Source organism: Lytechinus variegatus, chromosome 14 (genome assembly GCF_018143015.1).
Source record: "Lytechinus variegatus isolate NC3 chromosome 14, Lvar_3.0, whole genome shotgun sequence".
NCBI lineage: Eukaryota > Metazoa > Echinodermata > Echinoidea > Temnopleuroida > Toxopneustidae > Lytechinus > Lytechinus variegatus.
Genome location: NC_054753.1, coordinates 33,104,506 through 33,176,594, shown reverse-complemented (window position 1 = coordinate 33,176,594; position 72,089 = coordinate 33,104,506). Strand labels below are relative to the sequence as shown.

The following is a 72,089-nucleotide window of genomic DNA, read 5'->3' as shown; positions in this document are numbered from 1 at the left end:
CGCACATTACGTATTTATCAAAACTTTTATCTAGAAATGTTGGCGTCATAAACAAACTAAAAACTTTTTTGCCTCCAAACGTTTTATCAAATTTGTGTAATACCCTTATTCTTTCTTACTTAAATTATGGGATATTAGCTTGGGGCAGTTCCTCTAGAAATCAGTTGGATAGACTACTACTTACACAGAAAAGAATAATGAGAATCATTTGTCATAAACACAGATTAGCTCACTCAGATCAATTGTTCTTCTCCAATAAAGTTTTAAAAATACAGGATTTGTACTCTCTTCGCCTGGGCTGCTTTATGTTTCAGTTAAACCAAGGAGAGCTGCCAACTTCCTTAAGTTTACTGTTTTTAAGAAACAAGATTTTGCACAGCTACCCCACCAGATTATCGTCATCTTTCCATCTTCTGAAGCTCAGAACTTTTTACAAACAGAAGACTATTGTTTATACTGGTCCCAATTTTTGGAATTCTCTAGATGAATCTTTAAAACTGACACCAAGCTTATTTTCGTTCAAACATAAGCTTAAGACTACACTGATAAATAACTATAATGTTACACTATGATTTTCCTGCAGGAGGCTGTTCATTGTCCCATGTTTGTGCTTGAGTTGTTCTGATGTACTTGTCCCGTTTAGTGTAGTCTTGTATCGTCCCGTCTAGTTTGTATCTTTTTATACCATTTTCATTAATTAATGATACTGTAATATTATTTTGGGGAACCTGAATTACAAGCTCCGCTTTCCAAGGTTTCCCCCACAATATACAGCTAGCATTTAAGTTAAAACTGAACTTTCTAAAATTAAATTATACATTATATCTGTGTACTGGACGTTTGTGAATTATTTCAATATTTCTAATTGTTAATTTATTCTATACTCACATTTCTGTTGTAAAATAATTATCTTTGCTGTTATTGTGGAAATAAACGAAATGAAAAATGAATGAAATTATAAATAGGGGTTAGTCTTGAATACTTCCAGTCATCAAATACGATTTCATTTTTTAAAGAGAAATTTAAAAAATACAAGTCAACGACGGAAGTAAGAGAGATGATGATATTATTATTATTCTTATTTATTTGGCGTCACCTGTGCCTGGGAGGCGAAAAGCGAACTGAATCACTGTGACCCGTAGGTCTCTCCTCCCGATATAACTGATTGGGGGGAATGGCAGGTGGACCACTACCGGCGGGGTTTCCCCCTACTGTTATATGAATAGTGCAATGGGTTCTTAACGTGCAAAGGTGGTGACTCTCCTCTACACGGGGCCTCCATTTAACGTCCTATCCGAGGGACGGAGTGTTTTCCATTGTAACATAGCCTGCATCTATGATACATGGGAGAGACGTTTACACACAAACGCACTGGCTTCAGACACTAGTTTAAAATGTTTTGATAATCATGATAGTCTTAATTCATCACAGTGCAATTAACCAAGTGAACACATTTTGTAAGAATGTGTGCAATATTAATTTATTAAATTATCATCCTTTAGATTAACATCGATAATCATGGAAATTTAAGACATTAAAACCTTAACATATGGGATGTTCATGACACCCAATATTGAAATAATTATGTTTTAATTCATCATATAAAATCACTTGTTTCTTACAACATTTTGTTTGACATGTCCGTGTGATTTTTTTATACAGTATATGCAGGGGCCGGGGTGTAATGTATATATTAGAAAATGCAATTGGTTATGTCTTGGGGAAAAGGTGTAGATTGTGCATAATTCCAATATCAAGGAAATCTACTTTGAATATATGCAAAGTTTGGATAGTTTGGACCTAAACCTGTACCACAGTATTTTCTAAAAGCCGTCTTTTTCATTAAAGATTTTTTAAAGAGAAAAATGTCTTTACTCTATATGTACTTTTTTTTAGTTAATCTTTAATATGATATAAGACGAAATTATCAGCATGAGAGCTGTGATTGAGGATGGGGTGTGTGTATGTGATCGAGGGAGAAGATATTTGTGTAGGAGATAGGGGGGCTTTATTCAAAATTTTTGGTGGGGAAAGTTTAACAAGCTTATCCGCGGTAAAATTTTGCGCTGATTCCAAAAATATCACTCTTATTGACCGTACTCGCGCCATTTTGGCCAAATTTTGACCAAAACTTACCCTTTTAACCACTCTGGCGAACCCCTTCTACTATTATGACTGGCGACCCTCATCCATTATTATGACTGGCGAACCCCTTCTACTATTATGACTGGCGACCCTCATCCATTATTATGACTGGCGAACCCCTTCTACTATTATGACTGGCGACCCTCATCCAATATTATGACTGGCGATCCCCATCCATTATTATGAATAGCGACCCTCATCCATTATTATGACTGGCGACCCTCATCCATTATTATGACTGGCGAACCCCTTCTACTTTTATGACTGGCGACCCTCATCCATTATTATGACTGGCGAACCCCTTCTACTATTATGACTGGTGATCCCCATCCATTATTATGAATAGCGACCCTCATCCATTATTATGACTGGCGACCCTCATCCACTATTATGACTGGCGATCCCCATCCATTATTATGAATAGCGACCCTCATCCATTATTATGACTGGCGACCCTCATCCATTATTATGACTGGCGAACCCCTTCTACTATTATGACTGGCGACCCTCATCCATTATTATGACTGGCGAACCCCTTCTACTTTTATGACTGGCGACCTTCATCCATTATTATGACTGGCGAACCCCTTCTACTATTATGACTGGCGACCCTCATCCACTATTATGACTGGCGATCCCCATCCATTATTATGAATAGCGACCCTCATCCATTCTTATGAATAGCGACCCTCATCCATTATTATGACTGGCGAACCCCTTCTACTATTATGACTGGCGACCCTCATCCATTATTATGACTGGCGAACCCCTTCTACTATTATGACTGGCGACCCTCATCCATTATTATGACTGGCGAACCCCTTCTAATATTATGACTGGCGAACCTCATCCATTATTATGACTGGCGAACCCCTTCTACTATTATGACTGGCGACCCTCATCCACTATTATGACTAGCGATCCCCATCCATTATTATGAATAGCGACCCTCATCCATTATTATGAATAGCGACCCTCATCCACTATTATGACTGGCGACCCTCATCCAATATTATGACTGGCGAACCCCTTCTACTATTATGACTGGCGACCCTCATCCATTATTATGACTGGCGAACCCCTTCTACTATTATGACTGGCGACCCTCATCCATTATTTTGACTGGCGAACCCCTTCTACTATTATGACTGGCGACCCTCATCCATTATTATGACTGGCGAACCCCTTCTACTATTATGACTGGCGACCCTCATCCATAATTATGACTGGCGAACCCCTTCTACTATTATGACTGGCGACCCTCATCCACTATTATGGCGATCCCCATCCATTATTATGAATAGCGACCCTCATCCATTCTTATGAATAGCGACCCTCATCCATTATTATGACTGGCGAACCCCTTCTACTATTATGACTGGCGACCCTCATCCATTATTATGACTGGCGAACCCCTTCTACTATTATGACTGGCGACCCTCATCCATTATTATGACTGGCGAACCCTTCTAATATTATGACTGGCGAACCTCATCCATTATTATGACTGGCGAACCCCTTCTACTATTATGACTGGCGACCCTCATCCACTATTATGACTAGCGATCCCCATCCATTATTATGAATAGCGACCCTCATCCATTATTATGAATAGCGACCCTCATCCACTATTATGACTGGCGACCCTCATCCAATATTATGACTGGCGAACCCCTTCTACTATTATGACTGGCGACCCTCATCCATTATTATGACTGGCGAACCCCTTCTACTATTATGACTGGCGACCCTCATCCATTATTTTGACTGGCGAACCCCTTCTACTATTATGACTGGCGACCCTCATCCATTATTATGACTGGCGAACCCCTTCTACTATTATGACTGGCGACCCTCATCTATTATTATGACTGGCGAACCCCTTCTACTATTATGACTGGCGACCCTCATCCACTATTATGACTGGCGATCCCCATCCATTATTATGACTGGCGAACCCCTTCTACTTTTATGACTGGCGACCCTCATCCATTATTATGACTGGCGAACCCCTTCTACTATTATGACTGGCGACCCTCATCCACTATTATGACTGGCGATCCCCATCCATTATTATGAATAGCGACCCTCATCCATTATTATGACTGGCGACCCTCATCCATTATTATGAATAGCGACCCTCATCCATTATTATGACTGGCGAACCCCTTCTACTATTATGACTGGCGACCCTCATCCATTATTATGACTGGCGAACCCCTTCTGATATTATGACTGGCGACCCTCATCCACTATTATGACTAGCGAACCCCATCCATTATTATGAATAGCGACCCTCATCCATTATTATGAATAGCGACCCTCATCCATTATTATGACTGGCGAACCCCTTCTACTATTATGACTGGCGACCCTCATCCATTATTATGACTGGCGAACCCCTTCTACTATTATGACTGGCGACCCTCATCCATTATTTTGACTGGCGAACCCCTTCTACTATTATGACTGGCGACCCTCATCCATTATTATGACTGGCGAACCCCTTCTACTATTATGACTGGCGACCCTCATCCATTATTTTGACTGGCGAACCCCTTCTACTATTATGACTGGCGACCCTCATCCATTATTATGACTGGCGAACCCCTTCTACTATTATGACTGGCGACCCTCATCCATAATTATGACTGGCGAACCCCTTCTACTATTATGACTGGCGACCCTCATCCACTATTATGACTGGCGATCCCCATCCATTATTATGACTGGCGAACCCTTCTACTTTTATGACTGGCGACCCTCATCCATCATTATGACTGGCGAACCCCTTCTACTATTATGACTGGCGACCCTCATCCACTATTATGACTGGCGATCCCCATCCATTATTATGAATAGCGACCCTCATCCATTATTATGACTGGCGACCCTCATCCATTATTATGAATAGCGACCCTCATCCATTATTATGACTGGCGAACCCCTTCTACTATTATGACTGGCGACCCTCATCCATTATTATGACTGGCGAACCCCTTCTGATATTATGACTGGCGACCCTCATCCACTATTATGACTAGCGATCCCCATCCATTATTATGAATAGCGACCCTCATCCATTATTATGACTGGCGAACCCCTTCTACTTTTGTGACTGGCGACCCTCATCCATTATTATGACTGGCGAACCCCTTCTACTATTATGACTGGCGACCCTCATCCACTATTATGACTGGCGATCCCCATCCATTATTATGAATAGCGACCCTCATCCATTATTATGACTGGCGACCCTCATCCATTATTATGAATAGCGACCCTCATCCATTATTATGACTGGCGACCCTCATCCATTATTATGAATAGCGACCCTCATCCATTATTATGACTGGCGAACCCCTTCTACTATTATGACTGGCGACCCTCATCCATAATTATGACTGGCGAACCCCTTCTACTATTATGACTGGCGACCCTCATCCACTATTATGGCGATCCCCATCCATTATTATGAATAGCGACCCTCATCCATTCTTATGAATAGCGACCCTCATCCATTATTATGACTGGCGAACCCCTTCTACTATTATGACTGGCGACCCTCATCCATTATTATGAATAGCGACCCTCATCCATTATTATGACTGGCGAACCCCTTCTACTATTATGACTGGCGACCCTCATCCATTATTATGACTGGCGAACCCCTTCTACTATTATGACTGGCGACCCTCATCCATTATTATGACTGGCGAACCCCTTCTACTATTATGACTGGCGACCCTCATCCATTATTATGACTGGCGAACCCCTTCTACTATTATGACTGGCGACCCTCATCCCCTATTATGAATGGCGACCCTTATGATCAACGAACCTTTTTCCTCCTTATGACTGGCGACCCTCTTCCTTTATTATGACTAGCGACCCTCATGTTTGATTATGAATGGCGACCCCCATCGTTGATTATGACTAGCGACCTCTATGAACAAAGCCCCTTATAAATAGCGACCCTTATGACTATTATGACTAGCGGTCCTTATAACTAGCGGGTATTATGACCAGTGGTCCTTATGACTGGCGGGTGGACCCCCAGGTAGACACCCCATGGAGCTTGTAGAGACTCACCAGCATTCCCATCCCTGTCATAGACCGTCACAACCCTTGGATTGGCATCACATGAACTCGTGACGATCAAACCCGTCCTGGTGGTAGATGCCTGCCTCGTCTTGTGTTTTGTTTGAACAGTGTGTTTAAGAGTGGATCCTGTCGGGTCATAGATATAGACTTGGTTTTGATGGTTAGTAATGATGATTTCATCTGATGGACTTCTGTTAATATTGAGCTCATAAGTATTGCATATCACTTGGACTGTTGCCTTCTTGGAGCCAAGGGGGGAGTATATGTACGCTTCATTAGTACCGTAAATCAATACGCATAAAGATCCGTCTTGTTGATAGACAAGATCCTTAAATTTCCCGGCATAGGGTATGTTACTAAAATGCTGCTCACCACCATTTGAATCAATATCAATGATATCAATACCAAGTCTAGTCCACCCATATACGATACCCACACTGTCGTGTGAGTACCGTGTCATTCCCCATATAGGTGACCGTAGATTAACACACTTAATGACTTCCATCTTGGGATCTGATCCTGATATGCTCCCGAGGTCAAGAGGAGCATTATTTGCTGGTTTGAACCTCTTCTCCTGTGATTTCTTCTTTATAATTGCCGTAGAAGAATGATCAGTATATTCTGCGATGCTCCCGAGGTCGAGACGAGTATTATCAGTGGACTTGAACCTCTTCCCCTTTGCTTTCTTCGTAATTGCTGACGCAGAAGTGTGATCGGTAGCCTCCTTCAGCATGGCATCGAGCTCCTCACAGAGCAAGATATGAGCAGATAGAGTGTCTGTCTCAAGATGACCCAGTCTGTCATTATCTACCAAAGTAATTGAACTACAGATACTCTTGATCCTCTGACGATCTTTTGACTTCAAGACGTTGAGGTCGTCATCAAAACTATGCTTTATAGCATTTATTTGGTCGGTGAGATTTCGAAGATTTTCTTCAAGCTCCTTGGCCTTGATGGTGTAGGCTTGCTTGACATCATCTAGTAGAGACTTCACTGCAGTGTGTACCTCATGACGTTGTAATTCTATGTTTTGAATGTTCTTTTCCAGCTCTGCTTTCTTGTCAGCACAGCGTTGGGCAAGGTCTTCCACCTAAGGAATGAAAGTTTGAATAGTAAAAACAACGGTTTAGATCTGCAAATATTCCTTAAATGTGAAAATAGCAAACTGTTAAAAAAGATAACTACTGCAGAATTAAATGCGATAATCAGTCAAAGAAACCCCATAATTTCATGTCATTTTACAATAATTATAAACAAAATCGTGGCTGACATTCAACAAAAATAATAGGAAGAAATGCATTATGCACCAATATTAACAATATTAATGATGGTACGTTAAATAAGCTAATTATCAGATACAATACATTTTTATTGATTGATTGATTGATTGATTGATTGATTGATTGATTGATTGATTGATTGATTGATTGATTGATTGATTGATTGATTGATTGATTGATTGATTGATTGATTGATTGATTGATTGATTGATTGATCGATCGATCAATCGATCGATCGATTTTTTTTTAAGAAACAAGTGCACACCAAGCTACCAATAATGCATATAGCATTTCCATTTATTTAAATGCAGGATAAAAGAGCATTGTACATTAAATGCATTGCTCAGGGGCATCGGTGCCGCGGCCGGGATCGAACCCCGGACTATTCATGCATAGCCAGGCGCTTTACACCACTAGCGTACCTACGGGGGGCAGTCTGCCCCCCCCCCCTGACGAGCCACAACCCATGTAAAAGATGTATCCCTGTCCCCCCCCCCCCCCCCCCGACGAGATTGAAGACCTTTTTTCCGGTACGAAATCCTTTATTTGTGATTGAAGACCTTTTTTTTTTTCGCTTGTCAAATTTTTGGGCGGACGGTTTTGCCCCCCCCCCCTGTGGAAAATCCTACATGTAGGTACGCCGCTGCTTTAGACCACTCGGCCAAGGCAATTGATTGATTGATTGATTGATTACGAATTTATTTCATTTCAAAATTTCATCAAAATTACAAAGTAAAGGTTTCCTTCAATAAATAAGACATATTGAAACAAGATTTTAAAAATCTAAATATGTATATTAAACAAATCATCTTATCTTTCTTGTAGAAATTAGATATAAATTCTAAATTATTTTTTATATCGTATTCTCCCAATTAAAGATAAACAAGGCTGAATAATATTACAAGATATGACATAAACTGAAGAGGACATAAGAAATAAAACATTACGAGAGCAGGAAATAATAGTACGGTACAAGAACACAAAGAAAACAAGAAAACAAAAGAATAAAAACGAGTGAAGGAAAACAAAATACAAAACTGCACAGGTAGATATAATGAAAAGAGACAAGGAGGGAGAAGGGAGAGAGTGGGGGAAGAATAGGAAAGAATAAGAAATCCTCAAAATATCATAAGAAGACTGAATAATCATGATAATAGGGGTGTTAATGAAATTGGTTTAATGCTATATGAATTGTAGGCCCTTTTTCGTATAGCTTGTGAAAGTGAGTTCCAAGGTTTCATGCCAGAAGATATGACAAGTTTATTCTTAAAAAATGTCCTTGTTCTAGGTAAATGGTAAATTAAAAAGTTCAACAGATCATGTAGTGTACTGATGATTATTGACATCACTTGTAAACATTGAGTAATAGTTTTAATACATTTATCAACATTATAGTATCCAAATTTTGCGACTTGATTTTATATCTTTTATCATCACTTATTGTTTTTATTACACCTTACATTTCAAATTAATATTTCTATCCTTAATACCATTAGATATATTAGAGATCAAGTCCACCCCAGAAAAATATCACGCTGAAAATTTCATCAAAATCGGTTGTAAAATGATAAAAGTAATGACAGTTTCGCGTATTTTTCACAAAACAGTGATATGCACAACTCAGTGACATGCAAATGAGACAGTTGACAATGTCCATCACTCACTATTTCTTTTGTTTTTTATTGTTAGAATTATACAACATTTCATTTTTTTACAGATATAACCACAGGGACCGACTTGACTAAACCATATACATGTAGTATTAAACAATGCTAATTCTACATGTTCAGGGAGAAATAAATTTTTGTTTCACTTGACAATGGGGATAAAATTTGAATATTTCGTATAAAATACAAAAATAAAAAGTGAATGGATGACGGCATCAGTCTCATCATTTGCATACCGACCAGAATGTGCATAATAACTGGTTTGTGAAATTAACCGAAACTTTCAAATGTCATAACTTTCCTATTTTACATCCGATTTTGATGAAATTTTCAGTGTTATGCTGGTTGGATTTTTCTCTTTTTATTCAAATCAATTTTATGTTGGGGTGAACTTGTCCTTAATTACTATTAATGTTATTCACGTGCATGATCATTCCTGTTCTTCTCAAAGTCATTTTTAGCTCTCTTCATCATCAGCATCATCATCGTCAATATTCAATTTCAATGTTCTCTACAGGTGAGGATCCTTGGGAGCCAAACTTCAGATGCCGCCTAGCCCCCCCCCCCCCCATCCTTCCCTCCTCCTCCTCCCCTCCCCCAACCCTCACCGATCGAGGCGTTTTTTTTCTCATCATTTTTTTAATCATTGGTATTAATATTATTTTCAGTGTCAATATTCAATTCAGTGTTCTTTTCCACACTATGATCTATTAAATAAATAAAATTACCTTCCGTCGCAACTCTTGTTCAAAGTCAACCTGGTTCTTGATTTCATGAGCTTTATGACCAACAAGTACGCACTTGTGACAGACGTGGACCTTACAATCCTCACAAAACATATCCTTGTTCTCTGGTTTGTGGATGGAGCACTTCTCGAATAAATGACCAATGCTGACCTTCCCTTCGATGACATCATCCATGGATACAATCTCATGATCTCCAAAGACTACTACAAGCTGTTGATGAGAATGCAGGCACTTATCACACATGTAAAAAGTACATGTTCTGCAGAATGACACGGCGTCTTGTTGAGACTTGCAAGCGGTGCATTTCTGGCACATCTCAAGAACAGCATTCATCCCTCCACACTTGGCGTGGTAATCGTCTACGCATCCGTTGATGGAGACATTGAGGCGTAGATCATCGACACGGTTGGCAGACAACTTGGTGATCTCCCTGCAGAGAGGACAGACCATGTGATCAAGGTCCTGATGGGTTAGATCGTATTCTTTGAGGCATCGCCTACAAAATGTGTGTCCACATGAAGTCAGGATTGTCGCCTCGACAAATATGTCAAGGCATAATGGACATATCAGGTTCGGTGAAGAGCTTGATGCTTTCTCTGATTCACACTTCTCAGCCATCGCTAAATCAATTTACAAACACGAGATCTGAATTCCAACGAATATAAACATAATGTATATCAGTATTGATGCACTGAAACGTCAAGTTCGGGTTAGAACGCAGTGATACAACTGGCTTCAAGCTATTGCTGCTGTGTACTTCAATACAAATTCAATTACAATAGTAAAAACACACCCAATTCGACCTTCCTATAAATAGTACCGGGTATTCCCAGTTACCTTTGAACTTTAGTGAGTTATGTATTCATTCATTGATGCGTGGTTTTCATACATTATTAGTGTAATAAAAATAAAATATCATTAGGAGTGGGCTATAAATGGGTGATTTTTGGTTTTACTGTGGGAACAGTTTTTTTGTATTCCTTTTACCTTATCTCAACATGAAATGACAATATTTTTTGTCTCGGGTCCGAGAAAAAAGTGTGCTGGGCCAAAATCCAAAATGGCCGCCAAAACCCCCCAAAATCACAGTTATGGCCACGACTTCTTTATTTGGTGGTCTTTTTCTGTGGTTTTGGTGTCTATTCATATGTTTTAGGGGGCAGGCAATTTGTTTTTCCTATAATTAGTACTTTTAAACCATTATTTGTAGAGTTAAAAGGTAATTATACCTAAATTTTCCCATTTTTATAGCCTTTTTTCAGCCAAATGTAGGTTTTATCGTCCCGGAGTTCTTGGATATTAGATGGTACGAGGGGTGTCTGGAAAACGAAGACCGAAGACCGAAGACCGGGGACACATATCACACTCGTGTGAAAGCGTTTGTAGTTCACGCACGAAGTGTGTACAAAGCAGTGCAAAGTGTGTACAAAACACGTGCGCGGGTTAGAATGGACTTTGGACCTTACCCCCTACACATGTTCTCCCATTGACATAACGCATGTCCCCGGTCTTCGATCTTCGTTTTCCAGACCTGTTGTTGGGTGTCTGGAAAACGAAGACAGAAGACCGGGGCCATCGCATCCGTCTAGCTAAAATAAACCATAATTATATTCAGATCAAATTCAGGAATATTCTGATATTGGATATGAAATGAATTATGATTGGTTAATGATTAATTGTATGGATATCGTAATGTGAATGATAATTGATATTGAGCAATATATCGCGCTCAGCTCAGCTGGCATTAAAATTTTATACCATTGACATAACGCATGTCCCCGGTCTTCGATCTTCGTTTTCCAGACCCGTTGTTGGGTGTCTGGAAAACGAAGACAGAAGACCGGGGCCATCGCATCCGTCTAGCTAAAATAAACCATTATTATATTCAGATCAAATTCAGGAATATTCTGATATTGAATATGTAATGAATTATGATTGGTTGATAAGTTAATGATTAATTGTATGGATATCGTAATTGATTGAGCAATATATCGCGCTCAGCTCAGCTGGCATTAAAATTTTATACCATTGACATAACGCATGTCCCCGGTCTTCGATCTTCGTTTTCCAGACCTGTTGTTGGGTGTCTGGAAAACGAAGACAGAAGACCGGGGCCATCGCATCCGTCTAGCTAAAATAAACCATTATTATATTCAGATCAAATTCAGGAATATTCTGATATTGGATATGTAATGAATTATGATTGGTTAATGATTAATTGTATGGATATCGTAATGTGAATGATAATTGATTGAGCAATATATCGCGCTCAGCTCAGCTGGCATTAAAATTTTATACCATTGACATAACGCATGTCCCCGGTCTTCGATCTTCGTTTTCCAGACCTGTTGTTGGGTGTCTGGAAAACGAAGACAGAAGACCGGGGCCATCGCATCCGTCGATCTAGCTAAAATAAACCATTATTTATTCAGATCAAATTCAGGAATATTCTGATATTGGATATGTAGTCAGTTATGATTGGTTGATAAGTTAATGATTAATTGTATGGATATCGTTATCAGCTAGGGCATAATTAATACATAACAATTATAACGTACAATAGACCTCATACTGCGCAATCACGTACAAGCAGTCTCAACTTAACTGCCGTTTGCAACTACCATTGACATTACGCGTGTCCCCGGTCTTCGTTTTCCAGACCTGTTGTTGGGTGTCTGGAAAACGAAGACAGAAGACCGGGGATCGCTTCAATTCGTCTAGCTAAAATAAACCATTATTATATTCAGATCAAATTCAGGAATATTCTGATATTGGATATGTGATCAGTTATGATTGGTTGATAAGTTAATGATTAATATTGTATGGATATCGTGATGTGAATGATAATTGATTGAGCAATATATCGCGCTCAGCTGGCATTTGCAATTTTGCTACCATTGACATAACACATGTCCCCGGTCTTCGATCTTCGTTTTCCAGACCTGTTGTTGGGTGTCTGGAAAACGAAGACAGAAGACCGGGGATCGCGTATAATTTTGTCTAGCTAAGATAGGCCTATAACATTCAGCACCAGTTCAAGAATATTTTGATCTTGGATAACGTCATCTGCCTTGATTGGCTGCGGATAAGTTATGGTTATTTGTGTGAATGGTTCTAGGACAATTACCCCCCAGACAATTACCCCCCGGACAACTACCCCGGTAAAATTACCCCCCGAGGACAATTACCCCCCGGACAATTTAACTACCCCCCGGACAACTACCCCCCTGGACAATCACCCCCGGACAATTCCCCCGGACAACTACCCCCCCAAACAACTACCCCGGACAATAAGCCCCCCGAGGACACTTACCCCCTGACAATTATCCTCGAGGACAATTACCCCCTGGACAATAACCCCCGAGGACAATTCTCCCCCGGACAATTACCCCTGCCTGAGGACAATTACGTACAAGCAGTCTCAACTTAACTGCCGTTTGCAACTATTTGACTACTATTGACATTACGCGTGTCCCCGGTCTTCGGTCTTCGTTTTCCAAACCTGTTGTTGGGTGTCTGGAAAACGAAGACAGAAGACCGGGGCCATCGCATCCGTCTAGCTAAAATAAACCATTATTATATTCAGATCAAATTCAGGAATATTCTGATATTGGATATGTAATCAGTTATAATTGGCTGATAAGTTAATGATTAATTGTATGGATATCGTGATCATGGTGATGTGAATGATAATTGATTGAGCAATATATCGCGCTCAGCTGGCATTTGCAATACTACCATTGACATAACACATGTCCCCGGTCTTCGATCTTTGTTTTCCAGACCTGTTGTTGGGTGTCTGGAAAACGAAGACAGAAGACCGGGGATCGCGTATGATTTTGTCTAGCTAAGATAGGCCTATAATATTCAGCACCAGTTCAAGAATATTTTGATCTTGGATACGTCATCTGCTATGATTGGCTGCGGATAAGTTATGGTTATTTGTGTGAATGGTTCTAGGAAAATTACCCCCGGACAATTACCCCCGGACAACTACCCCGCGGACATTTACCCCCGAGGACAATTACCCCCGGACAACTACCCCCCGAACAACTACCCCCGGACAATAAGCCCCCCGAGGACACTTACCCCCCTGACAATTATCCTCGAGGACAATTAGCCCCCGGACAAAAACCATCGAGGACAATTATCCCCCGGACAATTTCCCCCCATAAAGTCATCCCTTCTCTCCAGCATCAATGTTAGAAGCGGGACCCTTTTTAAGTTTTGGTCGGTGGCACAGGTTTTTCGAAATATTTTCTACATTATCTTACCTTGATAATTTTTATTTCTCTTTGATATTGCTCTTTTTCCTATTCTCTCACTTTCTTCTTTTTTCCGTTTTTTTTTTGTTTAGCGGCGCCTTCTGCATCATGAAAAATGGGGGGGGGGTCTTGCACCCGAAATCTCCCGTTTGGCTATGCATATATTCATCAGAAAATGTGTAAACTGGCCCTCATACTAAGTTTTCATAGATCAATGGAACACGATTAGTCATAATAATCACAAATGCTGAATATCTCCGATTCCAACTGATCTGATTTTTTAAATATTTATTTTGGGTTCAATTTCAGGAAAGAAATCAGGCAAATAGATAAAACGTAAAAAGACACCTTTATAGGTAAAAATATATTGAAAGTCGATAACGCATCTATCAACACTAACACTGTCAAGTAGGACTTATAATCCTGTTATTTTAAAACAATATTCAACTAATAAGAAGCTAAAAATTATGAAACGATTGGTGCACATTCCAGCAAGCTCAAAAACTTTATGCAAAGATAATACAAACAAGAACACCTTGTAATTTTACCATTTAGGCCCTAAATGGTAAAATTACAAGGTGTTTTTTGTGTTTTACTCTTGGATGAAAGCAACATTAAAGAAGGAAATTAAGTACCAAAATTACTAAATTGTAAACAATTGTAAAGAATATGACATAATCAAAAACAGTGTTTTTTCTAAACAAATTGGCAATCATGATAGTAAACAATTCGTTTAAGATGCATTTTAAGGACGGTACGTAAGAATTTATAAAGAAGTAGACCTATGCAAATCAAATAATGCGACTGAGCAGCGTGAGCTGAAAATATTAATATTTAGACCTAAAAAGGACATTTTACATAGCACTTTCAAGAAAAAATCAATTTGTAAATTGAAAAAATAATGAAAGCTCGATATCCGAGATAAAATATGTTTTGTATATTAACTTCAAATCTTGATATTTTAAGCTCCATATATGTGAGCGCGAAGCGCGAGCTGAAAATTTTTAGAATTGCATGTATATATTTTAACCTGAAAATTGACTATTCTGGGCAATGTTTGTGAACCTGAACAAGATGCGCATGTAACTAGATAATTACTGCAAGCGCAAAGCGCGAGCAGAAATTGTTATTAACTGTCCTAGCATTATCGAAAAGGGACCTGTTAAGGACTGTTTATAGGTACCCACAAAGACGGTATATATTTCACTAAAGCATTTTTTTAACATTCCGACCTAAAAGAATGGTAATTACTTTTTGTATCAATAAAAGGGATAGGTATGTAACGAAACAATGGATGCGAGCGCGAAGCGCGAGAGGAAAAAAAAGAGATTTCAGACCTAAAAGCGGGACACTATTCATATTTTGTAAATCATAAATAAGATATAGTTAATTGGGTATCATTACTAATGCGATCGTGAGGCGCGAGCAGACAATTATTGATATTATGATGTGAAACTGGATAATTCAAATAGATTTTAAATAAAGAACATGCAGGCTATCGCGCATGTTTTAGATTTAGACCTAGAATCTGGGCTTTCTGAATACATTCTTTAATGAAACATCATAGACAATAGGAACTTGGCAAATCAAACAATGTGACCACGCAGCGTGAGCTTTAGAAAAAATGCTGATATGTAGACAATAAAACGGACATTTTACAGAGCACTTAAATTTGTGAATGAAAAAAATATTGAAAGCTCGATGTCCGAGCTAATTATGTTTTGTATAATAAATTCAAAACTTGCTCCATATCAGCCTACATGTATTGATCGAGCAAGATACGAATCTCATCGAAAAGGCAATTCTGGCGCGAAGCAAAAGCAAAGATTTTTTTTATAGTAACATGGAAGATTTTTTTTGGCAAGTCTTCCCCTCACATTATTTCATTCACTCGTGTTCCTCCTCTTTTTTTCCACTTATCTTTTCTTCTTCTTTTCCTTTTATTTTTTCTTCTTTTCCTTTTATCTTTTCTTCTTTCTCTCTTTTTTTTGCTCTGCCAATTTTTTTTTCACAGCAAATCTCAGGGGGGGAGCCCCCCGCCCTGACACAGCCACTAGCTGTTGTGTTCTTAATTTCTTTCTTTTCCCCCTTGTTTTTCTGTTTTCTATTCAGATTTCATGTTAGCATTTTCACATCCCGTTTATTTTGACCTCTTTTCCATCCCTTTCCCGCCTAAAATTTCCATTTCACTTTGCCATCTCTTTATTTCTAACCCCTTTCTCACTTGTTTAATAGTAGGCCCTATTTCAGGATGATTAGATTTGTTCACTCTACGTCCTTTTCCTTTCTCCTCTTGTTTCTTTATTCTCTTTCTCTCTCTCATTGTTTGTCCCCGGGGGGGCACTCAGTATATAACGCATAGTGGGTATGTGCCGCGGAGGGGACCCCCATTTTTACACTCAAATTTCCGTTCCAAGGCATAGCATTTTTGCCTTGTTGAGAAAAAGAACAAAGAAAGCCGCTCCAAGGCATAGCATTTTCTTCTTATCGAGAAAAAAGAAGAGAGAAATCCGCTCCAAAGCTTCGCATATTTTTCGTTACGCCGCTCCGATCGCGTTGAATGAGCTGCAATTTTGGTGAAAAGCGGCCGCAGAGCTCCCCGGCGGAGGCCGCGCTAGCTGCATCATGCACGCATGACCGTTCCGTAGGGATGCATACGCGCTCACACGCTGGCGATCCGTTCCAAGGACCCCCGTTTTCACAAACATTTGTCGTTCCGAAGCCCGTTCCAAGGACCCTTCTTTTTACAATAAGCCCGCTCCAAGGCCCCCGTTTTTTGTCTCGCCCGCGGCACACCCCCACCACTTTTTTGGTCGAGTGCCCCCCCCCGGGTGTTTGTCTCGCCCACAAGAGGTGAAGGCGAGACTAAGAGATCCAAATGTCGTCTGCCCGTCGATTCCCAGAGAGGGTAAGCCGATTCTGCGGTGCAAGATAGACCAAAAGCCAATTCTGCATCGGCTTTTGGTTCTGAACCAAAAGCCGATGCACGTGTAAACAGGGTAATTTTCTTCCAAACGCGTACTGAATGTTGCTGTCTCGAAATGTACGCGTGGGAACGTCTCGGGTTTAACCGCAAAGTAGTAAGCAAGCGACACACTAGTGTTTCATGTTCGCCGACCGTATGGAAAACATTCTCCAAGGGCGCGCTTGCCACCTGTCTTAGGTCGATGACATTGCTTTCTATTACAATTAGGAGTTTTTAATGGGATGGTCCGGGCTGAAAGTATGTTTAGCTTAATGAATAGAGTAGAATTCACTGAGTACAATACCGAAAATTTCATCAAAATCGGATATAAACAAAGTTATTGAATTTTAAAATTTAGCAATATTTTGTGGAAACAGTCGTCATTAATATTCATTAGGTTGGCTGATGATGTCACATCTCCACTTGTTCTTTTGTATTTTAGTATGTGAAATTAGGTTTATTCAATTTTTTTCATCCAAGAACTAGAAAAATTGGATTGGCAACTGATTTAGTGCATCAAATATTCATTGCTGCAACTTATTTCATTATAAGGGAGACATATTATTTGCACAAGTATGAAATAATGTAAAAATTATGATCATATTTAATAACATAGGAAAACGGAAAGTGGAGATGTGACAATATCAGCCCGCCTAATGAATATTCAAGACGACTGTTTTCACAATATATTGCTAAACTTTAAATTTCAATGACTTAATATTACTTGTTATCCGATTTTGATAAAATTTTCGGCACATTGCTCAGTGAATTCTACTGTATGTATTAAAATATAAATATTTTCAGCCCGGACCATCCCTTTTACACGTTTAAGTGCCATCGACTTGGCGAGAAACTTAATCATGCCATGTCCACATAGGCTATATGACCTTTTATAAGATATCATATCTCGTCATGGCGACATATAACTTTTTATAAGTCGACTTGAAGAAAACGAAGTACAATTGCACGAAAACGTGTCCGTAGCACGCTATAAGTGGTAATTACCTAGACAAAATCCCCGGTCTTCGTTTTCCAGACACCCAACAACACGTCTTGAAAACGAACGGAAGACCGGGGACATGCGTTATGTCAATGGTAGTAAAATTTTTAATGCCAGCTGAGCTGAGCGCGATATATTGCTCAATCAATTATCATTCACATTACGATATCCATACAATTAATCATTAACCAATCATATTTCATTACATATCCAATATCAGAATATTCCTGAATTTGATCTGAATATAATAATGGTTTATTTTAGCTAGACGGATGCGATGGCCCCGGTCTTCTGTCTTCGTTTTCCAGACACCCAACAACAGGTCTGGAAAACGAAGATCGAAGACCGGGACATGCGTTATGTCAATGGTATAAAATTTTAATGCCAGCTGAGCTGAGCGCGATATATTGCTCAATCAATTATCATTCACATTACGATATCCATACAATTAATCATTAACCAATCATAATTCATTACATATCCAATATCAGAATATTCCTCAATTTGATCTGAATATAATAATGGTTTATTTTAGCTAGACGGATGCGACGGGGCCCCGGTCTTCTGTCTTCGTTTTCCAGACACCCAACAACAGGTCTGGAAAACGAAGATCGAAGACCGGGGACATGCGTTATGTCAATGGTATAAAATTTTAATGCCAGCTGAGCTGAGCGCGATATATTGCTCAATCAATTATCATTCACATTACGATATCCATACAATTAATCATTAACTTATCAACCAATCATAATTCATTACATATCCAATATCAGAATATTCCTGAATTTGATCTGAATATAATAATGGTTTATTTTAGCTAGACGGATGCGATGGCCCCGGTCTTCTGTCTTCGTTTTCCAGACACCCAACAACAGGTCTGGAAAACGAAGATCGAAGCCCGGGGACATGCGTTATGTCAATGGTATAAAATTTTAATGCCAGCTGAGCTGAGCGCGATATATTGCTCAATCAATTATCATTCACATTGCGATATCCATGCAATTAATCATTAACCAATCATAATTCATTACATATCCAATATCAGAATATTCCTGAATTTGATCTGAATATAATAATGGTTTATTTTAGCTAAACGGATGCGATGGCCCCGGTCTTCTGTCTTCGTTTTCCAGACACCCAACAACAGGTCTGGAAAACGAAGATCGAAGCCCGGGGACATGCGTTATGTCAATGGTATAAAATTTTAATGCCAGCTGAGCGCGATATATTGCTCAATCAATTATCATTCACATTGCGATATCCATGCAATTAATCATTAACCAATCATAATTCATTACATATCCAATATCAGAATATTCCTGAATTTGATCTGAATATAATAATGGTTTATTTTAGCTAGACGGATGCGATGGCCCCGGTCTTCTGTCTTCGTTTTCCAGACACCCAACAACAGGTCTGGAAAACGAAGATCGAAGACCGGGGACATGCGTTATGTCAATGGTATAAAATTTTAATGCCAGCTGAGCTGAGCGCGATATATTGCTCAATCAATTATCATTCACATTACGATATCCATACAATTAATCATTAACCAATAATAATTCATTACATATCCAATATCAGAATATTCCTGAATTTGATCTGAATATAATAATGGTTTATTTTAGCTAGACGGATGCGACGGGGCCCCGGTCTTCTGTCTTCGTTTTCCAGACACCCAACAACAGGTCTGGAAAACGAAGATCGAAGACCGGGGACATGCGTTATGTCAATGGTATAAAATTTTAATGCCAGCTGAGCTGAGCGCGATATATTGCTCAATCAATTATCATTCACATTACGATATCCATACAATTAATCATTAACTTATCAACCAATCATAATTCATTACATATCCAATATCAGAATATTCCTGAATTTGATCTGAATATAATAATGGTTTATTTTAGCTAGACGGATGCGATGGCCCCGGTCTTCTGTCTTCGTTTTCCAGACACCCAACAACAGGTCTGGAAAACGAAGATCGAAGCCCGGGGACATGCGTTATGTCAATGGTATAAAATTTTAATGCCAGCTGAGCTGAGCGCGATATATTGCTCAATCAATTATCATTCACATTGCGATATCCATGCAATTAATCATTAACCAATCATAATTCATTACATATCCAATATCAGAATATTCCTGAATTTGATCTGAATATAATAATGGTTTATTTTAGCTAGACGGATGCGATGGCCCCGGTCTTCTGTCTTCGTTTTCCAGACACCCAACAACAGGTCTGGAAAACGAAGATCGAAGACCGGGGACATGCGTTATGTCAATGGTATAAAATTTTAATGCCAGCTGAGCTGAGCGCGATATATTGCTCAATCAATTATCATTCACATTACGATATCCATACAATTAATCATTAACCAATCATAATTCATTACATATCCAATATCAGAATATTCCTGAATTTGATCTGAATATAATAATGGTTTATTTTAGCTAGACGGATGCGACGGGGCCCCGGTCTTCTGTCTTCGTTTTCCAGACACCCAACAACAGGTCTGGAAAACGAAGATCGAAGACCGGGAACATGCGTTATGTCAATGGTATAAAATTTTAATGCCAGCTGAGCTGAGCGCGATATATTGCTCAATCAATTATCATTCACATTGCGATATCCATGCAATTAATCATTAACCAATCATAATTCATTACATATCCAATATCAGAATATTCCTGAATTTGATCTGAATATAATAATGGTTTATTTTAGCTAGACGGATGCGATGGCCCCGGTCTTCTGTCTTCGTTTTCCAGACACCCAACAACAGGTCTGGAAAACGAAGATCGAAGACCGGGGACATGCGTTATGTCAATGGTATAAAATTTTAATGCCAGCTGAGCTGAGCGCGATATATTGCTCAATCAATTATCATTCACATTACGATATCCATACAATTAATCATTAACCAATCATAATTCATTACATATCCAATATCAGAATATTCCTGAATTTGATCTGAATATAATAATGGTTTATTTTAGCTAGACGGATGCGACGGGGCCCCGGTCTTCTGTCTTCGTTTTCCAGACACCCAACAACAGGTCTGGAAAACGAAGATCGAAGACCGGGGACATGCGTTATGTCAATGGTATAAAATTTTAATGCCAGCTGAGCTGAGCGCGATATATTGCTCAATCAATTATCATTCACATTACGATATCCATACAATTAATCATTAACTTATCAACCAATCATAATTCATTACATATCCAATATCAGAATATTCCTGAATTTGATCTGAATATAATAATGGTTTATTTTAGCTAGACGGATGCGATGGCCCCGGTCTTCTGTCTTCGTTTTCCAGACACCCAACAACAGGTCTGGAAAACGAAGATCGAAGCCGGGGACATGCGTTATGTCAATGGTATAAAATTTTAATGCCAGCTGAGCTGAGCGCGATATATTGCTCAATCAATTATCATTCACATTACGATATCCATGCAATTAATCATTAACCAATCATAATTCATTACATATCCAATATCAGAATATTCCTGAATTTGATCTGAATATAATAATGGTTTATTTTAGCTAGACGGATGCGATGGCCCCGGTCTTCTGTCTTCGTTTTCCAGACACCCAACAACAGGTCTGGAAAACGAAGACGGAAGACCGGGACACGCGTAATGTCAATGGTAGTTGCAAACGGCAGTTAAGTTGAGACTGCTTGTACGTGATTGCGCAGTATGATGTGTATTGTACGTTATAATTGTTATGTATTAATTATGCCCTAGCTGATAACGATATCCTTACAATTAATCATTAACTTATCAACCAATCATAACTGACTACATATCCAATATCAGAATATTCCTGAATTTGATCTGAATATAATAATGGTTTATTTTAGCTAGACGGATGCGATGGCCCCGGTCTTCTGTCTTCGTTTTCCAGACACCCAACAACAGGTCTGGAAAACGAAGACGGAAGACCGGGGACACGCGTAATGTCAATGGTAGTTGCAAACGGCAGTTAAGTTGAGACTGCTTGTACGTGATTGCGCAGTATGAGGTGTATTGTACGTTATAATTGTTATGTATTAATTATGCCCTAGCTGATAACGATATCCTTACAATTAATCATTAACTTATCAACCAATCATAACTGACTACATATCCAATATCAGAATATTCCTGAATTTGATCTGAATATAATAATGGTTTATTTTAGCTAGACGGATGCGATGGCCCCGGTCTTCTGTCTTCGTTTTCCAGACACCCAACAACAGGTTTGGAAAACGAAGATCGAAGACCGGGGACATGTGTTATGTCAATGGTAGTAAAATTTTCATGACAGCTGAGCTGAGCGCGATATATTGCTCAATCAATTATCATAAATGTATATAGTTGCAAACTGAAGTTAAGTTGAGACTGCTTGTACGTGATCGCGATATCCATACAATTATTAATCATTAACTTATCAACCAATCATAACTGATTACATATCCAATATCAGAATATTCCTGAATTTGATCTGAATATAATAATGGTTTATTTTAGCTAGACGGATGCGATGGCCCCGGTCTTCTGTCTTCGTTTTCCAGACACCCAACAACAGGTTTGGAAAACGAAGATCGAAGACCGGGGACATGTGTTATGTCAATGGTAGTAAAATTTTAATGCCAGCTGAGCTGAGCGCGATATATTGCTCAATCAATTATCATTCACATCACGATATCCATACAATATTAATCATTAACTTATCAACCAATCATAACTGATTACATATCCAATATCAGAATATTCCTGAATTTGATCTGAATATAATAATGGTTTATTTTAGCTAGACGGATGCGTGGCCCCGGTCTTCTGTCTTCGTTTTCCAGACACCCAACAACAGGTTTGGAAAACGAAGATCGAAGACCGGGGACATGTGTTATGTCAATGGTAGTAAAATTTTCATGACAGCTGAGCTGATCGAGCGCGATATATTGCTCAATCAATTATCATAAATGTATATAGTTGCAAACTGAAGTTAAGTTGAGACTGCTTGTACGTGATTGCGATATCCATACAAATATTAATCATTAACTTATCAACCAATCATAACTGATTACATATCCAATATCAGAATATTCCTGAATTTGATCTGAATATAATAATGGTTTATTTTAGCTAGACGGATGCGATGGCCCCGGTCTTCTGTCTTCGTTTTCCAGACACCCAACAACAGGTTTGGAAAACGAAGATCGAAGACCGGGGACATGTGTTATGTCAATGGTAGTAAAATTTATTGCCAGCTGAGCTGAGCGCGATGTATTGCTCAATCAATTATCATTCACATCACGATATATCCATACAATATTAATCATTAACTTATCAACCAATCATAACTGATTACATATCCAATATCAGAATATTCCTGAATTTGATCTGAATATAATAATGGTTTATTTTAGCTAGACGGATGCGATGGCCCCGGTCTTCTGTCTTCGTTTTCCAGACACCCAACAACAGGTCTGGAAAACGAAGACGGAAGACCGGGGACACGCGTAATGTCAATGGTAGTTGCAAACGGCAGTTAAGTTGAGACTGCTTGTACGTGATTGCGCAGTATGAGGTGTATTGTACGTTATAATTGTTATGTATTAATTATGCCCTAGCTGATAACGATATCCTTACAATTAATCATTAACTTATCAACCAATCATAACTGACTACATATCCGATATCAGAATATTCCTGAATTTGACCTGAATATAATAATGGTTTATTTTAGCTAGACGGATGCGATGGCCCCGGTCTTCTGTCTTCGTTTTCCAGACACCCAACAACAGGTCTGGAAAACGAAGACGGAAGACCGGGGACACGCGTAATGTCAATGGTAGTTGCAAACGGCAGTTAAGTTGAGACTGCTTGTACGTGATTGCGCAGTATGAGGTGTATTGTACGTTATAATTGTTATGTATTAATTATGCCCTAGCTGCTGATAACGATATCCTTACAATTAATCATTAACTTATCAACCAATCATAACTGACTACATATCCGATATCAGAATATTCCTGAATTTGACCTGAATATAATAATGGTTTATTTTAGCTAGACGGATGCGATGGCCCCGGTCTTCTGTCTTCGTTTTCCAGACACCCAACAACGGGTCTGGAAAACGAAGATCGAAGACCGGGACATGCGTTATGTCAATGGGAGAACATGTGTACGTGTAGGGGGCAAGGTCCAAAGTCCATTCTAACCCGCGCACGTGTTTTGTACACACTTTGCACTGCTTTGTACACACTTCGTGCGTGAACTACAAACGCTTTCACACGAGTGTGATACGTGTCCCCGGTCTTCTGTCTTCGTTTTCCAGACACCCAATGCATGTATGCAGTGCAGTATGTACAGTACATTGTATACTGTATAGCACCTATGGATAATTAACATTTTTTTTATTTAAGATATATTTCACAAATATCCGTAAAACTCATAGTAGAGGAATAAAAGCGATATAGCTCTATGATGCTGCTTGCTATTGTTGACCTCGTACCATCTAATATCCAAGAACCCCAGGATGATAAAATCTATTTTTTGGCTGAAAAAAGGCTATAAAAATTGAAAAATTTAGGCATAATTACCTTTTAACTCTACAAATAATGGTTTAAAAGTACTAATTATAGGAAAAACAAATTGCCTGCCCCCAAATACATATGAATAGACACCAAAACCAAAGAAAATGACCACCAAATAAAGAAGTTGTGGCCAAAACTGTGATTTTGGGTGGTTTTGGCGGCCATTTTGGATTTTGGCCCGGCACACTTTTTTCTCGGACCCGAGACAAAAAATATTGTCTTTTCATGTTGAGATACATTACAAGGAATAAAAAAAAACTGTTCCCATATTGAAATTACAAAAAAAGTATTTTTGACCCATGTATAGCCCACTCCTAATATCATGTAACTTTTCGATGCAACTAACGGTTGGTAAATTCGTATTCAAAAGCAGCGCAGCTAGCCGTCTATGAGCCGTTCCTGTACGTACGACGCCGGGGTACGTGCGTGGTGGGTTTTTTTTTTTCATGTAGCTGTGGCGTGGAGTATGACGAAAGTGTAATGGATCTGGAAAGACCGTACGTACGCGTACCGTACTGTTACTTTCAGCGAATCAGAAGACAGAAGCTTCTGCCGTTACTTACGGCAAAAAAAAACATTTATAAGCATAACAAGGGTGAAATGCAAATGAGAAGGTGGATGATGTCACACACTCACTATTTCCTTTGTATTTTATTACATATACGGTATAGACTATTTCAATATTTGCAATTTTGAAATGCAAAGCTCTTTATTTTCAACATGTTCAGGGACAAATCAAACACAGTTTAAACACAGAATGAAGAAAAATTATGATGTTTCACATTTCTTTTGTTGTCTTTTTCTTTATTTTTGTTGGGGTTGATTTGCCCTTTAAAATTTAAAATGTTATTTTTATAATGATACTGACTTGGTTCTTAAAGGGATGCATAAGGGAAACTGAAAACATTATTTATTAAAAAGGTAATCAAAATTTTAAGAGTTAATATTTCAAGATTTTAAAATATTACATGTTAAATAAGCCAAATTGATACCTTTTTTTTTTGTTTTTTAACCAATGACACCATGCATGACTGAACAAATTGATCAGATAGACAACAGGTACAAATTACATTTTTGCAAGGTATGGCAAGTAAGTATGAGATGAATCTCTCACTGATGCCTCACTGAGCTGAATGATTTTTGTTACTGAATGTGGTTAAAATGAATAATCCTAATTTTAATGAGGATATTTTAATATGCAAGGTTGAAAAGGTTGCTTTCCCGGGCTGATCAGTCAGCCCCCTTTAACCACCAATTTTGTATTTTAGCTTCATTGGTTCAGACATGAGCAGTGTAAATTGCATTAGTAAGGTACCAGGAAAAAGATTAGGGGTTGCTCTTTTATTTTTTCTGGTAAATTTCTTTTCTGATATTCATTAATCTCTGACTAGGATGAATCGTCTTAATACATGGACAAACTTTTTTTTACATACTGTACTTTGGAGCAAAGGACACAAGTTGTACCTTCACTACACTGACCACTTGTTGACATGTTTATGGCCAGGGAGTGGAAGTAACTGGTATCAAAGTGTAATCCACTGAAGATAGTGAGTAATGTAAGGCACAGTTGAGCAAAGAAGGAGGATGAAATTTGGAAGATATAACACCTCTACTACAAGTCATGATGAAAATAATATGTCATATTCTTGAAATTTGAATAAAATATTACAAGTGATGCATTTTATTTTGAGTTTATTTATACATCATTATTCGTGTCACAATGTAACATAATCAGGCAACTCGATTTTCATGGAAAAAATTTCAGTATTTAACAGACATGTTCGTAAAGCTTCTTAACATTCTTGTTGAAAGCATAATAAAGGCATCCTTTCATATAGTTTTCATATATTCAAAGGTCATATTGAAGGAAACAAAGTCAGAAAGAGGTTGTGTGTGGGTTGGTGGGTGTGTTTGTGTGTGTGGTGGGATAGAGAGAGCTAGAGAGGGGGTACGTTGAGAGAGGGAGAAAGGAGACGGGCTTCAGCAATACGTCATGGTATTAAGTTTAAAGTATACCTATAAAAGTGACATGCTTGCATGTTGCTATTGTGTCCAGTGGCGTAGCTTCCGGGAGCCAGGGGGCACGTGCCCCCCCCCCCTCCCCTGAGATTTGGTGTGTCCCCCAAGGTGCCCCCCAGAAAAAAACTGCCAGAGCAAAAAAAAGGAGAAAGAAGATAAGACAAAAGGAAAAGAAGAAGAAAAAAGAAGAAAATAAGAGGAGGTAGACGAGTGAATGAAATAATGTGAGGGGAAGACTTGCCAAAAAAAATTCATGTTACTATATTAATTTTTTGCTTGCGCTTCGCGCCAGAATTGCCTGTTCAATCAATTGTTTAGTTACATACCTATACCATCTATTAATACCAAAAGTGCTTAGAATGACCATTTTTTAGGTCGGAATGTCAAAAAAAATTGCTAGCGCTTCGCGCTCGGATTATTGAAATATATACCGATTTCGTGGGTAACTGTCAGCAGTCCTTAACACGTCCCTTTTCGATAATGCTTGAACAGTTAATACAAATTTCTGCTCGTGCTTTTCGTTCGCATTACCCATCTAGTTAGTACGAATCTTGTTCAGGATTAACCCTACAGGGCTCCGCCGCGAAGCGGCGGAGCCCTACGCTCAACTATTGACATGCGCCGCAAACCGTCAGTTTGGTTCGCTTATTTTGGACATAATGCTTTAAAAGATAAAAATTTCTAGTCATATATACTCACGAACTTCCTGGACAACCAGCAAACCCTGTAGAATCCTGATTTGAAAATTAATATGAGAAAAAAAACGTGATTATCCAGTGCTGTCAAAATGTTCCCATGTTGTAGAAGCCATCTTGGAAAGTCGAAAATAGACTGCGCATGCGCGGTGTCGGCGCAGCAAACATGAATATTCAGGCTTTGCAGAGAGATTAATGAATATGCATGAAGCGATGGGGTGACAGATTGTAAACAAACGCACGTGTTCTTAATGTCATCCTTGCTGACGGCAAAACATGGACCTCCAGAGAGAGATTGCATCAACTGTGAGAGATTTAAATCTGAAATATGAATTGAAAGACGGACAAGTAATGCTACTAGTCCATGCCCTAAATGGGAGGAACACCCTTGGCGTACTCCCTACGGGGTATGGTAAAAGCGATTGTTTCGGTCTTCACCTACAGGGCTCCGCCGCTTCGCGGCGGAGCCCTGTAGGGTTAGTTCAGGATCACACATAACATTGCCCAGAATATTAAATTTTCAGGACAAAATACATAAAAGTAAAATAAAAATCGCTTTTTATAAACTTATGAGATTATTTCTTGTTTTTAAGTTGTTTTATAAGAATAAAACTAAGTAGTGACTGATCGGAAAAAATATAGGTGAAGATAATTTTGGGCCCCGTCCCCTATTGGCGAAAGTCGGATCCGCTCTTGTGACACATACACACACACCGGAAAAAATGGCCGGTGCCCCCTCCCCCGAAAAAGCAAGGACCCCCTAGTGCCTCCCAGGAAAAAAAATGCCCCCATGCTCAAGTTTGGATTGACGCCCATGCACACCACCACACTTGCCCTTCCTGTGGTTTTCCCGGTTTCGATTTTTCGGATTAACGAACCTTCAGAATGAAGAACCATATTACATGTTTGGATTAACGAACCTTATTTCGTTTTCGGAACAACGAACCTTATTTCGTTTTCGGATTATCGAACCTTCGGAACAACGAACCTTATATCGTTTTTGGATTAACGAACCTTCGGACAACGAATCGTATTTCATTTTTGGATTAACGAACCTTATTTCGTTTTCGGATTATCGAACCTTCGGAACAACGAACCTTATATCGTTTTTGGATTAACGAACCTTCGGAACAACGAACCTTATTTCGTTTTCGGAATGACGACACAAATGTCAAAAGTAACGAATCCTTTTTCGCTTTCGGATTAACGAACATCGAGGTATATGCAATTTACGCGTTTCGGAATTACGACCTTCGGAATAAAGAACCTTCGGAATTACGAAGTGTAACCCAAATCACGAGCCAAACTTTTTGATAAACTGTCATGAAAATGAGATTTTAAGTAGTTTGTTGTGTAATCAATATTGCCACAAACATAATTCGCCAATCAAAATGCGAGCATGCAGCGCTAGCTGATACGTTTTGACAATCAGACCTGAAAACGGATATTTTTACATAGCACTTTATAAAAATCAATTTGTAAATCACACAAAATTATGAAAGTTCGATTTCCGAGGTGAATATGTTTTGTATATTGACTTCCAAATTTGGTATTTAAGCTCAGTATTGAACAAGTTATGTATATCACTTAACAGCCAATGCGAGCGCGAAGCGCGATCGAAAATTTTATACATAATAATAATTATACTTGCTTATATAGCGCTTAACACTTACTTTGTCAGAAGTCTCTAAGCGCTCTACAGTATATGCAGCATAATTACCCTGGCTTTAGCAGTGCAGCTGTTACGCGCGCTGCGTTTCAAGGAATAAATTCCTGCCAGGTACCCATTTACCTCACCTGGGTTGAGTGCAGCACATTGTGGATCAATTTCTTGCTGAAGGAAATTACGCCATGGTTGGGATTCGAACCCACGACCCTCTGTTTCAGAGTCCGGAGACTAATCCACTGGGCCACAACGCTCCACAGTGATGAAAGATTATTTTTATTTTCCAAGTTTTCCCCCCATTTCATTATTTTTTATTCACTCGTCTCTCTCTTCTTTTTTCCTCCGCTCTTTTCTTTTTTTCTTTCTTTCTTTCCTTTTTTGTCTTTTTTTGCTCCGCCAATAGAGGGGGCCCCGGTCTCTCGGGTTGTCCCCCCCCCCCTTGACCCGCCTATGTGTATTGCATGTGTAAAGTTAGTGGTCGTTGTGGGCTTTCTTTTATTAGGATCGCACATATACACATATACGAGGACAAAGGGCAACTTAACATACAATTAATAAGTAATATTGCAAGTGTTTTTTTTTTTCATATGAATCTCTATTGCCTTACACCTCGAACTGGCATGGCCGGTAAAGCCCGGTATCAACTTTTTGCACTAATACTTTTGGGACGAAAGTAAAAAGACGATCGTTCTGAATAGAAATAGATATCGTACAATGTTATTTATTTACCTTAAAAACATTATGTTGACCATCTTTCAGAGAAAGCGAAAGAATATTAATCCTAATAAAGAAGAAAGGCAATTTGAATAAGGTTCCATGAATATAATGTAAGCCAAAGTTTGTCCGTATGCGAAGATCAATTCAATTTTGTTTGCTTTACGATGCAAAATAAACAAACAGGTGCGCCTACATCATTCCCTTGGTTACCGCGACCCGATTGGATAAAAGTTTTCACTCTGCGCAGAAGTCATTGTGACGTCAGTAATTTCATTGAATACACGGGTTGTGGGGGCGCACCTCCATTATCTTCAGAGTTAAAAGTATTAATTATTGCATAAATAACTAAAGTTGGGCTAACCATGCATATTGATGTATGAGCGAGCGAAGCGAACATGCAAATTTTTATTAGTTCGAAAACTGGGTGATGGCCAAAACCAGTTTCTACATAAACCAACTCGGTAAAATGAGAAGTTAACACTCGAGATGTATTCAATGCACACTCATTTACACAGCATAGGTTAGAGGTGAGATGAGAATGAAGATGTCATCGTACTTTTCAGGAATAAAAAATGCCTTAAACGTGTAGGAAATAAAGAGAGAGCGCGGGAACGACCGCGCAAGAAAACTTACTTTTCTAGATTGCAAAGTTTGATGAATCAATAATAAAGCCATTAACGGTAGTATTACACATTTTGATAATTGAAAGAGAAAAATATTTTTTTTTAGTTGTCATCTGAGTTTCAGTGTCTTTTCTCCCTCTCCCCTCGCTCTCTCTTTCTCTCCCTCTTTATTCCTTCTCTCTATTTCTCTCTTTATTTCTGTTCCTGGTATAGGTATGTCTATGTATGCTTCAATTTATCCTCGTCTGTATTTATTTCTGGATATAGTTGCATTTTGTCATTATCCATCTCGGGCATTCTTCTAAATGAATAAAGTAGACTTGCTTTAATAATTTGAGTTGACTTTTAATTCATTGTAACTCAATTAGAGTTCAAACAGAAAACTTACATATTAAAAGAGACTGGTTTCTCCTTGTTACCAAGCATTTTTTCTCCTTTTTGTTCCGCCTGCATAGCAGATCGAGACTATAGGCGCAGCTTATCCGACGGCGGTCGCGTCGTCAACATCAAATCTTAACCTAAGGTTAAGTTTTTGAAATAACGTCATAACTTGGAAAGTATACGAACCTAGTTCATGAAATTTAGACATAAGGTATCCTGCCCCGGTTTCAGGCCACATTACCAAGGTCAAAGGTCATTTAGGGTCAATGAACTTAGACCATGTTGGGTGAATTAACATTGAAATCGTAACCCAAGGTTAAGTTTCTGAAATGTCATAACTTAGAAAGACCTAGTGCATGAAACTTGCACATAGGGTAATGAAGTATTACTGAACATCGTGCCTGAGTTTCAGGTCACATGACCAAGGTTAAAGGTCATTAAGGGTCAATGAACTTTGGTCATATTGGGGGTATTTGTTGAATACTTTCAACATTTATGGAATTTAGTTCATAAAACTTGTACATAAGAGCAATCAAGTATCACTGAACATCCTGTGCGAGTTTCAGGTCACATGACCAAGGTCAAAAGTCATTTAAGGACAATAAGCTTTGGCGACGTTGTAGGTAAATGTTGAATTGCCATCATAACTTGAAATTGTATAGATATGATGAATAATGAAATGTTGACAAAGGGGTAATCCAGTATCATTGTTCATCTTGCACAGGTCGTAGGTACTTGATTAAGGTCAAATGTCATTTAGGGTCAATGAACGTAGTAGCACATTATGTGGATGGTGTTTGTTGTGAATATTTTTTTCATACTCATTTTGAAAGTCAGCACTGCTGCTTTATTGAATCGCGTAATGGCCAGATGCGCTCTACTTGTTTAGTTCTAAAAGGATGCATAATATACATAGGCCTGTTGTATTATGCGTAAGCACAATTAATAAGTGCAAAAAGTCAAAATTTTGTAAGTAACAACAATATCCCGTTCATGTTGCAACCTACATTTTCCAGCATGAATGTTTATATTACTGGTATATCGCATTTCATGTCTTTCTCATTTTCCATTCTTACGTTACCCTTCAGTCTTTAACATCATTTTGCACACGTTACATAATGTACGATCACGGATCAACAATTCTTACAGTGCGTCATGGTCTGTCATAGTTCAGTTCATCACAGTTGACGATATAATTCATCATAATTCATCGGTTTCATTTCCTTCAGCTATGGGACTGAGTGGACCGTACCGAGGGTCAACCCTTCGAGCTGGTGTCCTTATGAGTTCCCTTCTGCGCCTTCGACGTCGACATGGTTTCAGGAATGTAACAACAAGACACAAAGCACATCCAATAAACAACACGATCATCACCGCAAGGAAAGCTACCATCCAATTACTGGGTACGTGGACGACCTTTACCTCAAGATCGACAGATATATGTCCAAGAATGTTCGTTGCCTCGCATGTAAACCACCCCTCGACTGCTGATGTTATTTCCCTGATGACGAGGGTGTCGTTTCCACGAACGCGATATAAGCCATTTTCGTACTCATGGACGGTGTTCTTGGATATCTTTTCGCCACTTGGGATCGTCCATGTGATCGTAGGGGGCGGTTTACCACCAACAGGACAGACTAGTTCGAACCGCTTGTCTCCTGGTGTTGCGTTGTAAATCTGCGGAATGTCTATGATTATGTATGGTTTACAGTGGAATCTGTCGTAGGGGATACTGTCAAGATGAAGACCGTGGAGAGCAGAGGGTTGATCACAGAGACACTTGTCAAGATTTCCTCCATTCTCCAACAACCATCCTGAAATCCAATCCAGTTGACAATCGCAAACCAAGGGGTTTCCTTTTAGCGACAAGTTCAGAGGTCCGGCAACATCAGCAAAGAGGTTCTCTGGCAATTTTGTTATTTGATTATTCTGTAAGCGAAGTGTCCCGATCTGAGGCGTTCCATAGAACATGCTTGCATTCAACCACTCAATGTCATTGTCACTTAGATCTATCCGAGTCAATCTAGATTTGTTCTGAAAGGAATCATCAGCAATTTTTTCAAGACCGCTATGGCTTAGGGAGACCACCACCAGTTGGTGAAGTTCTTTGAACAAAGCTCCTTTAGTTCGTCCAATACTCGTATGGTTCAGATTCAAATATCCGAGTTGGTTCAGACAATTAAACGAACCGACTTCAATGTTCTCAAGAGGGTTTCCATCTAGTTCGAGTAGCACTAGCTTCGGCGATTCGCAAAAGGTGTTCTCAACAATACCATCCAATTTATTCCCAGAAAGGTAAAGATGCTGAAGTGAAGTTAAACCTCTGAACAGTTCTTTATTGATTTTCGATTTCGGTTTCGATTTTTCGGATTAACGAACCTTCAGAATGAAGAACCATATTACATGTTTGGATTAACGAACCTTATTTCGTTTTCGGAACAACGAACCTTATTTCGTTTTCGGATTATCGAACCTTCGGAACAACGAACCTTATATCGTTTTTGGATTAACGAACCTTCGGACAACGAATCGTATTTCATTTTTGGATTAACGAACCTTATTTCGTTTTCGGATTATCGAACCTTCGGAACAACGAACCTTATATCGTTTTTGGATTAACGAACCTTCGGAACAACGAACCTTATTTCGTTTTCGGAATGACGACACAAATGTCAAAAGTAACGAATCCTTTTTCGCTTTCGGATTAACGAACATCGAGGTATATGCAATTTACGCGTTTCGGAATTACGACCTTCGGAATAAAGAACCTTCGGAATTACGAAGTGTAACCCAAATCACGAGCCAAACTTTTTGATAAACTGTCATGAAAATGAGATTTTAAGTAGTTTGTTGTGTAATCAATATTGCCACAAACATAATTCGCCAATCAAAATGCGAGCATGCAGCGCTAGCTGATACGTTTTGACAATCAGACCTGAAAACGGATATTTTTACATAGCACTTTATAAAAATCAATTTGTAAATCACACAAAATTATGAAAGTTCGATTTCCGAGGTGAATATGTTTTGTATATTGACTTCCAAATTTGGTATTTAAGCTCAGTATTGAACAAGTTATGTATATCACTTAACAGCCAATGCGAGCGCGAAGCGCGATCGAAAATTTTATACATAATAATAATTATACTTGCTTATATAGCGCTTAACACTTACTTTGTCAGAAGTCTCTAAGCGCTCTACAGTATATGCAGCATAATTACCCTGGCTTTAGCAGTGCAGCTGTTACGCGCGCTGCATTTCAAGGAATAAATTCCTGCCAGGTACCCATTTACCTCACCTGGGTTGAGTGCAGCACATTGTGGATCAATTTCTTGCTGAAGGAAATTACGCCATGGTTGGGATTCGAACCCACGACCCTCTGTTTCAGAGTCCGGAGACTAATCCACTGGGCCACAACGCTCCACAGTGATGAAAGATTATTTTTATTTTCCAAGTTTTCCCCCCATTTCATTATTTTTTATTCACTCGTCTCTCTCTTCTTTTTTCCTCCGCTCTTTTCTTTTTTTCTTTCTTTCTTTCCTTTTTTGTCTTTTTTTGCTCCGCCAATAGAGGGGGCCCCGGTCTCTCGGGTTGTCCCCCCCCTTGACCCGCCTATGTGTATTGCATGTGTAAAGTTAGTGGTCGTTGTGGGCTTTCTTTTATTAGGATCGCACATATACACATATACGAGGACAAAGGGCAACTTAACATACAATTAATAAGTAATATTGCAAGTGTTTTTTTTTTCATATGAATCTCTATTGCCTTACACCTCGAACTGGCATGGCCGGTAAAGCCCGGTATCAACTTTTTGCACTAATACTTTTGGGACGAAAGTAAAAAGACGATCGTTCTGAATAGAAATAGATATCGTACAATGTTATTTATTTACCTTAAAAACATTATGTTGACCATCTTTCAGAGAAAGCGAAAGAATATTAATCCTAATAAAGAAGAAAGGCAATTTGAATAAGGTTCCATGAATATAATGTAAGCCAAAGTTTGTCCGTATGCGAAGATCAATTCAATTTTGTTTGCTTTACGATGCAAAATAAACAAACAGGTGCGCCTACATCATTCCCTTGGTTACCGCGACCCGATTGGATAAAAGTTTTCACTCTGCGCAGAAGTCATTGTGACGTCAGTAATTTCATTGAATACACGGGTTGTGGGGGCGCACCTCCATTATCTTCAGAGTTAAAAGTATTAATTATTGCATAAATAACTAAAGTTGGGCTAACCATGCATATTGATGTATGAGCGAGCGAAGCGAACATGCAAATTTTTATTAGTTCGAAAACTGGGTGATGGCCAAAACCAGTTTCTACATAAACCAACTCGGTAAAATGAGAAGTTAACACTCGAGATGTATTCAATGCACACTCATTTACACAGCATAGGTTAGAGGTGAGATGAGAATGAAGATGTCATCGTACTTTTCAGGAATAAAAAATGCCTTAAACGTGTAGGAAATAAAGAGAGAGCGCGGGAACGACCGCGCAAGAAAACTTACTTTTCTAGATTGCAAAGTTTGATGAATCAATAATAAAGCCATTAACGGTAGTATTACACATTTTGATAATTGAAAGAGAAAAATATTTTTTTTTAGTTGTCATCTGAGTTTCAGTGTCTTTTCTCCCTCTCCCCCTCGCTCTCTCTTTCTCTCCCTCTTTATTCCTTCTCTCTATTTCTCTCTTTATTTCTGTTCCTGGTATAGGTATGTCTATGTATGCTTCAATTTATCCTCGTCTGTATTTATTTCTGGATATAGTTGCATTTTGTCATTATCCATCTCGGGCATTCTTCTAAATGAATAAAGTAGACTTGCTTTAATAATTTGAGTTGACTTTTAATTCATTGTAACTCAATTAGAGTTCAAACAGAAAACTTACATATTAAAAGAGACTGGTTTCTCCTTGTTACCAAGCATTTTTTCTCCTTTTTGTTCCGCCTGCATAGCAGATCGAGACTATAGGCGCAGCTTATCCGACGGCGGTCGCGTCGTCAACATCAAATCTTAACCTAAGGTTAAGTTTTTGAAATAACGTCATAACTTGGAAAGTATACGAACCTAGTTCATGAAATTTAGACATAAGGTATCCTGCCCCGGTTTCAGGCCACATTACCAAGGTCAAAGGTCATTTAGGGTCAATGAACTTAGACCATGTTGGGTGAATTAACATTGAAATCGTAACCCAAGGTTAAGTTTCTGAAATGTCATAACTTAGAAAGACCTAGTGCATGAAACTTGCACATAGGGTAATGAAGTATTACTGAACATCGTGCCTGAGTTTCAGGTCACATGACCAAGGTTAAAGGTCATTAAGGGTCAATGAACTTTGGTCATATTGGGGGTATTTGTTGAATACTTTCAACATTTATGGAATTTAGTTCATAAAACTTGTACATAAGAGCAATCAAGTATCACTGAACATCCTGTGCGAGTTTCAGGTCACATGACCAAGGTCAAAAGTCATTTAAGGACAATAAGCTTTGGCGACGTTGTAGGTAAATGTTGAATTGCCATCATAACTTGAAATTGTATAGATATGATGAATAATGAAATGTTGACAAAGGGGTAATCCAGTATCATTGTTCATCTTGCACAGGTCGTAGGTACTTGATTAAGGTCAAATGTCATTTAGGGTCAATGAACGTAGTAGCACATTATGTGGATGGTGTTTGTTGTGAATATTTTTTTCATACTCATTTTGAAAGTCAGCACTGCTGCTTTATTGAATCGCGTAATGGCCAGATGCGCTCTACTTGTTTAGTTCTAAAAGGATGCATAATATACATAGGCCTGTTGTATTATGCGTAAGCACAATTAATAAGTGCAAAAAGTCAAAATTTTGTAAGTAACAACAATATCCCGTTCATGTTGCAACCTACATTTTCCAGCATGAATGTTTATATTACTGGTATATCGCATTTCATGTCTTTCTCATTTTCCATTCTTACGTTACCCTTCAGTCTTTAACATCATTTTGCACACGTTACATAATGTACGATCACGGATCAACAATTCTTACAGTGCGTCATGGTCTGTCATAGTTCAGTTCATCACAGTTGACGATATAATTCATCATAATTCATCGGTTTCATTTCCTTCAGCTATGGGACTGAGTGGACCGTACCGAGGGTCAACCCTTCGAGCTGGTGTCCTTATGAGTTCCCTTCTGCGCCTTCGACGTCGACATGGTTTCAGGAATGTAACAACAAGACACAAAGCACATCCAATAAACAACACGATCATCACCGCAAGGAAAGCTACCATCCAATTACTGGGTACGTGGACGACCTTTACCTCAAGATCGACAGATATATGTCCAAGAATGTTCGTTGCCTCGCATGTAAACCACCCCTCGACTGCTGATGTTATTTCCCTGATGACGAGGGTGTCGTTTCCACGAACGCGATATAAGCCATTTTCGTACTCATGGACGGTGTTCTTGGATATCTTTTCGCCACTTGGGATCGTCCATGTGATCGTAGGGGGCGGTTTACCACCAACAGGACAGACTAGTTCGAACCGCTTGTCTCCTGGTGTTGCGTTGTAAATCTGCGGAATGTCTATGATTATGTATGGTTTACAGTGGAATCTGTCGTAGGGGATACTGTCAAGATGAAGACCGTGGAGAGCAGAGGGTTGATCACAGAGACACTTGTCAAGATTTCCTCCATTCTCCAACAACCATCCTGAAATCCAATCCAGTTGACAATCGCAAACCAAGGGGTTTCCTTTTAGCGACAAGTTCAGAGGTCCGGCAACATCAGCAAAGAGGTTCTCTGGCAATTTTGTTATTTGATTATTCTGTAAGCGAAGTGTCCCGATCTGAGGCGTTCCATAGAACATGCTTGCATTCAACCACTCAATGTCATTGTCACTTAGATCTATCCGAGTCAATCTAGATTTGTTCTGAAAGGAATCATCAGCAATTTTTTCAAGACCGCTATGGCTTAGGGAGACCACCACCAGTTGGTGAAGTTCTTTGAACAAAGCTCCTTTAGTTCGTCCAATACTCGTATGGTTCAGATTCAAATATCCGAGTTGGTTCAGACAATTAAACGAACCGACTTCAATGTTCTCAAGAGGGTTTCCATCTAGTTCGAGTAGCACTAGCTTCGGCGATTCGCAAAAGGTGTTCTCAACAATACCATCCAATTTATTCCCAGAAAGGTAAAGATGCTGAAGTGAAGTTAAACCTCTGAACAGTTCTTTATTGATGGTTGTCAAAGTACACGAACTCATATTTAAGTCGATGAGACTTTTAAGATCCGCGAAAATCCCCTCTCCAAGCGCATTTAGGCCTGCGTTGGGGTGCTGTTTTCCTTTTAGCGAAGAAATAGTTTTGGCGCCATCTCTTGTAGGAGTACCAAATGTATTCATACTAAGATCTAAAATGAGCAGATTATTTAGCCCTTGAAATGTTCCAGGGGAAAGGCTCTTGATCCGACTAGACCGGAGTGACAGTTCCGCGAGGTTTACAAGTCCACCAAAGGCTTGAGACTCGATGATAAGATCGACCTCACTGTTCTCAAGAAACAAGCGTCCTAACAAAGGCATCGATCCAAATAGGTTTCCAGGAATTACAGGAAAGCGATTGCCACCAAGATTAAGCTCCGTCAACTTGATCAATGGCGCAAAGATTCCTGAAGGAAACCCTGTTATTAGATTATCGTTCAAAAAGAGCTTATCAAGGTTTGACAAACCCGTAAAAGCACCACTCTCAATTTCGTGAAGTCTGTTCTGTGCTATCGAGAGTTCTTCAGTGTATTGTAGGTTTGAGAAGGCATTCTGTCTAATGATTTCGATGCCATTCCGATCAAGATGAAGTACCAGTGTTGTATTTGGGAGGCCACTGGGTATGGTTGTGAGATTACTTCCGGTACAGGAGACCTTCTGGTTGGGATCACATCTACATCTAGGGGGACATGGAGAGACAGACGCCACGAAGCTAAAGAAGATGCATCCTATTATTAGACTTCTTGAAGGACAATCCATTGTTTTACTGAGAAGGAAATAATGGAAAGACGGTCATTATTAGTTAAAGTTCCCTGAGAGTTGTGGTGACATGAAAAAGCTCATATGGCCAATGTGTCATTACAGTTCCCATTGTTACAGATTGTATAACCAAAATTGTTATGTCTTTTTACATAAGTCTGCCAAAATTATTCTTTGTAAGTGCAGGGACGGCGGAGCGAAGTAGAAAGTGTGGCGGCACATTGTTTTCGAAAAGGGCACTATCTCAAAATAAAGAAAAAACAGTGGCGCAATGAGCCAAAACAAATTGAGGGGGGTTGATATGGCGTATCATGTAAAATCTACGAGCGAGCGAACAAAAATGGTGATATTTTTATAACGTAAATCCAGTTTTGTGATGTATGTGCTATTCAGACTATAATACATTTTACCCTTTACTCCTTCATTTTTTACCTTTCCATTTTTTTTTCTTGGTTGTAAAAACATGGAAGAGCCACCAAGTACACCCCCCCCCCCCATCATCTATACGACACTTATCTACCCCACTCAAATGACTCATGAAACCTAGGGCACGTAGGATTATTCTTACAAGGTTTTTTTTCTTCATAAGTAGTAACATATATGACAAAATTAAAATATATTGTTTTCTTTTTTCAAAGGCATTCGTGTCCTAACGGGTCCTTCTCATGTGAAGGGGCACAGAACACGTTCGTGAGGGGCACTTTTCTTGGATAAACACGGGCATTGATACGGGAAAAATCAAAGTGGGACTTGCTAACGGCATGAAACGGGTCCTTCTCAGGTATGAAAGGGACACAGAACACGTCCGTGAGGGCGCTTTTCTTGGGTAAAAAGGGGCACTGATTCGAGAAAGGGCACTTACAGGAAGGCAAGGGGGCACTTGCTCACACATAAAACGGTTCCTTCTCAAGAGAAAGTGGGGTACAGAACACGTTCGTGAGGGGCACTTTTCTTGGGTAAAAAGGGGCACTGATCCGAAAAGGGGAACTTATACCAGAAAGGGCACTTGGTAACACATAAAACGTTTTTTTTCCTCTGGTGAAAGGGGCACGTAACACATTCGAGAGGGGGCATATTTTTTTTAATGGCACCTTGTACGAGAAAGGATACTTGGTAATACCTAAAACGAATCCTACTCAGGGGAAAGGCCCGGGGGAAAGGGCACAATAGACGTTCGCGAGGGCGCATTTTTCTAGTGTAAAAATGACACTTTTCAGTACTTCAAAAAGTGGGGACATTGTGCCCCCCCCCCCAGAATCGCCGCCCCTGCGTAAATGGTAATATATGGAGAATTGATCGTAAAATGTTGATGTGATAGGTGCTGTAGAATGTAAAATTTCCTTCACCGGAAATACAGATATTCATTTATTCTTGAGCACAAAGTGTCAGTCTGGAACGGAACCATAACTTTGATGTCCATTATAGACGTTCTTCCTAAAGCCCCTGATTGAATCACCACCATAGAAGCAATCAGTTAAAAGAAATGTTGATAAACAATCAAGGGGGGTCAAGGAAAACAAGTTTTAAATAGCAATGCAAATTGTTTTCTTCTAGTTAATGATAACAAAAATTGTGTCTATATCTCGATATTTAGGAAGATGCCAAGATGATAACTAAAATCATAACATTAAAGGTACATAATTATGTGTAAATCATCTCACCTTTTTGCTTATATAAAAGGGTGTACGGAGTAAACAAAGTCAAAATAATCACGACTTCAGGCCCGAACCGTTGATTCTGATGGTTTTGAAATAAGACTCTTATCCAATCATGTCGTTAGAACCATTGAACTGCGAACTAGATTTTCCCTGCTTGAAGACTGCTGTAGAACGATTGTGCCTGTCACCATGGACCTATGCTGTCACACGCTGATAATATGGAATAATGAAACCATAAAATCCGGGAGAAGACCTTCGATCAGGGATATTAATATAATATTTGTATTTTGTAAATATTGAGGTGAGGATCAGGAAGCGTTCGTTGCTTACCCAATGTAGAGTCTAAAGTCCAGACGTTCGAAATGACGTGTTGTTCATTGACTCATTATTTAAATCGAATGAATGATTGCGGATTAGATCCCCTGCATGGATTCTTTAAGTCCACCTGTTACACTACATAGAAATTATTTGAATGTATCTTTGTATTCCTACCGATCTACTCGGGTATGATCCCGTTCTCATGTTAATTGAGGGTTTCAAGTATGCTCAACAAAAGAAAGATAATTGAAGCATCCACATAGCAACAAACCCGGCCCATTGAATAACCCATCCCATCAAATTGTGCGTTTTTTGTGTGTGTGAATGTCTTTGGAAGCCTAGCCCAAATCACCAAAAATATTCGGCTTGTGTTATCAAACAGGTTTACTTTCGGGTCAGTATAACATCGGCTCGCACTTTGCCCTCGAATCATTTATTTGGAAGATACCCATCGTTTTCATGATAAAAACGTGCATTGATTGCTATGTTATTAGATCTAAATCTAGAAACAAAATTCAACTCGTGCTTCACGCTTCCAGACGCCCATGCCAATGATGAAATAATGCTAGCGTGAAGCGCGAGCTGAAGAAATTTGATTTTCCAACCTGAAACCTGTGAAGTCTAAGCACTTAAAAAAAAAGTTATGTTTGAAGGCCCTTTGCATCTAAACAATAAATTGTTTATTAAATATATTGTTCTTTAGTAAAAAAATAAATAATAATAAGATTGCTTAAACTCTACAGGTTTCGGGTTGGAAAATCTTTTTTTTAGCTCGCGTGAGCACTATTTCATGGGCGTAAATACATGACGTTATACTATTCAAGTGGGGTTTACGCCAGTGTATTATTTAATCGGGGAGATGATTATGTACCTATCCATGAGTCACCTCAAATATTTAACAGGTTCCTTTTATGGTCAGTATATTTAAACATTTCTGCTCGCACTTCATGTTTGCATACGCATCTTGTTTATGATAAAAAAAATGTTCAGTGTTCAATTTTCTTGTCTCAATTAGTGCTTATCCAACATCTGAACTCGCGCTTCGTGCTCGCATTATCTATTTAGGCCTGATGAGATATTTTATCATGTTTGTGAGAATAACGCAAGATATTCTTAAAACTTAGTGATGACTATCCCTTCCAAAAAAACAACAACAAAGTCAGTTTCTGGCGGCCGATAAGAGAAATGAGGGTGAAAAGTTTTTTCCGCCCCTCCCTCCTCTTGGCGAAAGTTGGATCCTCCACTGCATACTGAATTCTGAATGTATTCTATTCGTACAACATTCCACCAGCATTCGATACATATTAAACGCATTATGAGAGCTGAATGAATATTAGGAGAAAAAAATTAGTAGTTTGGAGTCGATTACAATACTTTCATTCCGGCCAATTCTACTTGATCAGACTAATTGTGACGGGTCTTTCAACATGTTTATTAAATACACTGACAAAGCAGCACTGTGTAAGAAAAGTCTGTCCCCCGCCGCCACCCCCTCCACGCATGCCAATAAAGTCTGGAACCCTCAGTTAGGGCCCGGAGTTATGGGTGACTAGTCTACACTTCATGACTTTTCTGGTATTATGTATTACTTTGGGGTCATCTGAAATAGCTACTGATATACATAATGAAGGGGGGTGGGGGGCTTTGGTGCTGGGCCCCGAAAAATCCCTGGACCAAGAAAGTAAACAAAAAATCATTCATATGACATTACTTTGTTATTATTACGTCAAAATCTATCACAAAATTACATTTTTATTAAAAAGGGCAACATTTTCATTCTTTTCCCCCCATACGCTATGTTGTGACCCTTCTATTTTGGCTCATGCCATTGCAAAGAACCCAATGATATACACGATAGATGGACCCGACATGGCAGCCATCACTGGACCCACTGATCATGCAATGGACCAGGTGCATTGCTGTCAGTGCACGTATCCTTTGTTACACCCCCCGCCCAAAAAAAAAAAGATGATGAATAATAAAAATACCAGTAATAATGACGATAAATGAATGAATAAAATTAAGGATAAAATTTTGTTTGAATAGATAAATGAATTAATTAATTAACTGATAAAATGAAATTAATTAATTAATCATTTAATAAAACCATGCAATCAGTCAAGTCACGTCTACGTGACCCGCACATCAAATCCGCTTTCCAAAGATCACCGTAAACATTTTCATGCAGCAGCCTGGGAACGATTTTTGAATAGGGAGTGCTGGTTTGACAACAACCGCCTCCCCCCCAAAAAAAAAAAAAAAAAAGATAATAGTAATAATATTTAATAAATAAATAAACAAATAATAATGATAATAACAAAATGAAATAAATAACTAAATAAAAAGTGTTTATTCCAAAATTACTGTGATTTTGGTAAAAAAATAGAACACACATAAAAAAGAGTGTTCACTCCACAAGGAATGTGTTTTTTGTCAGAAAGTACAATATTTAAAAGAAAGCATAAAAAGGGTTTTTTCTCCCAAATGAATGATATTTTTTGGTCAAATCTCAACATTACTTACCTAATTTCTAGGGGGTGCTGCGTGCATACATGATATATACTGTATAACATACGTAGCACCCTAAGAAAAAATTTGGGAGGTGATACCCCAGCACCCCTGCTTCCCAGGACTATGTTTGATTTTACACAGAAGTTACTCAATAATAAAGAAGCACTTCTAGTTGGTAGACAGTTTGCTTAAAAACCTGTTAGAAAATCTGTTGAAAAGTTCGAAAAGTCAGCTTTTATGGGGATTTGGGGAAGCCCAACGTTTGACGCCCCCCCCCCCCCGAAAAAAAACCCCGACGAGAATGCTCATCAGATTTCGATGTATATTTAAGTAACCTGCATTCCATGATATTGTATTAGGGTTTCTCAATAATTTAAAAAAAAACGGAATTGTATTCGTTAAGGTGGCTATTCATCCAAAAGTATTTTTTTTAATTTCACAGCGTCATTGTCAATGTGAATTCAGGGAGTCGAAATGTCCCCCCCCCCCCTCCTTGGGGGGGGGGCGGTGCCAACAAAAAAGAGGGAGGAAAAAGAAGACGGAAAAGGGGAGGGGAAACTGAATGTGAATGAATGATGAGGAGGGGAAATTATAAAATTAAAAGAATAAAATACTTTTTAATGGGTATATCTGCTATCCATGGTTTCCGAGTAGATCTTTCATTTTGAAGGAAATATAGAATAATTATATATCTTATGTCCCATCTTATGAAAACATCTCATATCACTAACACATCAACATTTAGAGCTCTACATTTTCAGTAATTTGGGATTTCAAATATCCCGGCAAATTACTCCCTTTTTCTATAATTATCTCGACTTTCCTGATGCTTCAGAAGAAAGGGTATTAATCAAACGAACGTAAATATGGTCAAGGACAGCATCACGCGGCAACAGCCGACAAAGTGTTGCTGCCCTCTATGTCCGTTGGTCTTTATCTAAAGTTAAAAGGGGTGGTCCGGTCCGGGCTGAAAATATTTTTATCTAAATAACATTCACAGAGCAAAATGCTAAAAATTTCATCAACATTGGATAAAAATAAAGAAGTTATTGGATTTTACAGTTTATCAAAATCTTCATGAATATTTATTAGGTGATGGGCTGATGATGTCACATCCCTACTTTCCTTTTTCTTAGGTTATCACATGAAATCATAAATGTTTCATTTTTTTCATACATGTGTAAATGATGTGTCTCCATTATGATGAAATAAGTTGCAGCATTGTCAATCCAATTGTTTTTGTTCTTTAATAAACATAATTTCATATAATAAAAAACAAAGGAACAAGTAGGGATATGACATCAGCCCACCTCATAAGTATTCATAAAGAAATGCCTAGAACTGTGCAATAATGCAAATCTTGAAAATTCAATAACTTTGTTAGTTATTTTCCGATTTTGATCATACATGTACAGTTTTGAGCATGTTTTGGCCAATCTTCTAGGGGAAACATAGGTTATGTTTTGATTGTTTTTCATTTTCATTAAGATTCTTCCCTCTCCATGTTATTGTTTTTGTACATGTCACTGAGGAACATGAAATGTGATACTTATAGAACACTGAAGAACAGTGTACAATAGGGTCTAAATGTCTTTGGGAATTTCAAGGAAATGAAATCTCAAGATAACAGTGATTGCATAGAATTCACAAAATACATGTAACTTCATTCAAGTACCAATCACATTCAGATTTTATTTAATACCAGTCATTAAATGATCTTCACATTTCAATTCATTTTGAAAATCAATATTGCCCAAATAATTACATGAAAGCCAAATATCAAACAAGATATTTCACACACTCAACAAACAAATTATTCACATGAATTCATCCAAGATCCAAGATAATTATCAATAAATAGAATGATCAATATCTTATAGTACATAGTTACAAGGACAGAAACAAACCATACTAAGGAACGTGGCCTCATTAACAATCAAACCAGTATTATTGGCTTCTGAAACATTCATGCCCCGTTATTTGAAAATCCATATTACATAGTACCTACATGTATACATGTACGACAAATAACCTATGATATACATGTATTTACACTAGCTCTCAACAAACATATTATCCACAATAGGGCAAGTCTGCCCTCATGACGACCAAAATCACCCCTAAAATTCCCCCCAAATTAATGCTTTGGGGCAATTATTCTTTCTCGAGTCACCCAAAGATTTGTTCCATACAAAACTAATGATTATTTAGAAAATCAATATTGTAACTGTGGTAGAAGAATATATGCTATTAATGCAAAAATCAGGCTTTAGCCCTACATGTAGAACGTAGCCATTCAAATGAAAAAAAATAGCCAAAAATATTCTGTGATTTCCCTAATGTAGAAATTTTCAACCCTACCCGTGATTATCAATAAATAGTATGTTTAAATACCTTAATGAAGCATAATGATTAATAGGAAATTATCAGGAACATGAACTTTGCCAATAGGACAGTATAATGACTTTCAACATCTTTGTTTAGTCCAAGTATGTGTAATTCATTCTTCAAGACAAACGTCCAGCGAAATGCATATACATGTACACATACATAAACAGACATTTAAAAAGCATGACATCACTTAATTAATCCTCCTCCTCATGATAGTATTCATTCACTGCATGTGGGAATTGTGGGTATGACATCAATTAACTAGTAGCAAATAGAATCACACTCTACATGTACATGTACAATATTAAAATGCAAAACTTCATAAGCCCGAATTCAAAAAGCAGGTTTTATCAGTTGAACCCATCGTTTATGCAGATTTCTTGTATGAATTACGCTTTTACCGTGTATAGTAAAAAATATTTAAAATTGTCCAATGCTGATGCACGCTTTAGTGAGTAGAAGTGTATTCATGAATTCAACAAAGATGCATATATTTATAATTATAAAAAGGAGGAATCACATTTTACCCCCCCCAAAAAAAAAAAAAAAATCAGCCATTTTTCTAGTGCATTTCACTACAGACAAAATAACCTCACTTTTTTATTGCATAAACAAACTTTTGAATACATGTAGCCCTAAAAACAGAAGAGTTCAAAATCCTCCTGTACACATTCTATATGTCTACAAGATATGTACAATTTAATACATTTACATGTGTATTGCATCATTATTATATGATTTTATCACTGTTGAAAATATTGAAGATCACTGAAATCCCAGTTAGCATCAACATAAAAAAAAAACAGATGAAAAAACAACTTACACACAAATTGACAAATTTCTTCTTACACTCTTTATCAATCTCTATACATCAGGCCCTGAGACACTTAATAGTGATTAATTGCAAGCCTGATTTCTATAATTGATTGTAATGATTATATAATTATAATCAATTGCAAATATCAGCCCTTCTGTACATGTACAGTATGATCAATTACATGTACTATTAAAGATTTATGTCACGGGGCCCTGTACAGAGTGAACTTTTAAAGGAAAAACTTACATGTACACGCAGCAATAACAGGAGAATACAATGTTAAATATTGCCAATTTTGAGTATACAAAGCCAACCAAATAAGGATTTATTGTCCAAAATGAATAGATAGAGCTGTACAGAAGCAAAGAGATATTGGAGAAGACTCCATTCTCATCTACAATCTTGAACTAGTTTCCCTTGAAGCAGTTTTAAAGAAACAAGTTTAGAAAATCATTTTGCCACTGTCCTTATCTCTAGGTGGTTTCAAACGGCCTCGATCACAAGAATCCCTGTTAAATTACGAGAGTTTTTTAGTCTAAAAAATACCAATTAATTATTCCTGCATTCACACCGCCCCGAATCATACCCTTCTGGATAAGTTCCTGTGAAGTTACCAGCATGCACAGTATAGTGTGATAAGCAAGAGAGGCGCGAGATTCAAAATCACTAGCTCAGCAGCCACCCAACACGCTGGGCCAAAAGTTCCGTAAATTGTTTTCACATTGCCAAAATACATGTACCTGCCACCTTGGAAAAATCCCTGTGAAAGTTCTCATAATTTTGACAAGTACCTACTAGAGGGTGTTTTCTTTCGGGGAGATTACACGTTTTGTTTTCACATTGCCAATATTACCGGTACCTGGTATTTTCTGATTGGGGTAAATTTTCCGATCAGAAAATATCTGAAACTGACGAACTTCGAGGCGGTCTGAAACCATCTACCATCTTCTGCACTGGTTTCCAGAACCACTTCATGTATCGTGGTCTTGTTGCTATGGGGACGCTCTCAGTAGAGTCACATGTTTCGTGCGAAATTTGAAACTGCAGCCTATAGGCATTCTACAGACAGTAGCGCAGCCAAAGTTCACACTCTCGTACTCCCATGCAAAGATCAACCGTGTCCTCATGTACACTTTAACCAGTTAAACAAGCCAAAGCGGCCTTGAAAACCACATCCTGACTTGGCTTTCCATAGTGATTTCTTCCAATTAACCACTTCAAGCAGCCCCATTACATGTTATATGGTTTCCACTATTAGAACTTTTAAAACAGATTTTGAAAACTAGTTTAAGGAAATAGAGAATGGGTTCTAATTTCACATACAAACTACATTATATATTACATGCATATTTTATATATATATCACACAAAAACGTATTATTGCAAAATACTTAACGTGCAAATGCATGCCATAAAAGGAAAGACGAGGTTGATATAATGCATTTCACTAAATTCAAGGTGAAATATATATTAGACAATAAGTCAAGGTGTAAATACATTATACATGTACCATGTCATGCAAATGATTTACTTCTATGGAGTTTCTGAGCCCCATGCATAATAAATGTACATTTACATTAAGTATTATTGAAAATTTCATTTTTAAAATTCGCTCTAGAAAGAACATGATTAATACTTGATTCTACTCCAGTTTTGTCTAAAAGCTGAATTACAGCAATATTTTTTTGGTTTTGGGGGGAGTAGTGATGTAAATAGCTTCACTTGTTATTGCTTTTAGGTACATGTACATTTGTATTACCGGATATGTAAAATGAACTTTCTTTGTTGTTCAGGACTGTTTTTTGTTCTGAATCATTCATATTTGCCATGATTGGGTATACATTGTAAAGGGAGGGGGTGGGGTAAATACATGTACTGTACATGTATTGTTCACTTTAAAACAATTGTCAAAATCAGCTTATTTATCTTAAAGGCAATGAAGCATATTGATTGGTCCTCCGGGTATACATTATTGGTGTGATCTCCAAGGTTCTACATGTATATCTGAGACAGGAGAACCCATCCCTCCCCCAACTAGGGAGGAGCAATCTATCACCACTGCTCTTCAGATAAATTACTTGTTTTACAATATTATCACATACATGAGTAGGCTAAGAAGCCCACATTGTAAAGATATAAAGTGGACAATATCTCTACTTAAGAACAATTAAACTTCAAACAGCGCAAGCATCAAAGATTTGCCTTTTGTAGAGCAAAGTTAATGATGCTTTGAAATACTTATGGCACAGGATAAGAAGATAACGTATTGCCTTAGTTTACAACATTGAAAAATTTTAACCTTGCTACTCGGTGTTTTTTTAAATAGGAATTTATACATGTATGTACATGTATATGAAATCTCTGGTATTTATCTACCTGACTTCACAAAGAACAATGTACATGTAAATGTGTATATTGTATTAAGTTTTGGTCAACCTCATTACCATGATTTGCACACTGTATAGACCTACATGTAGGAAAAAATATAAATATGCTGATGCTACTTACATGTAGTACTTAACACTTGTATGTGAAAGCTGAATATACTGTTTTCCTTGGTAATTTGTTATAAAAGTGAGTCTAAATAAAAAAAATTCCAGCAAAATGTATGGACTTAAAGCCTGACTTTGGCTTTCATATACATGTACTAACATCCCAATCTTACAAATTTGTAGTGACTGATTTTTATAAAAAAAATTCAACTGCTGATTTCCTGTGAACATATATTCAAATCAAACAAATACATGTATACAAGTAGTGGCCTCTCCCAACCTTTTTTTTCATTTTCCTTCAAAAGCGCTCATTGAATATTTATCTTACAAATTGAGGGACTTGACCAGATGGACAAAGATTACATCATGACATTTGCAACCCAGTTATTTAATTGGAATGAATTCTATTTCAAATGAAAACAAAATTGTGCAATTAATCTTAACTTTGATCATACACCCATGTGTACTACTACATCATATGATTTAGGGTATACATATTCATATAATCTGGTAATGAATTGGCAGTGATTTTGAAATATAGAACAAAAGAAAAATCACAAAACACTCAATTCAATAAACAGCAATGAAAAGCACTCACTTCAGAGAATCGTCTCACTACCAATTCCTTGCTAATACTGTATTCATCTTTATCTCATCAGATTCCTCAAGCTTTATTGTACAAAGCTTCCTAAAACAGATCAAATAGTAAACCATTTGATATACAGGTACATGTATTGCCAAAAAATGTGTATACATTGAACATGTACGCAATCATTTGTTTGTCATAACCAAATCCTGTTGATTTTTTTCATAAAATGTACAATGAAAAAAAATATATAAGCATTTCAAGCAAAGACAAATCTTACCTTTCAGTATCAGTAACACTGAATTTTATATTTTCACACCACCAGAAAGACAATCCCACAAGTTTACATTTGTGGATTTATAAATTTACTTTTGAAAATGTTTGGCAAAGATATGAGTACAGGCACAGTACTTCAATCCTGCTATGTTATAAAGTAGTACTTTTTTTTCAATTTCAAATGTCAATTTATCAAAAATGTTTATTGCCAACAAGTGATGAGTTCACTGAAAATGGATTTGGTCAAAGTAGCAACCTCATGATTTCAATAGATAATATTGGCATTGATCTCGTATGTTTAAGTACCTGTATTCAGATTAAAAGAATACATGTACATGAAAGATTACTAAACTCCAATGGAATGTTAAACTGGCTAGTATACTATAAACCGTTGTAAGGTTTTAACATGATATTGTGTTACCTGTTCATTAAGACAGTACTTCCACTGTTACTCATTCCCGAGTAATTCTCGTTCAGCTGTGAAACGGAAGTGAAATGAGAGTCTGAAGTCGACAAGGAGTCAGCAGTAGGAGATGATCCGTTGAAGACGCTATTTGGAAGAGTCAATGTGCAACAAGACATTCTTAAACTCGAGTCTGGAAGCTCTGCAACCACGTCCCACTCATCTGCGTCTACATTGTAGCAATGAATGTCCTTCTCACGCTGCCGACCAAGGCCATTGTAGCCACCAACAACATAGATCTTCTTGTCTTCCGTTGTTGTACAGCCTGCCATGCTAAGACCAGTCAGCATGGGTGACATGGTGATCCAGGTGTCTTCTTGAGGGTTGTACCGCTCAACTCCCATTACGTCAACCCGATCTCCATAGGAGTTCAAATGGTTCCCACCCATAACATACATCATTCCACGGATAGTGCAGCTCATGTGAAACCCTCTAGCAACACTCATTTTGCACTTGGGAATCCAGTGGTCGATCTCTCCGTTGTACATGTAGCACATCCGGCTGAAGTTGTGGGTGGCAAATCCTCCACTGATGTATAAGTGGCCATCTACGACAGTTCCAGACATGGCATATGTTGGTTCATCCAAGCGATGCAGGTATTTCCAACTATTCTCTGTCGGATTGAACATCTCAACTGAAGCCAGGGCACCCTGTTCATTCTTACCTCCCACAGCTATCAAGCTGCCTCCAACCCCAGCCAAGTAGAAGAATGCTCTTCTCTGTTGCATAGGACACATCTGCAGCCACTTGTTGAACCTAGGATCATACCGATGGACAGTCCCAATGCTCTCCTTGCCATTGGAGTTCAATGTCACCTGCCCACCGACAACATAAACAAAATGATTGAGGACCACCACACAGTGATCCACCCGCTTCAGAGGCATCCTAGATAGTTCCTTCCAGCCGCTGTGTAGTTCATCCATAGCAATAACCAGGTTACTCACTCTATGGTGTGGCAGTTCACCTCCAATGGTCACGATGGCTTCCTTGGTCGACCTGATGCGGGTGCGAGGGGTCTGCATGGCCGGCTGGCGGTGAGGCACCAGGTGGTAGTTTAAGGCTTCTATCAGGAATCGATGGCATGCCTGATCTTGCATCATAAAGTCATGTGACTGGACGTGTTCCACCAAGTCATCACTTGATATCAATGGGAATCGAATGTGCTTCATCAGGTGAGCTGCATGTCTGTCAAATCAATTAAATAAAAAGTTAAGTATACAACTATTTTTGCCTAAATATCAGGGATAACATGGCAAGATGGCAAGGAAAGATGGGACAAGGAGGTGTAAAAGTAGTAGGCCTTAAATATTGATACTTTCAAGGCAATGCCACTTTTCTATAGGACACATTTCTATATTAAAGCCCAAATGGAAATAATACTTTTTAAAAATAAATATCCAATACTAATGACAAGGGGCACTGAGGCCAGTCTAAAGGGCATCTAAGACCTTGGATTAATTCAAACCCTGAACTACAGTAATGTTAATTCATTTGAAGCACGAAATCAGACATATTTGAGATTTGCGATTGGAACTCATCATGCATGTACATGTAGTATGATGAACAAATGAATACATGTAGAAGCACAACAAAAGGGAGAAACTAAATTTGGTGTGAAAATGGATTGTACTTATTGGCTAATAACAGTTAATTGCTATTTTCTGATCAAAATCAGACTGATGAACGAGTCATATTTACCCCAAGTCCCCTAAACTTTATTCCTAAGCAAATCTAGGCCCTGTAGTACAAAGAGTTACGATTGATCCGATCAATCGTAACTCTCTGGAAATCCATTAGTGTCATATTTTTTTCTCCGAAAAATTTGCACAATGTCCTTTTTATGCAAAAGAGAAGCGCAGTAAATTTTCAAGAAAACACTGAATGCATGAATACGCATCACAGCTAGAAAATATTTTGAACAAACATGCATACATGTAATAGATGTTGACATTGCTGGCCGTCCATAGTTGTGATTGATTGGATCAATCGTAACTCTTTGTTCAACAGGGACCGGTACTCTAATTTCAACATCAATCTTTGCATAAATTTCCATTTTATTTGTTGTGTATTGCTTCCATTCATATTCTGATGAATGCACATTGTGCTACTCTAAAATTACCACCACTACCTCATGACTACATGTACCTCAAACTCCTCAAAATACTACTTCATGTAAATATCTGTCTTTTTTATATGGAAACATGAATGAAAAAATAACAATTTGCAGTAACAAGTGAACATGTCAGAATGCTTTTCCCTGAAGAAAACAAAACAACTACATGTATTTGTTTTCATTATTGTAAAGAAAAATATTTTTGAGTACATGTATAGGCCTATGCTGTTGATTTAATCTTATGTAAATCTAAATAAAGCAAGCAATATATACCACTAAATTCTATACCTGAATCTTGTCTGCTTATCATGGTTTATCCAACGAGCTGCAATTCCAAAGAGCTGAAACTCAGAAACAATGGACATGCGGTCTTGCTTGAGGAAAAAACACATATCATCATACTTGAGGGACTGGAACTCTGGTCTCTCTGCTACAGTCAAGAAGTTATCAACGATGAACTCATGCACATCCTGCTCCAACTGCTTGAAACAGAACTTCCTGGAGAGGTGGAGGATTCCGATGCAGTTCTCAACGGCCAGGACAGACGTCAGATACTGAATGCAGATGTCGATGACACGCTTCATTTTCAACTGAACGGCTCCAGACACAACCTTGCGGACATTCTCCAGGGTGAGTTCTATCTGAGAGGTGTAAGCATAGTGCAGGAGCAACTCCAGACTGTCCTTGGTGATGTTACTGTGGAGTTGGACGTCACGGACGTTGTCATTCTCAAGATAAATTGACCTGAAGTACTCACTGCAGGAAGCAAGCACAGCGCGATGTACAGCAAAATGGTGACCATTGGCAATGATGTTACCATCGCACAAGATCCGCTGCTTCCACAACTGATGAAGCTGGTTGAGAATGTCTTTACCATGCTCAGCACACTGGTACTGTCTGCTAGGGGCCGGAGCATGACTACGATGTGGTTCTGGTCTTATAGGCTTCTGCATGCTGAAATTGTTGTTTATTGCGATGCGTGCTGTTGCCATTGTTATTCTGGAATGTCAGCCACTACTTCATATCAAAGAGTTTGATAATTCCCAGACCTGGGCAAAGAGAAATAAAGCAAATTATTTTTTTATAACCGAGATATACATGCACAGTCAAATACATGTGCTTATATTATATTTTTCAAAACTATCTGAATTCACATAGGTGGATAGCATGTACATGTATCTTCCACCCTTGGGCTAAATATTGTAGACTTTATGCTGTGAATTCATATTTTTTTCACCCTGTTGCTAAATTGACATTTGTGTTGGTGGTGGTGATTTTTTTACCTAATTGCTAAGAAAGTATGAATGCTTGTAAGCAAGCAACCAGAGGACCAACGGCTTAAGATCCTCTCCGAGGGACCTGGTAATAAGGATTACATGTAATGCCTTACCAAAGGGCACTAGCGCACCAAGTGGGAATCAAACCCGGGTCAATGGAATCTGAAACCACCCCTCTACTGACCGAGCTATTGCGCCTCCAAACGTGTTGTGTTAAATAAAGAACCCTGATGGCTGAGTTAACCCACTTTTGTGAATCGCATAGTTTAACACTTGTATTACCTTCTTCTTCTGTTGATTTCCTCCAGTCCTGGAGAACTGCAGGATCCAGTTGATATGAAGAAAAACTATGCAATACCATTGTGTAAAATTACATGATTTAACCCATGAGTTAATATCAACTCACCTTCATGACATCAGGAGAAAAAAAAACTTTCCTTTCAAACAATGAATTGATGCAATTCTCACATCAATTGTAATAAAAACTGTTGTTGTTCTACAAAATGTATGTGTATAAAAATGTTCTATCTGTTCAATAGGCTGCAAAATGATGAAAAACTTACAATCTTCAATATCATGATTCATTTCGTTCTCATTAATTACCTTATTACCTAATTACCGGATCAACTGGGAAAATGCAATTACTTATGCAGTCGATTTCCCAAGTCTATTACTGTTGCTCTCTCCATCTTACTAAATAATTTGTATCAGTGTGCTGGGCTGTTATCACTAAACTTCTAGAATGAAGCCTTGTATTTTTCTTTTCCTACATAAAATTCATGGAAAGAATGATTGCAATCAAGATGCTGATCTTTTTCTTACATCACACAGACTGTGCTGTACTAGTGCAACAATTCATATTATTCGAACTGAGGTTTGCAGGTAAATCAAAGACCAGTCAATATGAGCGACTTTAAAGAATATTCCAAACAAGGCGTCCCTTCAAGAGAAAATATGTTTATATTTTTTTAGAGTCTATTCTAACTATTGCCAACTCCTCCGCTCCCATTTTATTAGATGATTTACTAGATTCAAACTGTTGAATAGAAAAAATATTTATATTTCCAAAATATTTGTTTTTACTTTGTGAGCTTTCAGTTTCACCTACTCATCTTTGCAGGCTTCTTCAGACAAGCAATTCCCATTCTCACTGACTGCCACGCTGCTAAAAATTTCAACAAAATTGAACATAAGTTACAACATATTTCGCTTATTTTTCACAAGAGTTATAGACTATGCAAAACTCAGTGATGTGCAAATGAGGTCAATGTCCTTCGCTATTTCTTTTGTTCTTTATTGTTTAGTTCATACAAAATTTCATTTTTTACAGATTTGTCAATACGGACCAACATGACTGAACCATAATTTTTTGGGGAAAATGGTTGTAATTTCGGCAATATCCTGGTTTAAGTCACCAGTCCACCCACTGTGGTTTATTTCGTCAGCACTGTTGACTTCTTTCAACTCGTACACAACAAGTGCACACAGGTAAGGGTGAAATAAAACTTTGACAAGACAATGAGAATTTTTTTCATATGTGAATAACAAAATACAAAGGAAATAGTGAGTGATGTCATCAGTTTGTTTACAGACTCAGTTTGGAACTGAAAATTAAAGCAGAACGAGAGGCAGACGTTTAAAACTTAAATTTTTTGTCATGATTTTAATTTTATTTTACATCAGATAATATCATGGATATTGATGAAATTTTCGGCAAAATAATGATTAAGTTTGTTGGATTTTTCTCTTTTTTATTAATCAAATCCACTTTTTGATGGGTGGACTTGTACTTAGTTTAACGTCAATGTGAAATGTTCTTTGGCTGTCCCCTTCGATGCTCACCGAAGCCGAGTCACCAACGTTCATGTGCCCCGCCCTAGTGCAATTCAATGAGTCACGCAAGAAGTGATCAACTGATATGGTATACACTGAATAGAATGCGTCGGGCATACACTCGCATAACGCCACGGCCCACGGGCCTAGCAACTTTGCAAATGCGTAAATGGTGATGGATTTAAGATTTCACCTCATCTAAATGATAACAAAATGCATATCATGCTCAGATATTCAGTTATTTAAAAAAGATACTTACGTATGTTATCAATAGGTAAAATTTTATACAATATCATCTTCCATCAAATTTTCAACTGTAAGTGTAACGGAAAGCGTCATCCGTTGCTATTTGCTACATGTAATTAGTCAAAAGAGGGCGTTTTGATCAAGGCCCTATACTGTGGGTCAAATGACGAAAAGTTGAAAATGTTGGTCTCAAAAGAAAGAGTGGGTTCTCCTGAAGAGATTGATACCTTACATTGCATTCAATACCGAATCTGACTAAACGTGTTAAAAGAAAAGAAAATGTCTCATAAGACACCCCTCATTTTAATGTAAAAATGCAGTGTTCCATTCACATATTTTGTGCGCTTCCTATGGTATTGCAGCTACAAGTTCTACTTGCTTGATGTCCATCAATGGGCTAAATATGTATTGTGTGGATTTACAACTTCTTGTTTACATGTTTAATTTTGTTCGAGGTGATTAATTACCTTTGTATTCGCATAAAAATAAACAAAGTAAATAAAAGAAAATATGATAACAAACAAAGAGTGTAAGCATTTCTTTTGCTCATTTCACCTCTCTTCCTCATTATATCCGTTAATTTGGAGGAAGAAGGGGGGCAGGGTGCTATAGGCACTAACCCCGCCCTGCCGCTTCAAGCCAGGAGGATGGGGTATGTACCCCGACTCAGCTCCACCCCCCCCCCTTCCTCCCGTAGCTTTTAATTAAATTGAATAGTATTCAAGTGCGTAATCTATGATGTATAACATCTGACTGAGACAAGTTTATGTATTTTAATGTTTTGTTCATCTTTCTTTCTCTGCGTGCTCTAAATATTGAAAAAAGAGGAATCCTGATGATAATTAGAAGTTATTTATCATTTTGAAATCCCTACTTATTTAATTTCACACTCTCAAACCAACCAGATCTGATCTCCTCTTGGCAGTAGAAACTCGCATTTCTGCATGATAAATGATAATAAGCATTGAATATACATTTGAAAGCGTCATTCCAGCATAGTAAGCGATAAATGCACTAAATGCCGAGTTATATACTTATCAACTGTTGTTAAACATAACCTATCACTTTGCATAAAACTGTTTGAAGCATTCTCACCATCGATTTCTAGCAGACGCAGTGGCGTAGCTACGGGGAAGGGGGGGCCTGGGGGGCACGTGCCCCCCTGAGATTTGGTGTGCCCCCCCAGAAAAAAATTGGCAGAGCAAAAAAAAGGAGAAAGAAGAAAGAAAAGGGGAAAGAAGAAAGACAGAAGAAAAAAAAGAAGAGGAAAATAAGAGGAGGAAGACGAATGAATGAAATAGTGTGAGAGAGAGACTTGCATTAAAAAAAATCTTTTCATGTTACTATAAAAAAAATTTGCTGGCGCTTCGCGCCATAATTGCTTTTTCGATGGGATTCATATCTTGCTCAATATGCTGATGTGGAGCAAGTTGTGAAGTCAATATGCAAAACACATTTTAGATCGGACATCGAGCTTTCATTGTTTTTTTTTCCTTAACAAATTTAAGTGCTCTGTAAAAATCGTTTTATGGTCTACATATCAGCATTTTAAGCTCACGCTGCGTGGTCACATTGTTTGATTTGCCAAGTTCATATTGTCTACGTGTATTTCATAATGTTCCATTTAACAAATGTATTCAGAATGCCCAGATTTTAGGTCTAAATATAAAACATGCGCGATAGCGTGCATGTTCTTTATTTAAAATGTACTTAAATTATCCAGTTTTATACATCAGAATATCAATAATTGCCTGCTCACGCTTCACGATCGCATTATTAATGATACCCAATTGACTATATCCTATTTATGACTTACAAAATATGAATAGAGTTTCCCGCTTTTAGGTCTAAAAAAGAGTCTCAATTTTCTTCCTCTCGCGCTTCGCGCTCGCATCAATTGTTTAGTTACATACCTATCCCATTAATTAATACAAAAAGTGCTTAGAATGAACATTTTTTTTTAGGTCGGAATGTCAAAAAATTTGCTCGCGCTTCGCGCTCGCATTATTGAAATATATACCGTCTTCATGGGTGACTGTAAGCAGTCCTTAACAGGTCCCTTTTCGATAATGCTAGAACAGTTGATAAAAATTTCTGTTCGCGCTTGGGGGTACATACGAATCTCGTTTAGGATCACACATAACATTGCCCAGAAAATTAAACTTCAGGAAAAAATACTTTAAAGTAAAAAAAAATCGCTCGCGCTTCGCGCTCGCACTTTTTATAAGGCTTATGAGATTATTTTATGTTTATGTTGTTTTATAAGAATAAAACTAACAGGTGACTGATATAGGTGAAGATAATTTCGGGCCCCGTCCCCTATTGGCGAAAGTCGGATCCGCCCTTGTGGACACATACACACCGGAAAAATGGCCGGTGCCCCCCCTCCTGAAAAAGCAAGGACCCCCCAGTGCCCCCGGGAAAAAAAAAATCTATCTACGCCACTGAGCAGACGACGCCCAGCCATAGCAACAACAGTGTAGAAGTGCAGTCGCTCTAAAGGGCACACATGAGTATTACAGACCCCCATTCACTCACGTGTTATATCATAGCTCATCAAAAAATCATTAAAGTCAATCCCTCGATAGATTTTGCTTTAATTCACTGACATTAGTCACAATTAACAGTACATTAAGACTTGATATGTTAATCAGGTACTTGCCCAGCTCAATCAAAAGTTAAATGGCCTGAAATAAGACTAACCATAATTTCGGCCAGTTCATTGCCAGAAAAACCAGAACTGCATTGTGGGTAATAATAATGAAAATGAAATACAAAAATGCAGTCTAATCACCCCAAACGCCTTGATTATGAAAGAGTATGAACATAGCATTATGTCTATCGTTTTTCTTTTGAAATACAAACATTTGATCTATTTTTAATGAATTATTTTAATCAATAAAGTCATGCGCGCGGTTGAATTACTCTCATGTGCCCTATAACACGACATTCGGACATTAACTTCTTATTGGGAGCGGACCAAACCTTATGTGCAGTTGATATTACCTACTGTGATTGATGAAGAACCCCCTCATTGTAAAAATCTTCAATTAATACATTACAAAAGAATGTGTTGAGCCTAACTGCTTGTGAAATCCCTAAATATCAGCACAATCTTAAATTTTACACTGAATCAATATGTTATAGTAGAAGAGATTATAATTCTGTATTTTATTGACAACCACGATAATTCTGCCGTTTCTGTCGGTGGGTGAACATAATTATATTTTTTTCCAAATATGAACCAAATAGTAATAACTCGTCTTGAAGTTTGATTGCTTTTATTATATGTTACCATGAGGAAATTTTACTGTATTATCTTTGATTTGATTTATTGATTTCCGTTCCACAAGAATTGTACATAATTATGATAAATACATCATAACAAGGTCGAAAATACTGCAAGATTATATAACATAATCTTAGATTTAAGGATCTTACCATAGTCATGTACAAGTGTTAGATTATGTATTACTTCTTCTACATACTCCGCATATACTAGAATGAGGGGGGGGGGGGGTTATAGCAATATACTGAACTTTTTATCATCATCCACTTGCATTATGAATTTTTAGGGAAATTAAAGTAATTGCAGAAAATGAATGATTTATCGCATTTGTATATGTAAATTTTTCAATACAGTTAGGTAATTATATTTTACTTTTCATTTTTGTATATACTTATTGTCAAAGCTATTAGAAACCAAATTTATTTGTGTGCATACATTGACCAATAAACAGAATCTTAGATTAACATGTGTGAGAATCTGTACACACTACAATCTTTGCAATGTTCTCATTCTTGCCATGGCTCCCTCCTTCCCCCTCCCCCCTCTCTCTCTCTCTCTCCCTCTCCCTCCCCTCTCTCCCCCTTCTCCCCCTCCCCCCGACTTAAAAAAATGGTCATTCTAAGCACTTTTTGTATTAATAAATCAGATAGGTATGTAACTAAACAATTGATGCGAGCGCGAAGCGCGAGAGGAAGAAAATTGAGATTTTAGACCTAAAAGTGGGACACTCTATTCATATTTTGTAAGTCATAAATAGGATATAGTCAATTGGGTATCATTAATAATGCGATCGTGAAGCGTGAGCAGACAATTATTGATATTCTGATGAGACACATGATAATTTAAGTACAATTTGAATAAACAACATGCAAGCTATCGCGCATGTTTTAAATTTAGACCTAGAATCTGGGCATTCTGAATACATTTGTTTAATGGAACACTATGGAATATACGTAGACAAGGAACTTGGCAAATTAAACAATGTGACAACGCAGCGTGAGCTTAAAATGCTGATATGTAGACCATAAAACGGACATTTTACAGAGCACTTAAATTTGTAAATGAAAAAAAAATAATGAAAGCTCGATATCCGAGCTAAAATATGATTTGTATATTGCCTTTAAAACTTGCTCCATTGAGCAAGATATAAATCTCATCGAACAGGCAATTCTGGCGCGAAGCGCAAGCAAACATTTTATATAGTAACATAAAATATTTATTTTTTTGCGAGTCTTCCCCTCAAATTATTTCATTCACTCGTCTTCCTCCTCTTATTTTTCACTTTTTCACTTTTTTTCTTCTGTCTTCTTCTTTTCCTTTTTTTTCTTTTCTTCTTTCTCCTTGAAGCCTACTGAAATTTATTTGGTGTGTGTAAAATGCTAAAGTGTTCATTCAATATAATTTTCTTTTCAAAGTACGCACTTCATTCATATCTTTGTTACATACATGTTTGCTTATGCTTTTTGTACGTTAATGTTTATGTTCACGTTCACATCTGCCGTGTATGTTATTGTGACCCTGTGTCGTGTTCGGTAAAAACCGATAACCTATTGGTTCAATGTTTATTACCTTTGTTTAAACCCCCATTCCACAGAAAGCAAGGCCGCTGAATGACCTGGGAGGCGCGATAGCTCAGTCGGTAGAGCGGGGGATTCGTATTCCGGTGACCCGGGTTCGATTCCCATTTGGTGCGCTAGTGCCCTTTGGTAAGGCATTAATCCTCAGTACCTGGTCCTTCGGAGAGGACATTAAGCCGTCGGTCCTCTGGTTGCTTGCATACAAGCATTCGTGCTTTCTTAGCAATCAGGTAAAAAATCACCACCATCCACCTTTGAAAGACCATGAACTCTGGTTGATCTTTCAGAGGTCTCTCAATGAACCTACATGGTCTTTGAGGTCTTACACAAGTCCTGACCAAACTTTCAGTGGTCTTTGTGGTCTTCATGGGCTCCAAAACTATTATACAACGGTCTTACAGGAAAATGGTCTTTCAGCAGTCTTTCACCGGTATTTAAGTTTCAAAAGTCTTAATAGTCCTTTAATGATCTTTCGGCAGTCTCAAGATTTTTGCGGAGATCACTGTAAGACTCGTGAGAGATCATTCAAAGACCAGGCGAAGTCCATATCCATCAGTCTTTCAGAGTTTTTTTTTTTTTGGGGGGGGTCTTTCTGAACCATTCCACAGAGATGACAAATTTCAGTGATCTTGAAGACCGCTGTATTACTCCTCACCAATTTTATGTCTTTCAGTGGTCTTTCAAAAATATACGTTCTGTGGAATGGGGGCCTTACCGGTATATATTTTTTCTATTTTGTATGTTTAATTAAATCTAAAATCATAATCACGGTAAAATTACGATATTTACAACTTATCAAAACAAATCAGAGTTATTGAAACACTAGGCAATATTAACAAAAATAAAGCTTAACCAACAAAACAATAAAATCATACAAGGCAGACACACTAACATCATAGCATTGAACAGTTGCTAATTGCTGTACATGTATGGGTTAAAAAGGCTAGAAAATATCGAAGAAAAAATATCGTGCTGTATAAGCACATAGATATCAGGGTTACACCTCGAATTTCAATTTTTTGAAGTGGACGGAAAGCTTATTTCTTTTAACAAATATATTTTACATGATTTATCAATGAAGAGGTGATTTAAAAAAATCGTGAATTCGGGCCAACTACAAATTAGAGCTTTCGTTGACTTTTGTCTGATTTTTTTTGTTTTGAATAATATTTTATTTTCTTCCTCTTTCAAATCAATAAGTTTACAATCACAATTCATAAAAATAAAGATTCTTTGCATGTATACAATCAATAAACAATCAAACAAATAAATATATCAATATCAATGAGATTACAAATGATTACAAATGAAATTAAACTGCCAAATTTCTCTTCTATAACAATGTGAAAAAAAACCATATCAAACGACAAAATAACAAAGAAAAAAACTTTGTAAAGGATGACTTTTTCCTGGATAGAATAGAAATAATCTCTTATGCAAATAATAATTGTAGAAGAAATAAATTTCAAAAGGGATAAAAGATTATTTCAAAGGTTAATTAGAGGAAGATTATTATCATAAAACATCCCTACACACTCACCTAAACCCCCATACCCCCTCCCCCTCATCTCTCTCCCCAAACACTCACACAAGCTCACTTCAAACTCACCATCACCCACAGCCCCCCCCCCCCCCCCTTTCCCGTCACAGAACTCACACGCACATCTACACACGTACACCCACACACGATGCATCCTGCTCTGGTACAACTATCTGTATTTGAACAAAACAAAAAAAACAACACAAACAACATGAAGCAACCAATACATCCATGGTATTAAGAAAGGTGTGCATTGATTTGTTCCCATTTCCTCAAGTGCATCCCCAGCTTCCCTTTTTTAAACGCTATTTGATATTCCATATCTCTATACTCTTTAACCAAATGTGTCACTTTCTGTACGGTTGGCAATATTCCCTGCTTTCTTGAACTAAAAATAATATACTTGATTAAGAATATAATACAGTTTATTACAGCTACCCTTGTAGTATTTCCAGATATCCCCATGAAAATTGTTTTCCAATTGTCAGCGTCAAGTTCATTCAGTTGAAATATTTTACTCATCTCTTCCCATAATTGCTTAACTTCAGGACAATACAAAAATAGATGTTGGTAAGTCTCAACTTCTTTTTTACAAAAGGAGCACAAATTATCTGTCTCAAAACCAAATTTAAAAAGTTCCCTTTTCATGTACACAGCCCCTTGTAATTGTTTGTATTGAAATTCTCTGTGTTTATTGCATAGCATTGCACATTTCAGTCTCAGAAATACTTCTTTCAGTTCCCCCATTCCCAAATCATATTCGGATTGCCCATCTGTAACATGAAATACATAATCAATTTGAAAATTTTCAATGAAGTGGTCATATATTCGTCTAGATTTTATATCACATAGTTTCTGAACATGCCCACATATCATCAATTGAATTTCAAAGTTGTCTGTATCTATTTCCATAAAATCACCTTGTATCCACTCTTCTGTTATTACTGAAAATATCTTTTGAATTTTGAGCAAGTTTTCAGATGAAAATTTTTTATTACACCAGTATGAAACTGGTCTTAATTGACCTCCAACTATTATATCCGAGACCTTAACTATACCTTTCTGAAATAATTCAATATCAAAAATTGTCTTATTATTGAGGCATATACGCTTGTTGTTTAAAATAATGGGATTACTTTTCCCTCCAAAATGTCTACACTTATCCAATTCGTGCCATGCCTTCAGCATATCTATGTAAAATAATGGTATACCTTTCAAATTCATTCTACTCGTATCATAATCACACAGAAATATGATTCGACCACCTAAAAAACTAAAAAAATATTCGAAGGTTGCTTTCCAACCCGAGCTTTCCCCTCCATCTAGTAAACGTTTAATCCACATTATCCGTTGGGTTTTAACAAAGACCTCAAAATTTGGAGCTCTCAGTCCTCCAACAGAATAGTCTTGATATAGGACCTTGCGTTTTATTCTATCTTTTCCTCCCCAAATAAAATTGAAAGAAATTTTTCTATTTCCTTAAAAACGTCTTTTGGGACTGTCATCAGTGAAGAAACATAATTTAATTTTGAAAATGCATACATTTTCAAAAGTTTTATTTTACCATACATTGTAAGATCTCTTTGTTTCCACCAACCAATAAGTCTTTTAATTTTACTCAAGATTTCCTTATAATTCAAATCATCTTTGACTTTACAATCTCGTGCGAAATATACCCCTAAGATTTTGATATGTTGTAACCAATGTCCAAGAAGTGGTAAACCTGGTCTATCTCTTTCTTCTCCCAACCATAAAAAGTTTGTTTTATCCATATTAATCTTCAATCCGCTTAAATTTTCAAAATCTGAGAATATTTTCTTTACTCTATGGATCGAATTCATATCTTTTAAAAACAATGTAATGTCATCTGCATACAGAACTTGTTTTATTTCCCGTTTCCCAAAACTTATCCCTTTAATATTAACATCTCTCCTAATATAATGAGCTAATAAGTCAAATACTATGATAAATAAATATGGAGAGAGTGGATCCCCCTGCCTTACTCCTCTATTAACTTCAAAATATCCCGTAGAATGCCCCCCGTTCAACACACAACTACTAACATTATTATAAAGAGTTTTTACCCAAGAACACATATTTTTCCCAAACCCGAAATGTTCTAAAGTTTTGAATAAAAGTTTATGAGAGATACAATCGAATGCCTTTTCAAAATCCACTGCAATTAAAAAACCTAAGGGTTGATACAAAGACTGAAAAAACATATCATCAATTAACCGAACTGCTTCCCCAATATTACGATCTTTAACATAACCCACTTGATCACAATGAATAATATCTCCCAAGACCTCTTTCACCCTTGTCGCTAGCACCTTTGACAAAATTTTATAATCTACATTCAAAAGAGTTATCGGCCTGTAGTTTTTCATGTGCAAAGGATTTTTGCCTTCTTTTTCAGTTAAAGTAATTACCCCCTGTCTCTGCGAATTTGACAACATTTTAACTTCAAAACTCTCATTGAAAGCTTCAACTATGATTTTCCCTAAAAGTGGCCAAAATGTAAAATAGAACTCTGCGGTAAAACCATCATTGCCAGGCGATTTATTCCATTTCATTTCCTTTAAAGCCTGAAAACATTCTTCATGTGTTATTTGATATTCACAAAACTCTCTATTTTCTTTACTCAGTTTAGGTAAATCATTAAAAAACATATTTTCAATATCATCACTAGTTTCTAGATTTTTACATGCATATAATTTTTTATAAAAACTCCCGAATGATTTTTATAATTCCTTTGCAATCTCGCACCGTTTCCTGATTTTTATTATAAATCTCCTTAATCGCACTTCTCCTTTTATTGGATTTAAGTAATTGTTCAAAGAACTGTGAATTTCTTTCTCCTTCTTCAGACCATTGGGCTCTTGAACGGACCTTTAGACCTTGACGAGAATAGTCGAAAAGTTTATCTAGTTCCTCTTTTTTAAATTCAATTTCGTTTTGGATGTCAATATGAAAAGTGATCGTCAAGCGATATTCTAAATCTTTAATTTCTTTTTGTAATTTTTCAATGTGATTTTTTCTGAGTTTTGCTCTTTCACGGGAAAATGCCATTATATATTCTCTTAACTTCATTTTCATAAAATCCCAAAATTTAATCTTGCTTATTATTTGGTCCCGCCATATTCTTTCGATTTCAGAAATCTTCATCTTTACCCCGTCTACAAAATCTTTATCAGAGCATAAACTGCTGTTAAACTTCCAGTACGATCTCCCATATACAAAGCTTTCGACTAAATTACTAAACACGACCTGAACTCCAGCATGGTCAGGAGTGATAGAGGGTAAAATGTCTGAACTTTTCACGTCTTTTTCTAATTTCGAGGAGATAAAAATATAATCTAATCGGCTCTGAACGAAGGGATTATTTTGTTTGAAGGTAAATTCTTTTTTTGTTAGGATGCCGCTTCCGCCACACATCAATTAGATTTAGCCTATCAAGAAAATCAACCAATGAATCTTTATATCTATTTTTCGAAATATTACTTCCACCCATATAGTCTAAGTTTCGATTCATAGCAATATTAAAATCTCCTCCAACAATAAGAGAATATTCTTGACTGACAACAGAAGATAAAATTTTATCTAGATCAGACAGAAAATTGCATTGTGAGTTTTCTTTATTCCCTGTGGGGAAATATACACTGCCCAAAATAATCTTTTCACCTTGACATTTTCCTTTGATTTGCTTGTGTGATTTGTGCTCTAGCGCCATCTTTAGACTGATTGTTTCCATTGTTTTGTGAGCTCCACGTGCATCGCATCATCATCAAAATTAATCTCCGCCGCTCGCGCCCGGCCCAGCTACTCATCGAGACCTGGGACTGCAGCCGTGGGACTCGAGCGGGCTCTACTCCAACCGGTCGAAGCTGAAACGGGCACCCGAAATAGAGCTCATCTTCATCGGTCTCTCGCTAGCTAGCTCACTGGAATTGGAAAGGATAGTGGGAAGGACAGTTGCAGAGAATTATTAAAGAATAAGGAGTTGACGATTTAAATTCGCCAAAGTAAGTGTAAATGAGTTTCACTTTGTTAGTTTCTTCTTAGTGAGACTAAATTTAAAGTAACTTAGATCTAGAAAAATAGGTAATAGACTGTATATCTAGATCCAGATTCTACATGTAGGACTAGACCTATATGACTTTGAATGAGTCAGTACAATAGGAGTTGCTTGGTCCGGCCTTGGACTGCTGTGCTGCAGTAGGCTACAGAAGTAAGGTCCTGTAAAATATGAAAGTAGATCTTGTCTGAAAGAGGATTGAGGGTACATAATTCTGTCTTTAATTGTGTCACTGTCAATAATTTGAGTTTTGTATAAATAAAAGTGCTCCTGAGTTTTGTGAGAAAAAATGAACAGAACAAAAATCAGGAAGATCATAAAATCCAGAGACAGTGAGTGAAAAAAAATGTAGACCTAGGCTCACAAATACCCCATTCATAAACCCAATTATGTGGCTAATAGCAGCATAATTTGGTCGTAAAATCGGAGGAGGACCAGAGTTGTCAGCATTATTTTGATGCTGCTATTATCCGCATAATAGCAGCATCGGGACCAGATTTTGACTTTATGAACATATTTCCAAATAATGCCGATAAGGGGGCGTGTCCAGTTGTCTTGACGATTATTCGCCTTTTTCAGGACGGGCGCTCGTAAAAATAGTGCGGATTATTTTCTGAGCATGTGAACGCAATTTTTATTGAATTGTCCTCATTACTCTTAGGCAGCTAATTGGAGGATGGGTTTATGAAAAGGGTATTAGATCTAGGCATAGAATCTAGAGTCTTTTAAGTTAGTCCTGGCCTAGTCAAGAGCAACAGGGTCTATAATGATGAGAACATATAGGCTATTGGAACTAAAGAATGAAATCAAGTGGAAATGCTGAACTGTATGACAGGGTTCCCAGCCCTTGCAATGTGGCATCATGGAAATTTTTTTTTTCCAGAGAAAAATCAGGGAATATGTTAAAAAATACTTAAAATCAGGGTAAAATGCCTCAAATGAGGGAAAAATCAGGAATATTGATTAGCCCAAAAATAGAAAGCATGGAAGTCAGTCAGTCTCTGTTATATTTTGTTGTATATCAAAACAACCCCTATTGAATGACTAGTTATGGTGGTACTCATTAGTTTTACATTATTGTTATTATACTGAATATACATGTAATTTCTGCAGACTAAGGAGGGGATGGGTAGATAGGAAAATAGGTGAAAGGTTATATATATTTGAGTCAAAAGTGTGGGGTTGTTGAATCACAGTGGGAATAAACTCTCCATTGTATTGAGATTTAATGAATGATGAATGTGACTCATAATGAGGGGGAAATTCAAGAAAATGAATCGTGACACCCTGCGATTTTCATGTATCAAAGATTTGTCACTCTGATGCCAAATAGGCAGTTTACATTGTTCTATCCCTTCTTGTCCATTTGAAATAGGCCTATGGATAATAGTCATCAGAAGCTAACATGTTGATATCACCCTTCTGTAAAAAGTATGTTCACAGATTGTTCACAGTTACCGTGTTTACACAGTGACACGGCTCGGGGGTTCGACACGCGAGCCGTGCTCAACACGGCAATTTTATGCTGTGTAAACGCGATCGGTTTCAACCCGCGAGCCGAGTCAGACTCGGCAATTTTTTCGTGTGTAAACAGAAAGCCGTGTCGAACTCTCTTGACCAGGTCACTGCGTGCGCTTTTACTTTTGGCATTGTTGTTGTTCGCACGAACAAGATTCGATTCCGGCGGTGAATTTCCCACGTTTAATTTGCGACGTCATAATTCTTCTTCCGTTCGAGATCCGCGAGCCGTGTTGAACTCGCCTTTTTATATGTACGTATAAACGCGATCTCTGATCCCTTCTTCGCAGTGTTCAACCCGGCTCGCGGATTCAACACCCGAGCCGAGTCAATGTGTAAACACGGAGTAAGTGGAACCACACAACATAATCCACTATGTAAACACACTGTGGAGGTGTTTACAGTGTGATATTATCTTCATAGTATTGATATGCTCAGATGTAACACTGAAGGAATTCAAGGAAATCTTTACATAATCCACTATGTGACACGGTGTTGAGGTGTCCACAGTGTGAAAAATCTTTACACTCTTTTAGATTTGAGCATTTTGTCAGTGTGGAGCACATCTTCAAATGATTATATGTGGACACTGAACACACAACATTTGTAAACGCTGTGTTCTTTCGATAAGTCAAATGCATATACACCTGACCTGTTGATGTGAACCATGAAAGACTAAATAATAGTAATTCATGAGATTGAGGGAATATTTATCATCCAAAAAATCAAGATTAGAATTAAGAATCAATTTTCTTAATGACTTTAAAAAACATTCCATGAAAAATTCAAACTCAAAGCAGTATGTGCCAATTATACCAAAATTGATTAAGAGGACAAATATAGAAGAATAATGCATATGAAAAACATTAATTAGCTGTGGTTAGCTCAAGAAATAATTTCTCTTGTAAAGAGTTTGAATGATATGAAAATACATGTAGGTAATAGCCCTAATTGTTTAAAGACACAGATATATATGTACAAATGATAATAAGCAAAAAAATCCATTCATTAACAATTGGAAGTGGTTTATAGCCCAAGAATACTTTCTTGCTATTATCTGCAAGAATCTAGATCTCCCCCATGCTCTTTATCATTATTAGTAAATTATCATTATCATTATGTATTGGAATGTATTGTCTTGTAGTATTTGTAATATGTTTTAGTAATTAGGCCTATTTTTTTCTTGTTGGAGCATTAGTGTTGATCATGGAATTTAATGAAACACTTAATTATCAAAAAGATAATAATTTGAAATCTGGGCAGAGAAGCCAAACCTACTTTAAAAGGTAAGAAAGATGTTTCTTGTCCATCCTTTGTTGTGTATTTCTATTTACATTCAATAAAATGATCTTTGTTAAACTCCATTGCTGACTTTGATCTATGGAGCAAGCATGATAGATCTGGGAACAAGTTTGTTAAAAATCTATTTTGAGGGAGAGAGAAATGGTTGATTTCCCGAATGTTTTCAGATGCATCGGTGATATCTTGCAGGCATCAGGCAGATGTCCAAACAGAAGGATTATTAGGGAGAATCCTTCCTTCTCTTCAGTCCCATTAATAGGTTTATGAGTGTGTATTAGTTCATGACCCCCTAACAGACAAACATGAAATACATGCATGGCAATCAGAGGAACATTGCAGGGGCCCTTTTCCTCTTCCTGATCAGATCCAGTCATTGAAGCAGAATGTTTGTTGACAAGTTTCACTTTTTCTAAATACATTCTTTTCCTATGTTCAAAAAGTGAGAGTAGAATATTCAATTCATAAATTTCCTCATGAAAACTTTGTCATTTCTACCTCTGATTCAGTTGTAATTTGGATGGAAATTGTATATTTTTTTCTTCAGTTTTAGGAGTTGAGAGTATTTTCAACCCCTGGTACAGGCATTTTTAACTGTATGTGAAGGGTAGGATCTTTGATCATTTTATTGAGAAGAAAAAGGGTTTTATTAATTCAAATCCAGTGAGGTGCATGGTGTAATGATTTTCACTGATGTACTTTCTTTCAGTCACTCGATTTCACTTCTGTCACTTCCAAATGGCAAAATAAAGCTTCATAAGAAAACTTGTTTTGAACCCACAAGCTGCCAATAGAGAATGGGTTCCTGACTGCCCATGAATCTGGTCTTATATATAACTTTTTGGATGATTTTTTTTTTGTCAACAGAATCGTTGATGTTATTTGAAAATGATCTCTTAACAATAGGGTAGGCCTACTGGTTTTCATCCTTCCCCTTTCTCAGTGGGGGGGGGGGAGGTAAAGGGCAGGAAATTGACAAGAGAATTAAAAGCTTGAGGGTTTTTAGAGTATAGACAGAAGTAGGGCCTACAGCTAGAAACTTTTTCAAAGATTCTTCTAATGAAAGTTTTATAAGTGTGCAGTGTAAGGGGGGGGGGGGGGGGTTAAGGGGCTCTAGCAAAGTATCAAAAGTATCATTTCAGAAATTATTTAGCCCTTTGTGCATATACCTGTTCATTTTTGAAGTCAAATGGGAATTTCAGGATTAGACTGGGCGGGAGTGGAATGGGGATTCATTAACGATCTTTCATAAAAATGTTGAATGGTACATTAATGGTACAGGTCGGGGGATCGAATCCTACCATGGCACCCGTGTCCTTTGTCAAGGTGTTTATCTACATTTGCCACTCTCCACCCAGGTGTAGTAAATGGGTACCTGCATGCAAGGAAGGAATTCCGTGAATGCTTGAACATCCAATCAGGTAGCTGTGCTAAAGCCATGGTAATAGTATGCAGCACTTAGAAACATTGTATTTAGCACTATATAATGTTTCTTAAATTGAAAGCTTTAATGCTTGAAGTTAATAGAGAAACGACACATTGGACTTTGCATATAGCATTTATCATACACTGGTTTAATGAAATCAAGAGAAAATCAGCATTTTGTATCTGTATGCAACCACCCTTATTGCATTCTTTGTTTGATTGAATTGTTTTCATTTAAATCTTGTCCATGCCCTTGAATAACTTTGATTAGTGTTCAAACAGTTTTGTTTTGCCAATGATTCATTTGGTTTCCTGTTTTTCAGTCCTGTATGACGGTGTCATGTGATCATTTTGGGGAGATTGTTGGACAAACTTTGCCAGTGTTTTTATATAAAACAAATATTAATTTTAAAAGAGTGATAAACTGTTAATTGTGTGAAAATTAGGAACAAAAAAGAAGAATAAAATGGAAGTGTTTGAAGGTTGTCATGGCATTATAAAAGGACCATCCTACAGATAACCTAATTTCAAGAAAGAGAAAATTGATTTAAATAGTTAACAAAATAAAAGATAAAGGTTCTTATTACAAGTTAATAATAATAAACTTGTTAATAATAATAAAAGGGAAGGGGATGTTTTGAGAGGATCTATAACAGAGAAAATAACTTTTAGGGGATATGCTTTTTTTTTTTTTTAGCTCACCAGCCCAAATTTTCAACAAGTACATAATGGAGAAAATAGCTAATTTGGGGGTGGGGGCTATGCTTCTTTTTTTTCTTTTTTTTTAAGCTTACCAGCCAAAATTTGCTACAAGTACTTTGTATTATAGTCTACATGGGAGCCTTGATTTTTTTGTTATTTTTTCCAAATGAAATTCCAATTGTACACTTATATTCATACTTTGTTTCTATTTAAATTGATTATATTCTACTTGTTTTATTTACGTTATGTTTAAACTGTCAAGCGCTTAGAAACTGTATTGAACAATGTATTAACCGCTATATAAAAGCTCCATATTATTTTTATTATTAAATAATTCTTCAGAGCATTTTAGAGAAAATTTGCCTCCAGGCTCTGTCATAATGTTTCTCTGGTCTACGGTAGATGTATACACAAGAGAATAGGGGAAGGGAATCAGGGGATGGTGTTGATGAATTAATAAAAAGAAAGCCCAACCACCCAGCCCCCTCAGAATTAGAAAAGGAGTAGAAAATTGCATTATAAGGAAGTGACAATTCTGATGAGGACAACTCAATATACCCCTCCCCTAGCCCCATGCTTTATTTCCTAGATCATATTTGAGATATAAATACTTTCCTAGTTGATATATTCTCCTTGACGGAGACAATCTCTGTCATCACTAGTCCTGTATCAAACCTAGTCAAGGTTTTATTTACTGGTGTATAGGGTTTAGTTGCCAAGAGGATGTACATGAATTAAGACCCATATGAATGAAGAGAAAGGCTATTCCAGGAAGTACACTTCAAATAGTAATCAGGATTTATCTGAACTGATAG

General features: G+C 37.6%; 3 protein-coding genes across 3 annotated transcripts; all 3 read right to left on the bottom strand.

Moving 5' to 3' along the window:
- Positions 1-31,328: 31,328 nt before the first annotated feature.
- On the bottom strand, positions 31,329-33,206 carry LOC121428119 (leucine-rich repeat and immunoglobulin-like domain-containing nogo receptor-interacting protein 3; the record flags this gene model as incomplete). Its single annotated transcript, XM_041624710.1, has 1 exon — positions 31,329-33,206. A coding segment is annotated over one exon (1,143 nt), but the record flags the coding sequence as incomplete, so codon positions are not given.
- A 3,007-nt stretch (positions 33,207-36,213) lies between these two features.
- On the bottom strand, positions 36,214-40,594 carry LOC121428117 (carboxypeptidase N subunit 2-like). Its single transcript, XM_041624709.1, has 2 exons — positions 40,530-40,594; positions 36,214-38,875 (listed from the first exon to the last, which is right to left on the bottom strand). The coding sequence occupies exon 2, from the start codon at positions 38,866-38,868 to the stop codon at positions 36,949-36,951; it is 1,920 nt and encodes a 639-aa protein (XP_041480643.1). The 5' UTR covers positions 38,869-38,875; positions 40,530-40,594; the 3' UTR covers positions 36,214-36,948.
- Positions 40,595-50,258: 9,664 nt separating this feature from the next.
- On the bottom strand, positions 50,259-55,957 carry LOC121428002 (kelch-like protein 14). Its single transcript, XM_041624577.1, has 3 exons — positions 55,863-55,957; positions 52,782-53,542; positions 50,259-51,565 (listed from the first exon to the last, which is right to left on the bottom strand). Exons 2-3 carry the CDS (start codon positions 53,483-53,485, stop codon positions 50,335-50,337), a joined length of 1,935 nt encoding a protein of 644 aa, XP_041480511.1. The 5' UTR covers positions 53,486-53,542; positions 55,863-55,957; the 3' UTR covers positions 50,259-50,334.
- Positions 55,958-72,089: the final 16,132 nt, after the last annotated feature.

Coding starts and splice junctions, on each gene's coding strand:
- LOC121428117 (XM_041624709.1), bottom strand. CDS start 38,868: ATGGATTGTCCTTCAAGAAGTCTAATAATAGGATGCATCTTCTTTAGC.
- LOC121428002 (XM_041624577.1), bottom strand. CDS start 53,485: ATGGCAACAGCACGCATCGCAATAAACAACAATTTCAGCATGCAGAAG. Junction 51,566..52,781: donor GATAAGCAGACAAGATTCAG/GTATAGAATTTA, acceptor TTGATTTGACAG/ACATGCAGCTCACCTGATGA.